The sequence below is a fragment of the Haliotis cracherodii genome, unplaced genomic scaffold (genome assembly GCF_022045235.1).
Source record: "Haliotis cracherodii isolate W230 unplaced genomic scaffold, xgHalCrac1.p SCAF_1, whole genome shotgun sequence".
Lineage (NCBI taxonomy): Eukaryota > Metazoa > Mollusca > Gastropoda > Lepetellida > Haliotidae > Haliotis > Haliotis cracherodii.
Window position 1 is genome coordinate 51137884 of NW_027266264.1, and position 72089 is coordinate 51209972.

Here is a 72089-nt window from a genome sequence, read left to right on the forward strand (position 1 = left end):
TAATCTCTATAAGCACCCCTGACCTGAAAGTCCATAGTTTAATGAGTATATTCCAGATATGTTTTACAGAAAACACCAGCGGAAAAGGAGGATATACTTGTCTTAAGTAACTATTACAGAAACGTTTTTGTTTCATAGACATTTAAAAAAGTTTGCTTACTACTGTTCAATCAATGAAAATAAATTCTTGTTTTTGGTTTTAATAAGCAGCTCCCCTTTGTCAATGTTTTGAAAGAATGATGGTGTTTATTATGGCAAGTACGGTACAGTCTGTTTTATTACGCAAGAGTCAAGAGTTACGATGACAATCCGGTGACCTTGCAGGAACAAAATTTGAAACATGCAATCATATTTTAAAATAGCTGTGACACTCCATATCTCATCTGAATGTGTGTGAGTGGGTTTGTTTCATGTCTCTCCAGTTATTCTCCAGTAGCCTGTTAGTTATGGAGTCTGATCAAGGTCAACCAGTGGTTGACAGCATGAGCAACACTCCTCAGCATCGTGATATCACACAATCAGTCAGGTCACACACTGAAACCCTGTGATCTTCATTAGCTGGCGTGTACGTGTCTTACAACCTACTGGGGACATATTGTATTCCGGAGTCCCTTGAGTGTGGATATTAGGGTACAACCTGTCTGAAATACTCCATTTCACACAGAGTTGGATCAGTTTACTATAAAGACACCTGTAACACACATGAAAACCCCGCACGTGTACATCCTTGACATGGTTCATACAGATATGGAACACTAAAATTCAAGGTCTTTTCAAGGCTTTCAACTCTTATTTTCAGGACTTTTTCATTTGGTTATTAGCCCTAAACGCTCATTGTTTTTAAAATCAGTATACTATATATTAGTCATAAGATCACAAATTATCCAGGATTTTCCGCTACCAACACATAAAACAAATTAACTCTGTAATGAATTTTGATACTTTTACAAACAGGTTTATTTCATTTTGTACAAATTCAAGGCTTTTCAAGCTATTTTCATGATTTTTAAGGCTAACACTAAAAATCAAGGCTTTACAAGGGGGACCTTAAACTTTAGACCTTTTGAAGCCTGTATGAGCCTTGCTAGACTTGTTCCAACCTGAGCCCATTGCAGTGACCAGGGGAGACAGTGATGGTCATGACTACTATATGGTTAAGCATGTGTATCATGGTAGTGGTATTTCTATGATATGGGATGACTAAAGTGCTCAAAAAATCACTAGAGTTGATTATTCTTCCTATAAGGCCTCGGTTACTGTCTCTGTTTGAATACAGGTTGTATACAGTAAACATATTCAATGTACGGTAAGTACCGTATTTGACGTAATAAGCGCCCAGGGCGCTCTCAAAATTAGAAGTAGAGGGCTCTTATTAGAATATAATTTTGGTGAAAGAGTTGAAAGATCGTAAATTTTGTGGTTGATGCTTAAAGTCTGAAATGATACAAAACAAAAGTCTGTGCGTATTATACACGACAGATGTATTTTTTCAGAATTCAATTGCCCATAATAAAGGGTGCATATAACACATGAGTGTGTATTATACACAAATAAATAAGTCTTGTGTACATTGATCAATTGAAAGGGTGCTAATTGGGATTGTTCACTAGCCAATATATTAGCAAACATCGCCGTGGGCGCTTATTAGAGCAGGGTGCTTATTATGTCAAATATGGTATTACATAAATACACATTAGCATTTGAATCCCATGTTAATTTGGTCGCAATAATTGTGAATTAGCAAAAGATGTAACTGACATAATTTGTTTTTGTTCCCAATTTCTCGACATTCGCTAATGTTCACTCCTTCACAGTATTCAAATTTGAAACATGATGATCTTGTGATTTCCCAAACCAAGAAAAATAATTTTCTAAAAAACAGTGAAAAACATTCAAGTTTATGAACGTCAGAGTGATATCAGACAATGAGAAAGTGGCTCCCTGGTATAAAAACCTAGGCCGAGCGAGCTGTGAATAAAGGCAGTTAATACGCACAGATTATTGTTGAGATAATCAGATCAGCTATAGTAGTCCTGCTGATCGGTTTGTAAAGAGACCATTTCAGTGACAACACCAGAAGTCATAACTGATTTGTAAATCAGATAAGTCCAACAACTTTCCATTAAAACTTATTTAACTTACGTAATCCGATACTTTCAAGAACAGGCTGAATGTGCACTGACTGCATAATGAATCAAACATGTGAACCAGGTTAAGTAGGATGATTAGGTTTATGAGCTAACCAAAATAGATGGGTGGATGTAGCTCACCTGATAGAAGAATACAAGTAGTGAGTTGGGTTTAACGCTGCTTTGAACAGTATTCCATTTATATCCCTATGGGTAGCTTATTGTGAGAGAATTTTACATTTACCACTTTAGTGAAACCCATGGAGAAGGTATGGTGCTGACAAACCTAGAAACATAATCAGGGCAAATGAGGATTTGAGCCCAAAATCAAAGGCATCAATTGTAGTAAAGCTTATGAAAAGTTTATATTTATCAACCAATATGCCAATGTCAGCTCACATGGATCTTTGGACAAAGGGAGCAAAAACTTAATTCCTAATGTTGCCATGAATAAAACTGTAAACATTGAGTAACATTTAAACTTTCAGAGAGAAAAAAATAATACAAACATTTGTTGATCCGTCTTAAAGTTAAATAAACACATGCATGGCCAAGAATTATAATTGTAGCTGGAATGTACAGATGATTGGCAGTTTCCGCAATCAACATCAGTGTAATCTACAATTATGCCACAATTTCCCAACTCGGGTAAACTAATATCATTACGACTGCTGATATAACATTTCATGATGATATGTTATCTTAAATAGTGATAAGAAATCTGATAACATCTTGCAACTCCTTTCATTCTCCCACCTGTAACCATTTGAAATTCAATTAATTCAATGCTTGATATGCCATGAAACACATTTTTCTGAGAAAATCTGACATGCTGATTTATGACCTAGATTCATTTAATGCTATAATCCTGATATGCCACTGACCCTTACAGTGCTCGGGCGAGGTGGGAGTGGGGGTAGGGGAGGGATGGAAAGTGGTCAACATTTGTTGCTGATTTGATGCTACTTGCATAGATGTTACCGATCACAGAATTATAACATGATGTATAGTAACACATGAGGCCAGTAACCGTATCCAGGCTTCTCATTACGTCTTCTAAAGCAGACTGGGCTGGAATATTTTTATATTTCCTTAGTAGATTACAAATCTATAAAGTAAACTTTACTCTAAAGTATCACACGACCTTTTTTGACTAAGTACTTTAAGGCTCAAGCTGTAAAGAGTTTAGGGCTAAGGTGCATGGTAACCATGTCCCATTTACCTCGAGGTATGAAGAGTTTGGGGCCAAGGTGCATGGTGACCTCGTCCCCTATACCTCGAGGTATAAAGAGTTTGGGGCCAAGGTGCATGGTGACCTCGTCCCCTCCGCCTCGAGGTATGAAGAGTTTGGGGCCAAGGTGCATGTGGACCTCGTCCTCTATACCTCAAGGTATGAAGAGTTTTGGGCCAAGGTGCATGGTGACCTCGTCCCCTATACCTCGAGGTATGAAGAGTTTGGGGCCAAGGTGCATGGTGACCTCGTCCCCTATACCTCGAGGTATGAAGAGTTTTGGGCCAAGGTGCATGGTGACCTTGTCCCCTCCACCTCGAGGTATGAAGAGTTTGGGGCCAAGGTGCATGGTGACCTCGTCCCCTATACCTCCAGGTATGAAGAGTTTGGGGCCAAGGTGCATGGTGACCTCGTCCCCTATACCTCGAGGTATGAAGAGTTTGGGGCCAAGGTGCATGGTGACCTTGTCCCCTCAACCTCGAGGTATGAAGAGTTTGGGGCCAAGGTGCATGGTGACCTCGTCCCCTGTAACTCGAGGTATGAAGAGTTTGGGGCCAAGGTGCATGGTGACCTCGTCCCCTGTAACTCGAGGTATGAAGAGTTTGGGGCCAAGGTGCATGGTGACCTCGTCCCCTCCACCTCGAGGTATGAAGAGTTTGGGGCCAAAGTGCATGGTGACCTCGTCCCCTGTAACTCGAGGTATGAAGAGTTTGGGGCCAAGGTGCATGGTGACCTCGTCCCCTATACCTCGAGGTATGAAGAGTTTGGGGCCAAGGTGCATGGTGACCTCGTCCCCTATACCTCGAGGTATGAAGAGTTTGGGGCCAAGGTGCATGGTGACCTCGTCCCCTATACCTCGAGGTATGAAGAGTTTGGGGCCAAGGTGCATGGTGACCTCGTCCCCTATACCTCGAGGTATGAAGAGTTTGGGGCCAAGGTGCATGGTGACCTCATCCCCTCCAACTCGAGGTATGAAGAGTTTGGGGCCAAGGTGCATGGTGACCTCGTCCCCTGTAACTCGAGGTATGAAGAGTTTGGGGCCAAGGTGCATGGTGACCTCGTCCCCTGTAACTCGAGGTATGAAGAGTTTGGGGCCAAGGTGCATGGTGACCACGTCCCCTCCACCTCGAGGTATGAAGAGTTTGGGGCCAAGGTGCATGGTGACCTCGTCCCCTGTAACTCGAGGTATGAAGAGTTTGGGGCCAAGGTGCATGGTGACCTCGTCCCCTATACCTCGAGGTATGAAGAGTTTGGGGCCAAGGTGCATGGTGACCTCGTCCCCTGTAACTCGAGGTATGAAGAGTTTGGGGTCAAGGTGCATGGCGACCTCGTCCCCTATACCTCGAGGTATGAAGAGTTTGGGGCCAAGGTGCATGGTGACCACGTCCCCTATACCTCGAGGTATGAAGAGTTTGGGGCCAAAGTTCATTGTAACCATGGCGAGGTTCTCTTTCAAATCTTACATGCTGTGAAAAGTATGTGCAAAAAAATGTAAACTGGTTCATAAACAAAATGGAAGATTAATAAATTGTTAAAAAAACAGAAAGAAGGAATCCATTAAAATTATCACACGTCACACATGGTTGAAAAATGCATTTACTTAACACTTGTGGCTTATCAGCGATATCCCGTACACCTCACATTTACTCAACACTTGTGGTGCATCAGCCCTATTCCATGAACCTTATATTAACTATTCACTTATGGCTTATCAGCCATATCCAATGCGCCTGACATTTACTCAACACTTGTGGTGCATCAGCCATATCCCATACAAATCATAATTTACTCTACACTTGTGGTGCATCAGCCATATCCCATACACATCATAATTTACTCTACACTTGTGGTGCATCAGCCATATCCCATACAACTCACATTTACTCAATAGTTGTGGTGCATCAGCCATATCCCATACACCTTATGTTTACTCAACACTTGTGGTGCATCAGCCATATCCCATACACCTCACATTTACTCAACACTTGTGGTGCATCAGCCATATCCCATACAAATCATAATTTACTCTACACTTGTGGTGCATCAGCCATATCCCATACACATCATAATTTACTCTACACTTGTGGTGCATCAGCCATATCCCATACACATCATAATTTACTCTACACTTGTGTTGCATCAGCCATATCCCATACACATCATAATTTACTCTACACTTGTGGTGCATCAGCCATATCCCATACACCTCATAATTTACTCTACACTTGTGGTGCATCAGCCATATCCCATACACATCATAATTTACTCTACACTTGTGGTGCATCAGCCATATCCCATACACCTCACATTTACTTATTCTATTGTGCTTTGAAGTCATAGTTAAGTATCCAGTGGTGTCTTGCCATCTTAAAATCTCAATGAGCAGATCAACATTATCACAGTTAAGTTGAGTTGGAAGTCTCCAAACCTAATCAACATCAAACTTTTGAACTGCTCACTTTCAAATCAACAAATCTCAAGTTGTGTCAATTACAATCAGTGGTGAATGGCATTGTAATAAGTATGTACATAAATAATGAATAAATTCATTCAATTTAGGTATTTTAGTCCTATGATACAAACAGTTTAATCATATAACCATCACTTGTTTCTTCCTTGTTAAAAACATGAGCTAAAACTCTCCGGCAACGCCTTTAACAACATGTCTGGAGAATACAAAGGAACACATTTCTACCAGAATGTTTCAGCTCGGAAGTATTCACATAAATAATTTGTCATAATGGAAGATTAGTGATTCAATTCCCAGACACATCATACCTAAAGACCTAAAAAGATTGCCCAAGGCAAGTAAACTTCTAAATTCTACTTATCCTGCCTGATTTTAAAAAATTCCCTGCTAAATCAGAAAAGAAGAAAACTATAATTCTAAAACAAAACTTGAAGATTAAGAGTGAGTGAGTGAGTGAGTGAGTGAGAGTGATTTGTTTTTAACAGTATTCCAGTTATATCATGGTGTGTCAGCCCGAAGTGATGCAGGTCTTAGACATTTACCACTTTGGTGAAACCCGTGAGCACGGGTATGGTGCTGACAAACCTAGAAACATAATCGGGGTGAACCGGGATTTGAACCCACAATCATAGGTTTCTGGAATGCCCAAGGGACGCAACTCTGCACAGCGAAATGCAGTGTCTTAGACGACTGGGCCACCCGTTCCCTCTGAAGATTATGAAGACAGCAAATGAAAGATGGGTAGATTTGAAAAATGAATAGTCAGGTACTTCATCAGCAGTTGACATACAATGCATCTTCAAAGTTTCAAAGTTAAAACCGACGATTTTCATACTTGTCCAAGGGCAAGTAAAGTATATGTTCCCCTTGCCCCACACTTTATTTTCACAGGTCGGGCAAGTAGGGCAAACAAATTGAACACCCCTACAAAACCTATCATGATTACTCTATATTACAGACTTTTCATAAGTTAATCAGTTCTTTATGACATAATTTTCTAGGTTGTTTCCAGTGAACACTCACTGTTGATATGCTGTACCAAACATAAACTCAGCGGTAGAAATGGCGAACTTTATTTTAAACTTTTCATCACACAGCACATCAATATTACCACAAGGGACAGATGTTCAGTAATACAACAAGTGGTTGAAACATTCTGGAAAACAATTTCTTACAAACAGTTCTAATACGTAACCAAATGCATATGTATCCTACCTGTCATCAGAAGATTACTTAATTATAGTTAAGGTAACAGAAGGGATTAGTGCATCATCATCGCCGTGTTCTTATCAAACATAATTACTAAATGGGTGTATCTGGTAAACATAATCTATTTATGAAATCAGAAATATTTGTGAAGGAAGACATTCTTTAGAACACAACTGAGTTTTACCACATGCGAAACCAGCTGCACATACAGAATACCTTGAACATCCGACATGTGTTCTCATGCCTGCCCAGACTGCTTATCTCCAAACCATTTTTTCCCCCGCAATCCTCAATGGGTGAAGTCAGAAATAAAAGTGAGATGAATATATTCTGTCCTCTGAAATATAAACCAATGATGCAGTGAATTCCTTTATCCGCAGCACCACCTTCATTCCTATAATTGCTAAGATTCTTAAGAGAATGATGCTATTTTTTGCAATTTTATTAGAAAAACTGCATATACAGTAAGCACTCTGCTAACAACTCCCCTCCTTCAGATAAGCATTTAATTGGGCCATGATTTTGATTAAGAATAGCTTGTTGAAGCAGATGATTATTGTAGATTTTGCTAATAATAGACAGCCTTGTTTAACTTGCAGCTGAAATAGTCCTTCTGTGGTAATTGTGCATTCAACAGAGCATCTAGCTTCAGCTTCCTTTCCCGCAGATAAAGATGCAGAGGCAAACTGTTCAGGAATTAAGGGAGAGATGTTTATTATCCTAAAGACTTTTTATGTCCAACCTATTTTAGATGAGATCATTTTGACCTAAAGTTCAGGTCACACTGAATCAGTCACATGTTCTTCATCTCCTCAACACGGAACTATTCTTCTACAGTTGATTTATTGACTCTTCAATCAAGTTTTATCAAACTGAGTGAATGTTATTTAATGCCACATCTGGCCATATCCCAGCTTTTTTCACATCTGCTTGAAAATTATCCAATCCAGATATTGTAAACCAGTGACTGAAAGCATGAGCATCAATCAACATCATCAGGTCTCATTACACAAATAATTGCTCTTGATGTGGCCAGTGTGTGAAAACAAGGACCCAAGGACCCGACCCCTGAGGGTGTCTAACCAGAAAAACCACATTTCTACAACGTTAAGAGTAATCATTTGTTTCGTTATACCGAACAATGGGGTCTATACTGAAATATGAAACAATAATTATCATTGTAAATAATTCTAAGAATACTACCTCTATTACATCAGAAGGTCTCCCTCCCACTTCCCCAATCCTCTGTCTCTAGCTGACTAATGTTTGGAAAGAAGTGAGGTTCTTCCCGCCTTTATACATGAGAGCACCTTGGGCTAACTGAGTGCTATTGCGGGACAACTAATTGTTGTATAGTTACTACAGGAATTTGACAACGATGTAATAGAGGTAGAGGATTCGTAAGAATTGTATTGTTTTGTCACATTGTCCGCATTAACCAATGAAATTGCAAGATTCTTAATAGAGGTATAACATTAACATCTAGTCAGCCAGGTCACAGGTGCTGACCACTCTCCCTAAGAACCTTCTCTAACTCAGGTCCTACAGGGTATTATTTGGATGGATGCTTCAAACACACAATGTCTTCGCTCAGGAAAGATGCCTCCTACTTCATCATAGCTTGCTGGTTATGTTCTAAAGGACAAGGTATGAGAAAGCAGTTTTTGGTGCACAGGGTCTGCATTGTGAATACATGGTGAAATAAACAAAACTTTTAGAAATTGATACACATGTTATCAGATGTGTTCATAAGGATAAGAATTACTTTGTTCATAACAACATTCGTACATTTAACTTTTAACAACACTGATAGGTATATGTACATTTCTCAAATGCTCATTTGAGAGGTTTTCAGGAATCATTTTTTAAATATTTGAACAAAAAGTAGCCTTTGACCATAGCACATTTTCTCATATGTTCATAAAGACAGTTGAAACATAAGGTAAACAAGGGCAAAAGTGAGCTTGGCTCACTAATACCCCCACCCCCCCTAGTGTGTCAGTAGTTTCAAATTAAATAATGGATAGGGTTAGGGCTTGAAAAATTCATAAAAAAATGGAAAATAAATAAAAACATTTTTTTTCTTTTGACTGCACCCCTCCATGTGACACAGATTATATGTACTAAGTTTGAGATGAATCCACTGAATAGTTTAAGAGAAATCGTGCGGACAAAGTTTTCGGACTGACGGAACCTTGGTATAGCTATATACCCCCGACCTAAAAGGTCAGGGTTATGAAAATATATATATAGGGTTGCAGACTTGCTCTTAGAATAGTTTTGACAAATATCAGCCTTTTTCACTTTTTAAAACTTGAATGTGTACGAAAACAATGTAAGTTTTCAGTCATTTGAACACGTCTGGTATTTTACATTACTTCTAAATTTGACATTTCCAGTGGAGCAAAAAAAGGGCCCTTATCCTGCATCATCCTTTGGCTAGTGCGTGGGTAATTATAACAAACTGAGTACAAGAGTGTGTGGCCAATACAAAAGTCAAAGTGTGAGAAACGACATTAAACTGCTGTATCACTTGATTGAAATAACCATCAAAATTAAAATGGTCCTTTTGAAATTCAGCTTTGTTAATGTCACTTAACAGAATCCTGGAAAGAAACGGACTGGCAATATCAAAGAAATACCATTCAACACCAGTCCAACCTGGGCATGAAAAACTAAGGGAACAGAAAGGGTGGGTTACACAGAGACAGATTCCAGTCAGTTTGGCTGTACGGAAATAGATATAATCATGTATTTAGTACACATGTAATATGAATCATTTCAACATTTTATTTTGCTTAAATATCTGTAATACACAGTCAAGATTCTATCAACAAAGTTGTTCTAAATAGAACACAATTTTCACAGTTTGAAAGGGGTATGTACTTTATCACATTTTCCTCCCTCACAAGACTACCCATTTGCATTATACCAGGGTGTTGCCAAGTTACAAGAACGGTTTCACTTTTTCTCCAGCTCCTAATTATGTGTCCGAACATTGCATCGTTATTTCCAAGTTCTTACAAGACACCAACAAGCTTGTGTGCATTCACCAACACCTCGTCCCCTAAAATAGATGGTGCTTACAGATTCTGAGGACTGATAATCACACACCTATTTGCACAAAATCAAATTGAATTTGCTTTATCAATTCCTGTTCATTTTAACACTTGAGTAATTGTATGGGTGGATTGCGAATAGTTTTTGCTGACACAATGAAGAATTCTCGGCATTCAAGTCTCTGCCATACATGTGGAACCTCAGTGATCATATGTTTATTGATTGGCGGTCGAGTTGAAGAGCAACAAGTGGAAGGAAAACAGTACCAAGTATGGAAACAACACAGTTCAGAACGTTGTGAGGTAGATGAGGAGCTATCCCCAATAGTCCAGGGTATATATTTCCATTCTATTATGATTAAAACCCTGGGCCCTTTTGGCACTATAGTTTCGTTTCAAGCTCAACTTGAAATATGTGATGATTAAATTAGCCGCCAAATCAAGCTACACTCATGAGCTGGAGAATATATGAACGAGAGAAAATCTAAAGGAGTTGATGGACCAGTATTCCACTGACTGAATGTACTGGTATATGCAGTTTATTCATGCCGTTCATGTACACCTATGAATACATACATACAGTTTTAGAATGTGTTCACTTTTCAAAACAGAGAAAAATATCTTTTCAACATCCTTGTTATGAAATGCCAAAAGTTGTTAAATCTTGGCAAATATGAAAATGTCTGCCTTGTGTAATGAGAAAATTGTATTATTTGATGTGTAATAAATCAAATGTGTAAATTATTAGTTTCTATAATGAATAATCATATTTTAGCTTGTACACTATAACATGGCCATAACAAACACAGATATAAGGTAAACAGTACGAACAATTAATGAATTCATGAGGGTAACAAATTCTTTCTAATGATTTAACAGCTATAGCAAAATTATTTGCATTATTTAAAGTCTTTATTTCTAAAATGAAAGAGAAAAGTGCCCAAGTCTTTGAAATGTTTGTTTAATTATGTGCTGATATAATAAATGGTAGGTTTAGCATGTACAATAAATACTTAATTTAATCCATATATCACTTCATGTGATCACTAAGCCCTACGGGTAATATTTTTAGCTCACCTGACTGAATCACTTCAGAATGTTTTGTACCTATTTTTCTTTATCTCATCATAGCTATTTGTACCAAAATAAGACTGAAATTATTATTACTTCAGGTGAGCTACAGAGTGTTGTGGAGTTATTTTCTTATGATGAATTACTTTAGATATTCAAACTGCTCATGGAAATCAACCTGCCCCAAGTGAAGGTCCCACCTTCTCCAGCAGGTGTGCTTCCTGTTGTTCTACACGTGTCCCCTAATCCCCCTTCACTCCGACACCCCCTTCTTCTCCATCTCAGTCTCGCCGACAATCAAAGGTTTCTTTGTAGACAATTCACTTTTTGGATGGACAAAGACTGTGTGAGTGATTATGTAGAGTTTTACATAAACTGCAGTAACACTGACGTTGTATATTGCAGGTAACACCTGTATGTCTTTACACTTGGTACCCATATGGCGGTTCATATGCCACAGGTAAAACCCATATGTCATCACACTGGGTACCCATATGGGGGCACATGTACCACAGGAAACACCCATATGAGGATACATGTACCTCTGGTAACACCTGTATGTTTCAAATAGGGTATCCATATGGGGATCCATATGCCACAGGTATCACCCGTATGTCATCACACTTGGTACCCATATGGTGATACATGTACCACAGGAAACACTAGTACCGAAAAATTTCTTAAACCCAACTTGTCCTGCAGGGCAAGAATATAATATTTTCTACTCATCCTGCAATATTTTCCCTCGCCCTGTTAGTTTTTATGTAGATATTATTTCTGGCAGACAGTATGAAATAATTCAGAGTCCTTGATATCTACGTTCATTTCCGCCCATTCAAACTCCCTCAACCATGCGTCTTGCACAGTTTGTTTTCTTTTTTTACAGTAATACTGTTTTTGCGAAATTTTCTTTTTTTCAGGCTGTTTGCTAATTAAATCATGTTTTTGTCATCAACCCCACTATCACGGATCCAAAACTTCTGTATGTCAGTCATTTCCCTCTTAAAATCAATCATGAGCTGTTCACTATCGCTTTGACATTTGAGGGTCAGTAACAAGACTCTTGTTTCGATACCTGCTGTGCAAACAGATTTCTGTTAATTTCTGTAACAGACAGTTGCCAAGTATGTCAACTATTTATGATATGACCGACATATATTGTGTTATTACTTAGCATGAGAGATGAAAACATCTTTTAGGTTCAAAATTAGCTTGCACATTTTATTAAAAACGATAAGGGGTGAATTGATACGGTTGAATATATGTACTCGCCCAGTTTCTTCAATTCTTTCTCGCCTGGCACATACTACCAATCATCGATACGAGCGGATGAGTAGATTTTTCCAGTCCCAAATACCAATATGATTTGTTTGTTTGTTTGTAGACTAACTCCTCACTCAGCATTATTCCAGCTATATGACGCTTCTTTTACGGCAAGCATGGGTTGCTCAAGACCTATTCTACCCCAGATCTTCACGGGTCACACCAATATGTCATCACACTTACACAGGTAACACCAATATGTCATCACACTAACACAGGTCACACCAATATGTCATCACACTTACACAGATAACACCAATATGTCATCACACTTACACAGGTAACACCAATATGTCATCACACTTACACAGGTCACATCAATATGTCATCACACTTACACAGGTAACACCAATATGTCATCACACTTACACAGGTCACACCAATATGTCATCACACTTACACAGGTCACACCAATATGTCATCACACTTACACAGGTCACACCAATATGTCATCACACTTCCACAGGTCACACCAATATGTCATTGTTTAACGCTGTACTCTGTAATATTCCAGCTGATGGTGGTCTGTAAATATGACACAGGTATGACAGATAAGTCGTCACATGTACCCATGTGGGGATTCATATGACACAGGTATGACTGATAAGTCGTCACATGTACCCATGTGGGGATTCATATGACACAGGTATGACAGATATGTTGTCACATGTACCCATAAGGTTATTCATAATATCAAGATTATTTCACTCATTTAACCAGCAGAGGTGTGCGTGCGTGCGTGTGTGCATGAGTGCGTGCATGCATGCATGCATGCGTGCGTGCGTGCGTGCGTGCGCGCTTGTACTAATCCGGGATAACCTTGTTTGATATTAGGAAAGTTCATCTGGCTTTCCAAGTGCCCATGGGATCCATACCAAGATAATTGGTTCCATGGAACACAACACCATATGGACTGTTCCTCTCAACGGAATGTATCTTTCCATGGCCTATATCAACAACCAGATACACAGAATACCTATCTATCTCTAGTCTTACACACTTGTCATGGTAACATTTTGCAGAATGATTGAATAACAAACATTAAACATAGAAAGATGTTTCTTGGCTTGCTGTCATTGTACCGCTACTGTGTACCTGAAGCACAGCAGACACAAGCAAGTAGTTATTACGCTGCTATGAAAGAATCACCGGCCAATTTGCCAGATTTTGTATATTATGAATATCAACAGAGAGGATAAGATAAGGACAGGGTCTATATTATGATGTAAGCAATGAACATCTGGGCCTGTATGAACATCTGATTGTTGGCATTCCTACTGACGTTCAATCCCTCTTCCTCTGTATACACATTCTCACATGTACATCAACTATTGTCTGTTGACGTTTTCTTCATAACCAACTCGAATGCCACAATAACATTGTTCACACAGACTCGTGCAATGCACATGCACACCTCCATGGTATGACAGCTGGCAAACACACAACGATGAACCAACAACTGAATATAGGCAAACATGTTGGGGCATTGGGTTATCTGAAAGAGGGCCAATCACAATCTCAATCCCATAAGATCAATACATCACTGTCTACTGGAGGATTTAACCATAATGTCAACTGTGACAAACATCAGACATCCAGGTGATTGAAGATACAGCACAGTTGACACTGATTCAACAATCCAAGGGCTTTGCCTACCATGTGTATATTGTCATAGATAGATGTATACTGTTTGTACGTGTGGTTTTAAGTTGGGATAAAAGGCCTGGCTTCTTCTAGACTGCAATACCAAGTGACACACTGATCTGCATACAAGGAACATAGCACTTGCTGTTTCTCAAAGCTGCATATTACTTAAAGGGGGACCATACTGCACGATCAAGTGTTCAGTTTCAACTAGGTTCCAGACAATGTAATTATTGACTGTTGATCTCATACATTGTCTGTATGTTTGTTTGTTTGTTTAACGCCACACTAAGCAATGTTCCAGCTATATGACAGCAGTCTGAATAATCGAGTCTGAACCAGACTATCCAGTGATTGACATCATGTGCACTGATCCACGCAAGTGGGATACTCTGACATGCATCAACCAAGTCAGCGAGTCTGACCACCTGATCCCATTAGTCGCCTCTTACAAGCAAAGTCGCCTTTTAGGCAAGCATTGGTTGCTGAAGACCTATTCTAATCCAGATCTTTACGGGTGTGTCTGTGTGTAATTAGGTGTTCACTGACTACTGGACTGATATACACCATACATTATGAGTTACAGACAAACACGATGCATCTTGAATGATTTCAATCAAATTTGGTAGACACTCTCTAATATCGAAGTATATTGGAGGTTGCATCATGCTTTGGACTTGAATTTGGTGTTGCAACTGACAGCAGGCCTCCTTTGAACAAGTTGACAACAGTGTTGCAAAATTCATCCTCATCAATGAAACTCCACCAAGGCATGTGTCTTGAATCTTGGGAGCTTCAATGTCAAGTTGTTTAACGGTATTTGCAACAATGTGTCAAAATTACCAAACCATCTGCTGGCAAGTGTTAACTGAAAAAGATCAGACATGTTACATTACTTCTCTTTCTCTGTCTTCCTACACTGACTGAGTTTTTGAATGCAGTGTTTATGATTTTATATTCTTCCGTCATCGATCTCGGAGATTCTCATTGAGAACCAGCAATCAGATTACAAGCAGCAACATGAATTTTCATACACAATCTTTATCACAGTGACATGGGTGGATCATTTAATTTATAAATTAAACAAATAACTATACTTGTTAATCTTATATAGAAATAAACCCCAAACATTCGACTTTTATGTAGTAGATTCATTTGAAATATTGGTAATAACAGCAGTATCTTAATTATGAGGACTTGTTATTCTACCTATCAGTTTACATTGTTGCACCTGCAGCATTCTATCTGAACACAAAACACAGAATGGATAGCCTGCATGCAATATATATAGAATACGAAACTCGCTCTCGTGTCATACCAATTTTATAAAACAAGTGATTAGTTCTGGTATCTGACACGGAAAGCAAGTCAGATACCAGAACTATTCTCTCGTTTCATAAAATTGGTATTACACGAGAGTGAGATTAGTATTTTTTTTCATTACTTGCCATTTATAACCTTCTTTTTTTAATAATTCACTGTCGTTTGTGAATTGGCAGGCATGTACCCTATCCACAGCATAATCCGGTGGAGATTTTAAAAGATTAATACTAGGAAGTTGACACATATTATTTAATTCCATACAACGGCCTACCTTCAGAAGACGAAATTTGTGGAATCCTGTTGCAAGATCCACCGGCAAAGCAATGCCATGTGACGTAACAATGCCATGTGACGTCAGCCTAGCGACAGAGCAGTGCCATTGGGGTTGTTGGGTCATCGAGCATAAGCATAAGGTCCTTTCAGTGTTTCTATCATCTCTACACGCAATGCCACCATAAAAGCCCTGGGATTTGGGAAGTTTTCAATATTTGTTTGTGAAACTTGTTCCTTCAGTAGATAAGCACACGCTTTGGTATTACACAATGTGTAATACAGCTGTATGGTTATTAAAGGGACGATCTCTTCACGGGCGAGCATGTGTATAGCATGGATTAGTGGAGTGGGACTGCTAATAAAAAGGTATGGATAAGCAGGATGCATGTGTGTGTGTGTGTGTGTGTGTGTGTGTGTGTGTGTGTGTGTGTGTGTGAGTGAGTGGGGGGGGGGATTCTGGATGAAGAGGAATAGATTAGTGGGTTGGATTGGTATAAAGAAGAATGGATTAGTGGGTTGGAAGGATAAAGACGAATGGATTCATGGGTTGGAAGGATAAAGAGGAATAGATTAGTGGGTTGGAGGGATAAAGAGGAATGGATTAGTGGGTTTGAAGGATAAAGAGGAATGGATTAGTGGGTTGGAAGGATAAAGAGAAATGGATTAGTGGGTTGGAAGGATAAAGAGGAATGGATTAGTGGGTTGGAGGGATAAAGAGAAATGGATTAGTGGGTTGGAAGAATAAAGAGGAATGGATTAGTGGGTTGGAAGGATAAAGAGGAATGGATTAGTGGGTTGGAAGGATAAAGAGAAATGGATTAGTGGGTTGGAAGGATAAAGAGGAATGGATTCGTGGGTTGGAAGGATAAAGAGGAATGGATTAGTGGGTTGGAAGGATAAAGAGGAATGGATTAGTGGGTTGGAAGGATAAAGAGAAATGGATTAGTGGGTTGGAAGGATAAAGAGGAATGGACTAGTGGGTTGGAAGGAAAAAGAGGAATGGATTAGTGGTTTGGATTGGTATAAAGAGGAATGGATTAGTGGATTGGAAGGATAAAGGAATTGCTTAGTGGCTGGATGGAAGGATGTTGAAGAACAGGGCTTTATCTGCCCATATAGTGGGTAAGAACTTATGTTTCATACCTTACACTGGCATAAGTTTATAAGTATGGTATGTGGGGCTGTTTAATTGCATGCTCCAAGTGTCAGTGCATGAGATAGGAAATGTGGAAGTGATAATTAATATAATGAAGTTGCATATATCCCTAGTGTAGTGTTGACTCCTTGAACTGTGCTCGTGATTCTTAAAAATATATGTAGTGAATTAAGACGACTTCCAGTTTTCATACCCTTCGATCAGTGGGGATTCCGTGAAAGAATATAGGTCCCAAGCACCCTATGCTTGTCATAAGAGACAACAAACAGGATTGGGTGGTCAGGATCACTGACTTAGGTTGATTCATGTCGTTGTATCCAAAGTGTGTGGATCAATGCTCTTAATGTCAATCAATGGATTTTCCGGCTCAGACTTGATTATGTACAGATCACTATCATGTAGCTGGAATATTGCTGAGTGCAGCTTTAAACAACAAACAGACAAATCATAGCCTTGGTGAAACCTGCACAACTGATACCAAACTAGCAACACTTTCCACTGAACAGCAAGGTTCAACAATTGGGCATTGTAAATCTGCATTGCTGTCAATCTCATTAAAATCAGACCTTAGTTCTCGCTACCGCTAAACAAAGATCTGAAGACATCCCATTAGGGGTCACGTCAGAACGACCTTTCATCCGACCAATCAGAGCATCGCTTACCAGATTATGAAAGTGACAGTACAAATGTGATTTCTAATCATGCAACCTCAAAAACTTTATTCCCAACGATAGTTATGGGTTTAATGACTGAATCCATACAATCTAGCCCATCTATTAGGCATTCCAGAATGTTCTTTTGTTCAGGTTTCAAATTTGTAATTGAGAATTTGTCAAAATATGTTTCGAAGCGTAGTCGCCATTTGAAATTAGTGCCGTAAAGCACGAGAAAGCTGCCTTCTGAATGGTCATTCCATTGGTTGGTCAAAGTTCGTGCAAGGTCGGTCTGACATGACCGGTAATGGGATGTCTTCAGATCTTTTGTTGAGCAGTAGCGAGAACTAAGATCTGATTTTAATGAGATTGCATTGCTGTCAACTTTTAAACTATAGACTATAGACTTTTCGTTATTTCACCTGTTCACTTCTAAACAGACTTATACATCACCAGTATATGTATGCTTGTGAAGTAGCGGACAAGGCTCCAGTTACGACAGCAAAACACTGCTTCTGGGGTGTGCGTTGACTGTTGCAATTACACGAAGAGACATAAAATATTCGACGTTTGCACTGTGCGTACATACATACTTACCCCTTCCTGAACAGAAGACCTTCTGTTTAGTCTATATCAACAGGACCTGTCTTCGGCTGCACGTCACACACCGTCACTAAACTTAGTGAGAATACTCCTTTCCCTCAAGTGTACTATGAAATATTCAACGTCAGTACATTAACAACTGGATCTATCAGTATTATACGTCCGCTTTATCTAGTAAACAAGTGTTTCACCTGTGCGGTTACTTCAGTTGGAACACTGTAGAATCTAACAACTGCCTTGCAAATTAAGGATGACTTATTAATATGGCGGTAATCAACAGCAACAATCTTCGAAAACTGAAGCATTACACAAAAGTTGAATGTGAGTTGATTGCGAAACGAAACAGCTGGTACCTCCTCGGACCTCTAAAGGCCTGCAGGAAGGGGTGTTTTGTTTGCTTGTTTATTTAACGCTGCAGTTACGCAATACTCCATCAGTAAATAATCGAGTATGGACCAGAAACATCTGATAATTGATATCATGAGCAACGACCCACGTTGTCGGGTACGACGACATCAACCTAGTCATCAAGCCGGAGCACCTTTAGAATACAGTACCACAAACCATCCGGTGCATTAAGTTTCTTCATTCGCCTTTCTGAGCGCTTTGGCATCCTCTCAGTTTGTTTGTTTGTTTAACGCCTCACTCAGCAATATTCCAGATATATGACGGCAGTCTGTTCATAATCGAGTCTGGACCAGACAATCCAGTGACTGACATCATAATATGATGCATCAACCAAGTCAACGATCCTGACCATCCGATCCCGTTAGTCGCCCCTTACATGCATGTCCTGTGGCAAGTCCTGTGACCAACTGGAGCGACAAAATCACATTCGTACGTTAAATAAGGAGAATAATACACTTTAACAACTATTTTCAAATAGGATGATTGATTATGATTTTCAGACCATATTATTAATAATAAACAATAAAACTTTTGATACGATTCATCAAAACGGAAGCAAATTCTTTGCTCGTCAAATTATATTTACAAGAAAATAATATCCCCAAAATATTTCATGAACACAGGCATATATAAAACACTATGAACTGTATTGGGTTTAGTTGTAAGGGAGATCAGTGGATCAATGACGAATGCGTTCAGTCACGTGGAGAAACTCATGTTTCTCATGTTTTTCATGGGACCAACAGTGAAATTGACAAGCAGCGATGCATTTCATCTTAGAAAAACAAGAAACATTTATCCTAGACATCAGAACCCTACAGTTGGTTGGTTGATTTGTTGTTTAACGCCGCACTCAGCAATATTCCAGCTATTTGACGGTTGTCTGTCAATAATCGAGTCTGGACCAGGCAATCCTGTGATTAATATCGTGAGCATCGATCTACGCAATTGGGATCGATGACATGCATGAGGGTCCTGATGGGTTTTAATGCTTAACGTAAAACACCCTTCAAACACTATCGTAAACGTAAAATTCATCTCTTTTTTTATCGTAAATGCTTAACGGAAAATACCAAAAAATAACTGCTTAACGTAAATAAATAATTTACTGCTTATCGTAAAATGATTAAAATGGTCAAAAACAGTCTGGCTTCAAGACCCAAATGCTTCGCCAGGCTGCGCAACTGACGCATTGATGAATTTTGTAGAAAAATGTAGGTAAAATAACCTGGTGATAATATTATAATATTTGTTGAAAAATTCATTTGGCATTTTTGTGAAACAAATATGCGACCCCTAAAAATTTTCGCGACGATTTTATTGAAAAAGAAGTAACAATATTGCTTAATGAAAAAATACCCTAAATTTTACTGCTTACTGCTTATAGGACCCCCCCCCCCCCCCCCCCCCCCCCCCCCCCCCACACACACACACACACAAGTTCGATAAGTTCTTCTTCATGTCGTGTAACCTCGGTTACCAGCAAGATAAATCACGCCATAAAAACAACGGGAGTGGTCTCCCCTTGTAGTACAACATCGGACATTAGCCAGGGACCAACGTCAGGTTTATCGTCCCTTTTCCTGTCCGAATCGATATAATTTTACATTTTGGCCGCTTGTTGAGCTTGTTACAAAAAGACGGTCACGCTGTTATCTAAGAGATACATGTTATTGCATTTTATCAATGGTTATAAGATGAAATATTCTGTATAAGTCAATTACTACGTCCGACCTTATAAAGGCTGTCTTTTTGTTTGTTAGTTCATCTTAAACTTAGATTATTTCCGATGATAATAATCGGCGATTTAAAGAAGGTTCCGTGCTGGTTTGTTTTTGCTGTAAAAAAAACTGAAAACTTTTTAAAGGCTAGTCTAGAGGTCTAGAATAATACTTTTTATACAATGATACTATGTTGCAAACTCTAGCCATATTAGATTCTACTATACATAGAAGAAGCTCTTTCGAGACCAACGCTCATTCCGGGACAAGCAGTTCACGGAAAGGAACGAGTGGCGACGATCGCTGATGGATCTCCATGGAGACCGTTGCTACTTCCGTTTTCCACTTACGACGCCATTTTGGTTGTTACTGCTGCACTTTGTTTCCACGTCTGTGTTGGCATTTTGCTCCTTATCCCGCACGTACCGCACGTTCTGCACGATGTATGCCACTGTTGCTTTGGTTTATCATCAAGGTATCTATCTATCAGTGGTCTCCGTGTTTAATTATCATTGCGTCTTGATTTCAAAGGTCTCAGATTAGGCTAATACATTTTGACGGATTGTATTCAAAACCTGTCCTTTACATTTGCCGATGATTTGGAAAACAATGAAATTAAAAGAGAATGACTGACCGGCTCATTAGCAGATGGGAGTTGTCATGTTCTTTGCCGGTCCCTTGTATATTTATGTACTTTTGGGATTTCTAGATCTATATTGTGTGGATGGGAAATGTAGATCGAGGCCTCGTTTGTTTTTGTAAAAGGCTTGGAAACTTAATTATCTCAGCGATGTGATTTCCGTTATTAATGTCAATTGTACAAGTTTAATTCCCATAGTAAAATATTTATCACTGTAAAAGAATCATGTTAAATTATAAAAGTAACAATAAATGAAGATTTATGTTCTAGCTCTTACTTACCCAGGCTATGGGATCTACTCAGTGTAAAATGATTTTCTGAGAATAAAAACTGTCAATTATAAAATAAAGTATTGATAGTGTAGTTTTTCAGATGTCAATTACTAACTAAGTGTTGTGTCACTGTCAAGGGTGAGGGACTGTTAAATGGGTATAAAGAATATATGTCCTTCATGTCCCAAAATGTCCAAAGACCATTTTATCTCAACTGAAGTTAATGGCTTTGACTCCTTAAAACCCCACGCATTTTTCTTTCAATAAACTCAGTCTCTTTTTGGTCTCTACAATGAGGAGCGAGGTGATTTTGTATCATATTTCATTTATTCTGTTATAGCTCACGATGATCTCCACAGGTTTAGGACTTCCCAGGCCCCTGTCTCCAAAAAGTCTCTTCCTGTCCCTGATCCTGTAGGTCATTACTAAAAGAAAAAGAAATCCGAGAACCATTGCAACTAACAATAGTTTGATACAAGTCATCTTTGTTTAGACATTATTCAGACAAATAGTACATATACTAAATAGTCAGTAGCCTCTAATAATCAGTACTCACCAAACAACACAAGAAAGGTGACTTTCATTATTCTACCCCTCCCTAACATAACCATAGATTTTATTCTGAAATGTATGATACAATTACTTCCGACCGGAATACATGACCTTTTCTTCAACACTTGGTATCACCACACTTAGATAGTGATTCAGAAACATGCTCATGATTAGTCGGAATCTTACAAGTAGAGATATCCTACGGTCATGGACATGTTTTTGTCGCTTTTCTTCTAGTCGTTAGTCTTGCTAAAATATGTTTAAATATCCAGAATACGAATGACGAAAATGGTCGACTTTCTGGTGTTTTTTAACATACAGGCTATTTCATTAAACTATCGACTGGCAATGATTTCAATGATTTAAGGACATCTATTTCCTCTTTTATAAGCGCCCCAGTGTCTTCACGATCCCCGTCAACCCCCGCTTATCCCAGCCCGACCCCCAGACCTCCCTCCTCGTCCCTGCCTCTAGAGCCAGTCAACAAGTTGTGGTGAAAGATCTTGATGAAGAATCCAAGCAGCCCCAGTCGTGCTCGGCCGTCCTTGTTTCCTGTTTGAAATACATTTTCCCGAGTTCCTTCATGGAGAGATAGATTTTGGATTTGTTTGCTCTGCCAGTGAAGTTTGAACTACTAGTTTTAGGACCTTTCGGACGAACCATTTGGACTATTTTGGCTTAACTCCCTTAACCTATTGTATGATAAATGTGCCTGAAGACTGCGTCTTGTATATTTGTTTTTAATTATTATTCACTGCGACTTCTGCATTCATCATTGTGAAAACAGATGGCTTCGCAGGTAGTCCATGTCAGACGGTCTCTTCAACAAACCTATCGTTATTTTAGGAGTCTATCAAAATGGTGATAGGGTGGATGCAATGCTCAGTTGCTAAGTATTCATTTTGTAAGAAACGTTAAGATCCTGGGTAGAAAAGGTCTTCAGCAACCCGTGAAAGGCGACTATGCTTGTCGTAAGAGGCGACTAACGGGATCGGGAGGTCAGGCTCGCTGACTTGGTTAATGCATGTCATCGTATTCCAATTGCGTGGATCGGTGCTCATGGCCTTAATCACTGGAGTGTCTGGTCCAGACTCGATTATTTACAGACCGCCGTCATATAGCTGGGATATTACTGAGTGCGGCGTTAAACAACAAACACACATTTTATAACAAGAACGTGTACGTGTGTGCTGTGTCAGTGTAGTTTTGGAACATTTTCGAGGAACCATTTGGACTATTTTCTCATACATACATTTAGTTTTCATAAATTAGAATTTAAATCCAAATAATACTTCCCCGTAAACTTACTTGAAAACCATGTGTTTAATTTCCTTATTTCCATATTGCCTCCTTATGAAACTGATGGATGACATGTTAAATCAAGAGCAAACCGCGGAGCCCATTCTTAATGGCTCGGATGGTCTGTTAGGTGACTTGGTTGATTGCATGTCATCGTACCCTGACAGCGTGGATCTTTGCTCACAATATCAATCACGAGATTGTTTGGTCCAGACTCGATTATTTAGGGACACCGCCATAGTTTTTAAACATATTTTATTCTCATGAAAAGGATTGGGCACAAGTTATCGCAACTTGAAACGCCCTCTCCCGTAGCTTTACATGTATGCTTATTTACAGTTAATCAATTAAATGACAGAAAGGAAAGGAAAGAAAAGAAATAGAGAAACGTATGTACATTCACATTGCTCACTCAAACCTTTTTCTTTTCTTAATATATGTATGGACATTCCTAAAAATGCTTTCGTTCACATGATTAGGTAAAACTGCATTTCCAACTAGCATCAGGTCAATATTTACATCACAAGAATCTTTCACGATTAACAATATTGAGTGCATCAATTCGTTTCTAGCTGATTTAAATAAAGGACATTCAATGAAAAAATGATATGAATTTGTACATGGGCTGCCACATTTTGGATCCTCGTTTAAACCTGTTCTATAAAATACGTCACTTTTTAATTCACTGTCATCATATCTTAATTTTGTATTATGTTAATTTTCCTTAGACCATATAAAAAATATGATGGAACTGTAGATCTATTTGTTCTTAAACTGGATTTAAATCGAGGGAATGTTTCAATATTCCTTTGCTGAATAGATAATGTATTCCACAATTTGATAGTGGATGGTATAAACGAGGATTCCGATAACTTAGTACGTATAGTAATAGAGGCATAGTTATATTGTGAGCAGTTCTAAGGTATGTTACGTTTGTCCCGACAGAGTGAGGTACAAGATTTTAAGGTATGAAGGTGTCATATTGTTATATATTTTATCAAATAAACAAAATTTACGTTTTCTCCTGCGCTCTGATAAGGGCTCCAGTAAGTTTCGAAATATACATTTTTGACGGAAGTATAGGTTGGTAAACCAGTTACAATTCTGGCTGCTTCAAGTTGGAGTTTTTCTAATCTGTCACTCTGCTCTCTGGTTCAACCGTCCCAAACTTCAAAAATGTGATCTAATAAACATTACATAATCTGATTCAACACACTATGACAGAGCATATACTTAACTTTCACATTGAATTAATCATCTATGATGTTTTAATAATTAAATCAATGTGCCATGAATACTTCCCGATGACGACAATATAACTAACACCCAGGTGTTTGTGTGTTTTAACATTTACAATGTTTTCATTATCCAAAAATAATTTCAAAGTTCTCTGAGGCTCTTTTGTGGAAACAAGAATTGATTTTGTTGTGCTCGGACCATATAGAATTAACCAGCCTTGAGCCCATTAATCAACTTTGTTTAAATTGCTATTCATAGAAGTTTCTATATATTCAATGTTATTAGCCCAGGGATGTGTCATCGGCAAATAATCTTGTTGCACAGTTCAATTTATCAGTTATATCATTGATGTACACAAGGAAAAACAAAGAGCCAAGTACTGATCTCTGTGGCACACCAGCTTTTAACTCTTCAGTGTCAGACAATGTTCCATTTAAAAAAAAAAGATTGAAGGGCGAGCTGTTACGTAATCAGCCAGCCACTCTAATAATTCATTGTTTATACCATAACATGACAATTTATACATAAGCCAACTGTACCATACTCTATCAAACGCTTTTGAAATATCGCAGAATACCACGCAGTAGAACTATTTGTTATCGACTGTTTGGATATGTACGGATATGTAGACATAAGACTTCACTGAAAATACCCCAAAGGCGTTGGACATCTCACATAATATCAATCACTGGGTTGTCTAGTCCAGACTCGATTATTTAGAGACGACCGCCGTCAAATTGCGGAGTTATTAAACAACAAAGACAAAACTGTTAATTTCACAAGAACTTTCACATTCAAAAAAGAAGAAGATGCGGACATAAAATATTTAAATCATCATGAAATTATCAGTGTTGTGATGGACATTGATCGTTATCGGTTTAAACGGAAAAATGTACTGTGCTTTATAAATATAAAGTTCAATACAAATATATTTATTCTGAAATTAAACAATGCATCTTTCAATACCTGATGTCACTATATGCTAGTGATTCATTAACACATGGTCATCATGCAGTCTAATCGTACGATCAACTCTGCTTTAAGCGGAGATTTCTTATAACCATGGAAATGGTTTTGTCGCTTTTATTATCACTCGGCCGCAAAAAATGATATATGTATTCGGTATGTTTCTTAAGAAGTGATTAATAAAAAAAAGAGTAACCTTGCTTAATTGCTTACTAATTCTATGCTTAGTTGAATAAAAATAAATTAATTCAGAAATAAAATAATGCGTCTTTCATTACATCTTCACAAAGATATCTCCTCGACTTTAAGGTCGTGATTCACAAATTGCAAGTGCATGTTCATCCATGGCGCACAATTTGCATGTTTGCGTGCATGTTGGGAGCATCATGCTTACACACGTTTAATGTGAACAGCACACAATGACTGTGTTCATGTGGTCATTAAAACACCGTGTTTTAACCGCAAATAACGCTTTCGCAATGCCACGGCTTGCTGAAAATATAACTTCTACGCGCCGTAGATATGCTGCAAACAGGAATGGCGCCAAACGAAATTGCCAAACATTTTTATGTTCAACCATATTCGGTTAGTGCATCTACGCAATCGATACCAAACTGCCCCGGCAGTTCCTGGGTTGAGACCAATTAGTGGCACAACGATACACAACATCAAGCGATTCGCCCAATTTTGCTTTCACGTCAAGCACGCCTAGCTTGGTGCATCTTCCAGAGACAAGACAGTTAACCGACTATAAAAGTCCAGTTTCCACCCATGCCGAACTAGGCTGGTATTATGGAGTTACATTTAGGCTGGACTCACGAGTTTATGCAAAGTCCAATCAAAATCGCACAACGAAATCGAAATCCGGTTCGTAAACTGTCGTACAGATTTCGGTCGATTGCAGGATTTGCCAAACGTGCACCGCCAACTCCTTGTGAACAGATATTTTCCAAATCTTTTCATGTTTTTAATCAAGCTGGTCACGTGGTTTAATGCACTTCCCGATGTAAGACCCGTTTTATCACAATGTAGACCTTGATTATCTATCATCGTCTTGACTGGGCGCCGCTGTTTTGAGGCAAATGCAAGTGATACTAGAGGTGGAATCTGATTGGTCCATAGGAAAGGCTTAGAAGGGACAAAACTCGCAATAGCCACTGGTGGCGCTACGATCGAGCCCAGGAATTCCAGCCTAGTTCGGCGAGGGTGGAAACTGAACTTTTAAAGTCAGTTTACTCTCTTGCCTCGGAAAGATTAGCTTGGTGTAGACGGCATCTGAAGTTCAGAAGACCCGGACAGTATACTGCTCATACGTGAGTCCATGTTTCACCTTGGCAGCCGTGATGGTTGTGCAAGGGCCTACATGCGTACAGGAGGACGTTTTAGCGATGTTTGCGTTACTCAACGTCGTCAGTTAGGGGGTGGAAGTTTAATGGTATGGGGTCGGATCACAACTCGCATCTTCCCGGATCAGGACGTTAACTGACCAGTTTTCACCCTTGCCAAACTACGCTGGCATGTCAGTGGTTATTACGAGTTTTGTCCCTTCTATGACCCTCCTTTTGACCAATCAGATTCCATCTCTCATATTACGAGTCTTGCATTTGCTTCAAACAAAATGGCAGCGCCCAGTGAAGTCGATCTGATCGTTAATCAAGATCCATATTTTAATAAAACGGGTCTTACTCCGCGACGTGCATCAAATCACTTGAGCATCTTGATTAAAAACATGACAGTATTTGCAAAATATCTGTCGACGACCAGTTGGCTGTACATATGCTTTGCAAATCCTGCAGTTGATCGAAATCTGCACGTTGAAATCCATGTTGTTTACAAAGCAGATGTCATGTTCGTTACGCGATTTCACTGGACATTGTATACACTCGTTATTCCAGCCAAAATGTAACTCCGGAATTCCAGACTAGTTCGACAAGTGTGGAAACTGGACTTTTACTGTCAGTTAACTTCCTTGCCTCGGGTAGATACCCAATTCATGGGGGGAACACAACTTATCATTGTTTAATGGCAGTGTGAATGGCGCACGCTACCGTGATAACATTGTTCGAGATCATGTTCTTCATGTTGCACGTACTGTGACAGACTTTTTGAGGAAGCATAACATTGCCCTACTACCATGGTCTGCTGTTTCTTTAGACCTTTCCCTCATAGAACATGTATGTGATGAGATGCAACAACGCATACGACAGGAGAGGTATCTCAATTCGAAGCCTTCAAATCAGCATGACTACTGCACCACGACAACGAACTCAAACGACAAAAAGATTCGGGTACATATCATCATAGAATGGAGATAAGATACACTGGATAATTGAGGATGATCGTAACATGGCAACACCAGAAGTGCAGGCATGTCAACATGAAACCTTCACCAATATAAGGCTATCTGCCAATAGAGCTAAACCAAAAGAAACCATGACAACGAGACTAGATTTATAGGATATACAATCATGCACAGACACTAGCAATCCCGGGTACTTTATTTTTGTTGTTGTTTTTGTTGTGTTTTGGTTTGGTTTGGTTTGTTTTTGTTGATTTAGTTTGTTTTTTCTTAGGGGGATACGAAACCATGGCAACGAGACCAGAATCGGGCCATATAATACTGCTTAGACACAAATGGTAACACGGTTCTTGTTCTTTTGTTCTTGTCCTTGCAAAGTACCAACACCTGTTTCCTTGATGGCCATTAACAGCAGCAAGGCAGTGTTAATGCCACGTTTATCGTTTTCCGCACCAATGATGACTCATATGTATGCCCCATTTGTGCACAATTCTTTGAATCGGATACGATCCCATATCAAGTAGAATACACTCGTAGTTATTTGTTGTGAAATCATTTTCTTTTTAGATGCAATATCACAAGCTTTAGCTGGTTTCCGTAAATGGTACACCAATTTATCAATACCCACATGTCTGGCATCAAATATTTTGGCTAAGACGCCGGTAATGTATGCATCTTCAATGTTCACATACGGCATGTATTCCGCCACTTTGGCAATCTTAAAGGCAAGTTCCGAAGGCATAAAATAAAGGTTGCCCTTTACGTGGGGCGGATACAGAGGGGGAGCGTAGGCGGCTGGTTCCACCCGGAACTTTTTAGCCCGAGATACATTCTCTACTTTGAAAAATGGTCCATATATTGTATTATTCCAGCTCTGTTTCTCAAAAAGACTGAATACAAAAGGAACGTTGAAAAACGTATCCTCATCTACCTTCATGATGAACTTGGTGCCAGGGCAGTATTGCTGAACCCATTTGTAACCCATCAACACTTTATAAGTCAAATGAACGTAGGATTCTTTAAAATCACTTTGTACTATGTCGCCCTTTATTATTGATTCTGACCGTAACAGTTTGTTGTGGTTTTGGTTCCCTGTGTTTCCAAATACGAAGATGACCTTCATCGTCCCATTAATGGTTTCGCCGCCCGGCCACGGGTGTCCGGATGCAAGACAACCCCACGTGTCACGGATAGCTTGACGCTCTGCGGAGTTGTCCGGAAGTGTCATCACCATCACCAGCAATGTCGGTCCTTCTTTGCCGGCACAGACTCTTTCACCTGGAATCAGGAATTTAAAGTCTAGTGGAGTTACTCTCTTTTCTTTTGGCACAAAATGACTCTTATATTGAAGTAGGCGCCTATCTCCATAGAAATTGTTCGGGTCAAAGTACAACGGTGGCCATTTTATTGCAGCAATGACTGGTTGTTGAATCGAAGTTGATATTTCGAGTTTGTGTTGTCTGTGCGGGTTTGTTCCGAATGTCGACAGCCGAGTGACCATGATGACCAGTAGTACCAGCGAAAGGATGCCGATGATGATGAAGCGTTTAAAGTTCATTCCGATGGAACGTTGTCCGTGACACCTTGACATCTGCGAAAAGACAAATGAAGACTATGAGTGACTGTAGTCAGACTAAACCGATCTTTCCCGGTAAAAGACAAAGAAGACCTTCATTGTTCCCTAAGTCAGATTGGATACAACGAATGGCGAATACCTGGGACGTTTTAACTATATGTTTTGTTGTTGATGTTGATTGTTGTTCAATGCTGCACTCAGAAATATTCCAGCTATATGACGGAGGTCTGTAAATAATCGAGTCTGGACCAAACAATCCAGTGATTGACACCATGAGCACCGGTCTACGCGATATATACTGACATGCATCAACCAAGTCAGCGAGCCTGACCACTCGATTCCGTTAGTCACCTCTTACGACAAGCATAGCCGCCTTTAACGGCAAGCATGGTTTGCTGAAGACGTATTCTACCCCGGATCTTTATGCGCACGCATAGCCACACCCACCCACGCACGCACATGTATATAAGTGCAATAATCTTGGGAATACCAACATCAGATATACACAAATGCAAAAGAAACTAAACATCGTGACAAATATTTTAATAACCGAAAACAAATCATAGTTTTTTGTTTATCACTGCACTCCAGCTATATGACGGTGGCCTGTAAATAATCGAGTCTGGACCATACTACCCAGTGATTGATATCATGAGCATTGATCCAAGCAATGGGGATGGGACGACATGCATTTACCAAGTCAGCGAGCCCGACCACCCGACCCCGCTAGTGACCTCCTACGAAAAGTACTGGTAGGTCCATGCACGTCGCTATATACGTGCAGTAATCTTGGGAGCAACGTTAAACCCCGTTTCACCTCTTCTCACCTCCATGGTGTTGAAGTACCAACATCAGATATACTCAAATGCAACAGAAACTAAACATCGTGATAAATCTTTAAATAACCGAAAACAAATAGTTTTTTGTTTAACACTGCACTCAGCATATGATTATAACAGGGGGCACGGGTGGCCCAGTCGTCTAAGGCGCCGCGATTCGCTGTGCAGAGTTGCGTCCCTTGGGCACGCCACAAACCTATGATTGTGGGTTCGAATCCCGGCTCGCCCCGATTATGTTTCTAGGTTTGTCAGCACCATACCCGTGCTGGTGGATGTCACCGAAGTGGTAAACGTCATAGGCCTGCATCACTTCGGGCTTTCCTCCCACATTAAGCTGACACGCCGCGATATAACTGGAATAGTGTTAAAAGCGTCGTTAAACCCAACTCAACTCAACTGTTTATAACCAATTACGGTTATTACGAAGTTAAATTAGTGGTCTCTTTGAGTTCGTTATAACCGTAGTTTACTGTAATCATGATTATGGTAACGAGGCAGACATGTCAGAGAGCCAACCTGCCTAGCCGCTGACCGAGGGACAATACTTGACTTAGAGTTGTTGTTTCCAAAGCTACAATGGATCTGTAGGCCTACATAGTCCCTATCATCATAATTATTACTGTTTTTCCTTGACAAGACATACATATAATCACAGTAAGTTTGCCTTTGCGGATATACATAAAGGTAAAAGTGTTGATACAGCGCGTTGTTTAACGCCGCACTCACGAAATATTCCAGCAATATGACGGCTACCGGTACATTATAAATAATCGACACTGTTGTGAGACGCGCAATCACTCAAGCCAGACGCCAGATCGATTTACTCGCTTCTTACGACAAACAGATGTTAATGTAAGGTATTCTAACCCGCTATTCGCACTTATACAAAACTGGTTGTATTACTCTGTACGTTTCCACCTCAGAGGTCAGTTTGTAGAAGCACCAACAATGTTAACTTCTCAGTGCTGTGCATGCCTCCAATATTGGATAGCCAAAGCTCTTTTATCAAATACATAGTACAATCATAGTAATTAGTTATATGTAATTAACAGACAATATTTATTGCCAAAGCATTAAATATAAGAGCTTTGGCTATCCAATATTGTCAGTTAATAGAATATAACTAATCAATACAATTGTACTATGTATTAAATAAAAGAGCTTTGGCTATCCAATATTGTCAGTTAACAACATATAACTAATTACTATAATTGTACTTGTATTTAATAAAAGAGCTTTGTCTATCCACTATTTCGAGTTAATAACATATAACTAATTACTATAATTGTACTATATATTTAATAAAAGAGCTTTGGCTATCCAATATTGTCAGTTAATTACATTTAACTATTTACTATAATTGTACTATGTGTTTAATAAAAGAACTTTGGCTATCTATATTAAATAAAAGTGCTTTGTCTATCCAATATTGTCATTTTATAATATAACTAATCACTATAATTGTTCTATTTATTAAATAAAAGAGCTTTGGCTATCCAATATTGTGAGTTAATAACATATAACTTATTACTATAATTGTAATATGTATATGATAAAAGAGCTTTGGCAATAAATATTGTCAGTTAATAACATATAACTAATTACTTTAATTGTACTATGTATTTAATAAAAGAGCTTTGGCTATCCAATATTGTCAGTTAATAACATATAACTAATTAATACAATTGTACTATGTATTAAATAAAAGAGCTTTGGCTATCCAATATTGTCAGTTAACAACATATAACTCATTATTATAATTGTACTATGTGTTTAATAAAGAGCTTTGGCTATCCAATATTGTCAGTTAATAACATATAACTATTTACTATAATTGTACTTGTATTTAATAAAAGAGCTTTGTCTATCCACTATTTCGAGTTAATAACATATAACTAATTACTATAATTGTACTATGTATTTAATAAAAGAGCTTTGGCAATAAACATTGTCAGTTAATAACATATAACTAATAACTAAAGTTAACAAAGCGATATTACTAATTACTATAAGTTTTAATATGCATTTACTAGGAATATATATATATTGTAAGAAATTGTGATACAGTATTGAAATGTGGATCAAATGGGGGAAAAGAAGATATTTGGTGTACTTCGTAAATATGTTTACAGAATATTGTAGAGAAAGAGAATTTTGAAATCGTAGGGAGAGGACAAGCCAAGTTGGAAGAACTTGTCCCTGAATCTTGTTCATAACTTGTTAATAAACATGGTTGAATAAAAAAATTCAATTGATTTGATCAGACTCTTTTTGATGCAACATGATCTTTAAGAGATGACATACCACGGCGCTATGCAAGCTGCAAAAACACCACAGTTAACCGGTTAACTGACGCGGAATACGCAATGCATGAGGAAGAAAACCGACAGTGCATTTATACAATATGACGGTAAATATATAACTCACAACTATTTCGTCAGCTGTGTCGTGTTGAGGCCAGAGCATGTGTATGGAGAGATTAGCCAGTGATGCGCTGCACCAAACACCGTGCGGGAGACTAATGTGTATGGAGATATAAGCCAGTGACGCGCTGCACCAAACACCGTGCGGGAGACTACTGTGTATGGAGAGATAAGCCAGTGACGCGCTGCGCCAAACACCGTGCGGGAGACTACTGTGTATGGAGAGATAAGCCAGTGACGCGCTGCGCCAAACACCGTGCGGGAGACTACTGTGTATGGAGAGATAAGCCAGTGACGCGCTGCGCCAAACACCGTGCGGGAGACTACTGTGTATGGAGAGATAAGCCAGTGACGCGCTGCGCCAAACACCGTGCGGGAGACTACTGTGTATGGAGAGATAAGCCAGTGACGCGCTGCACCAAACACCGTGCGGGAGACTACTGTGTATGGAGAGATAAGCCAGTGACGCGCTGCACCAAACACCGTGCGGGAGACTACTGTGTATGGAGAGATAAGCCAGTGACGCGCTGCACCAAACACCGTGCGGGAGACTACTGTGTATGGAGAGATAAGCCAGTGACGCGCTGCGCCAAACACCGTGCGGGAGACTACTGTGTATGGAGAGATAAGCCAGTGACGCGCTGCGCCAAACACCGTGCGGGACACTACTGTGTATGGAGAGATAAGCCAGTGACGCGCTGCGCCAAACACCGTGCGGGAGACTACTGTGTATGGAGAGATAAGCCAGTGACGCGCTGCACCAAACACCGTGCGGGAGACTACTGTGTATGGAGAGATAAGCCAGTGACGCGCTGCGCCAAACACCGTGCGGGAGACTACTGTGTATGGAGAGATAAGCCAGTGACGCGCTGCACCAAACACCGTGCGGGACACTACTGTGTATGGAGAGATAAGCCAGTGACGCGCTGCACCAAACACCGTGCGGGAGACTACTGTGTATGGAGAGATAAGCCAGTGACGCGCTGCACCAAACACCGTGCGGGAGACTACTGTGTATGGAGAGATAAGCCAGTGACGCGCTGCACCAAACACCGTGCGGGAGACTACTGTGTATGGAGAGATAAGCCAGTGACGCGCTGCACCAAACACCGTGCGGGAGACTACTGTGTATGGAGAGATAAGCCAGTGACGCGCTGCACCAAACACCGTGCGGGAGACTACTGTGTATGGAGAGATAAGCCAGTGACGCGCTGCACCAAACACCGTGCGGGAGACTACTGTGTATGGAGAGATAAGCCAGTGACGCGCTGCACCAAACACCGTGCGGGAGACTACTGTGTATGGAGAGATAAGCCAGTGACGCGCTGCGCCAAACACCGTGCGGGAGACTACTGTGTATGGAGAGATAAGCCAGTGACGCGCTGCGCCAAACACCGTGCGGGACACTACTGTGTATGGAGAGATAAGCCAGTGACGCGCTGCGCCAAACACCGTGCGGGAGACTACTGTGTATGGAGAGATAAGCCAGTGACGCGCTGCACCAAACACCGTGCGGGAGACTACTGTGTATGGAGAGATAAGCCAGTGACGCGCTGCGCCAAACACCGTGCGGGAGACTACTGTGTATGGAGAGATAAGCCAGTGACGCGCTGCACCAAACACCGTGCGGGAGACTACTGTGTATGGAGAGATAAGCCAGTGACGCGCTGCACCAAACACCGTGCGGGAGACTACTGTGTATGGAGAGATAAGCCAGTGACGCGCTGCACCAAACACCGTGCGGGAGACTACTGTGTATGGAGAGATAAGCCAGTGACGCGCTGCACCAAACACCGTGCGGGAGACTACTGTGTATGGAGAGATAAGCCAGTGACGCGCTGCACCAAACACCGTGCGGGAGACTACTGTGTATGGAGAGATAAGCCAGTGACGCGCTGCACCAAACACCGTGCGGGAGACTACTGTGTATGGAGAGATAAGCCAGTGACGCGCTGCACCAAACACCGTGCGGGAGACTACTGTGTATGGAGAGATAAGCCAGTGACGCGCTGCGCCAAACACCGTGCGGGACACTACTGTGTATGGAGAGATAAGCCAGTGACGCGCTGCGCCAAACACCGTGCGGGAGACTACTGTGTATGGAGAGATAAGCCAGTGACGCGCTGCGCCAAACACCGTGCGGGAGACTACTGTGTATGGAGAGATAAGCCAGTGACGCGCTGCGCCAAACACCGTGCGGGAGACTACTGTGTATGGAGAGATAAGCCAGTGACGCGCTGCGCCAAACACCGTGCGGGAGACTACTGTGTATGGAGAGATAAGCCAGTGACGCGCTGCACCAAACACCGTGCGGGAGACTACTGTGTATGGAGAGATAAGCCAGTGACGCGCTGCACCAAACACCGTGCGGGAGACTACTGTGTATGGAGAGATAAGCCAGTGACGCGCTGCACCAAACACCGTGCGGGAGACTACTGTGTATGGAGAGATAAGCCAGTGACGCGCTGCACCAAACACCGTGCGGGAGACTACTGTGTATGGAGAGATAAGCCAGTGACGCGCTGCACCAAACACCGTGCGGGAGACTACTGTGTATGGAGAGATAAGCCAGTGACGCGCTGCACCAAACACCGTGCGGGAGACTACTGTGTATGGAGAGATAAGCCAGTGACGCGCTGCACCAAACACCGTGCGGGAGACTACTGTGTATGGAGAGATAAGCCAGTGACGCGCTGCACCAAACACCGTGCGGGAGACTACTGTGTATGGAGAGATAAGCCAGTGACGCGCTGCGCCAAACACCGTGCGGGAGACTACTGTGTATGGAGAGATAAGCCAGTGACGCGCTGCGCCAAACACCGTGCGGGAGACTACTGTGTATGGAGAGATAAGCCAGTGACGCGCTGCGCCAAACACCGTGCGGGAGACTACTGTGTATGGAGAGATAAGCCAGTGACGCGCTGCACCAAACACTGTGCGGGAGACTACTGTGTATGGAGAGATAAGCCAGTGACGCGCTGCGCCAAACACCGTGCGGGAGACTACTGTGTATGGAGAGATAAGCCAGTGACGCGCTGCGCCAAACACCGTGCGGGAGACTACTGTGTATGGAGAGATAAGCCAGTGACGCGCTGCGCCAAACACCGTGCGGGAGACTACTGTGTATGGAGAGATAAGCCAGTGACGCGCTGCGCCAAACACCGTGCGGGAGACTACTGTGTATGGAGAGATAAGCCAGTGACGCGCTGCGCCAAACACCGTGCGGGAGACTACTGTGTATGGAGAGATAAGCCAGTGACGCGCTGCACCAAACACCGTGCGGGAGACTACTGTGTATGGAGAGATAAGCCAGTGACGCGCTGCACCAAACACCGTGCGGGAGACTACTGTGTATGGAGAGATAAGCCAGTGACGCGCTGCACCAAACACCGTGCGGGAGACTACTGTGTATGGAGAGATAAGCCAGTGACGCGCTGCACCAAACACCGTGCGGGAGACTACTGTGTATGGAGAGATAAGCCAGTGACGCGCTGCACCAAACACCGTGCGGGAGACTACTGTGTATGGAGAGATAAGCCAGTGACGCGCTGCACCAAACACCGTGCGGGAGACTACTGTGTATGGAGAGATAAGCCAGTGACGCGCTGCACCAAACACCGTGCGGGAGACTACTGTGTATGGAGAGATAAGCCAGTGACGCGCTGCACCAAACACCGTGCGGGAGACTACTGTGTATGGAGAGATAAGCCAGTGACGCGCTGCGCCAAACACCGTGCGGGAGACTACTGTGTATGGAGAGATAAGCCAGTGACGCGCTGCGCCAAACACCGTGCGGGAGACTACTGTGTATGGAGAGATAAGCCAGTGACGCGCTGCACCAAACACCGTGCGGGAGACTACTGTGTATGGAGAGATAAGCCAGTGACGCGCTGCACCAAACACCGTGCGGGAGACTACTGTGTATGGAGAGATAAGCCAGTGACGCGCTGCACCAAACACCGTGCGGGAGACTACTGTGTATGGAGAGATAAGCCAGTGACGCGCTGCACCAAACACCGTGCGGGAGACTACTGTGTATGGAGAGATAAGCCAGTGACGCGCTGCACCAAACACCGTGCGGGAGACTACTGTGTATGGAGAGATAAGCCAGTGACGCGCTGCGCCAAACACCGTGCGGGAGACTACTGTGTATGGAGAGATAAGCCAGTGACGCGCTGCGCCAAACACCGTGCGGGAGACTACTGTGTATGGAGAGATAAGCCAGTGACGCGCTGCGCCAAACACCGTGCGGGAGACTACTGTGTATGGAGAGATAAGCCAGTGACGCGCTGCACCAAACACCGTGCGGGAGACTACTGTGTATGGAGAGATAAGCCAGTGACGCGCTGCACCAAACACCGTGCGGGAGACTACTGTGTATGGAGAGATAAGCCAGTGACGCGCTGCGCCAAACACCGTGCGGGAGACTACTGTGTATGGAGAGATAAGCCAGTGACGCGCTGCACCAAACACCGTGCGGGAGACTACTGTGTATGGAGAGATAAGCCAGTGACGCGCTGCACCAAACACCGTGCGGGAGACTACTGTGTATGGAGAGATAAGCCAGTGACGCGCTGCACCAAACACCGTGCGGGAGACTACTGTGTATGGAGAGATAAGCCAGTGACGCGCTGCGCCAAACACCGTGCGGGAGACTACTGTGTATGGAGAGATAAGCCAGTGACGCGCTGCACCAAACACCGTGCGGGAGACTACTGTGTATGGAGAGATAAGCCAGTGACGCGCTGCACCAAACACCGTGCGGGAGACTACTGTGTATGGAGAGATAAGCCAGTGACGCGCTGCACCAAACACCGTGCGGGAGACTACTGTGTATGGAGAGATAAGCCAGTGACGCGCTGCACCAAACACCGTGCGGGAGACTACTGTGTATGGAGAGATAAGCCAGTGACGCGCTGCGCCAAACACCGTGCGGGAGACTACTGTGTATGGAGAGATAAGCCAGTGACGCGCTGCACCAAACACCGTGCGGGAGACTACTGTGTATGGAGAGATAAGCCAGTGACGCGCTGCACCAAACACCGTGCGGGAGACTACTGTGTATGGAGAGATAAGCCAGTGACGCGCTGCGCCAAACACCGTGCGGGAGACTACTGTGTATGGAGAGATAAGCCAGTGACGCGCTGCGCCAAACACCGTGCGGGAGACTACTGTGTATGGAGAGATAAGCCAGTGACGCGCTGCACCAAACACCGTGCGGGAGACTACTGTGTATGGAGAGATAAGCCAGTGACGCGCTGCACCAAACACCGTGCGGGAGACTACTGTGTATGGAGAGATAAGCCAGTGACGCGCTGCACCAAACACCGTGCGGGAGACTACTGTGTATGGAGAGATAAGCCAGTGACGCGCTGCGCCAAACACCGTGCGGGAGACTACTGTGTATGGAGAGATAAGCCAGTGACGCGCTGCACCAAACACCGTGCGGGAGACTAATGTGTATGGAGAGATAAGCCAGTGACGCGCTGCACCAAACACCGTGCGGGAGACTACTGTGTATGGAGAGATAAGCCAGTGACGCGCTGCACCAAACACCGTGCGGGAGACTACTGTGTATGGAGAGATAAGCCAGTGACGCGCTGCACCAAACACCGTGCGGGAGACTACTGTGTATGGAGAGATAAGCCAGTGACGCGCTGCACCAAACACCGTGCGGGAGACTACTGTGTATGGAGAGATAAGCCAGTGATGCGCTGCACCAAACACCGTGCGGGAGACTACTGTGTATGGAGAGATAAGCCAGTGACGCGCTGCACCAAACACCGTGCGGGAGACAAATGTGTATGTCGTTCTGCAGCGCTACAACAGCTGAGGTAGTGGCGTTACTATTGAAAAATTAATGCGTTCACGCTTAAACAATGTGTACCAAATTATCACGCCATGCGATCAGGTAATGAACAAAGCTTATTTACGTGTCTCGGGTTGAAAGCAAATAATTGTTTTGTTTTAAATGCGTTGGCATGGACGCATGTAAATAGGCGAATCTGGACCAGAAAATCCAGTGAAGTACATCATAAGCATCGATCTACGAAATTGGGATAATATGACAATTGGGATCAACTCAAGACAACGAGCCTAGCCTCCCGATCCCGTTAGTCGCCTCTTACAACAAGCATGGTCGCCTTTTGCGACAAGTATGGATTGCTGAAGACCTAACACATATGAACTTTTGCCATACAACTACATCTTGATATTGGGGATTGCCTAAAAGTCGGGCCAAGAAAAGTCGGGCCGGGCCGGGCCAGCGGGTAATACTAAAAATGGATTGCAGAATAATAAAACGAAACGCGCACATCTAGGCAGATCTCAAATGTCCACAAACGTATAGTTTTGCTCATTTAATTGAGTTTGAATAAAAATGCACCTTCAACAATGTAATAAACTGATAATTATGACTACATACCGTGAGTCTCGTAGAAAAGTCAGTGTTTTGAGTGTGTGTATTCTTTGATTAGAATGCTTCTCACCGACCTTAGCGTGTAGGGGTATGATGTCCTGGGCAGGAAACGACAGTGTTTTGACTACTCTTCTTTCATTAATTAACGTGTTACGGTAATTAACCTTTACTAATTCGTGTAAAACCAAAACAGGATGTTTCCTGGAAGTGGATATTCGCGAATGTCAAAGGACTGACACGACACGTGTTAATAACTGTCCAAGCACTTCTAAAGTTCCTAACATTCTTTATATCTAAAGACTAGTATTACATTTAATTATATACCACTTTCTTGTTTCATATTTCAGTAGTTTAAGAAAACACAAAGTGAAGCCTTTTTCACTCCACATTCTCAACATAGTCTCTATCAGAAGTGTTTGACTTGTGTTGGGTCCGACTTGGCCCGGGCTGTCAAAATGCACTTTAAACACACACATGTATCATCAAATGTCTTTAAATCTATAGACTAGCATTATATCTACCTATATACCACCTTATAGTGTCTCAGTTCGCTGTATTTAAAGAAAACAAGGGGCTCAAAGTGAAGCCCTTTTCCCTCTACATTCTCAATAAGTCTCTAACAGAAGTGTTTTGCTTGTGTTGGGTCCGACTTGGCCCGGGCCGTCAAAATCAACTTTAAACACACCGATTTATCTTCAAATGTGTTTACATCTATAGATTAGTGTTATATCTACCTATATACCACTTTATAATGTCACGGTACATCGTATTTAAAGAAATCAAGGGGCTCAAAGTGAAGCATTTTTACTGTATTTTCTTAAGAAAATCCAAGTCAGAAGTGTTCGGTCCGACTTGGCCCGGGCTGTCAAAATCAACTTAAACCTCACAGATGTATCATCAAATGGATTCACATCTATAGATAAGTATTATATCTACCGAAATACCACTTTATAATGTCACAGTACATCGTATTTAAAGAAAACAAGGTGCTCAAAGTGAAGCCCCTTTCCCTCTACATTCTCAACATAGTCTCTATCAAAAGTGTTTGTCTTGTGTTGGGTCCGACATGGCCCGGGATGTCACAATCAACTTTAAACAGACAGATGCATCAGCAAATGTGTTAACATCTATAGATTAGTATTATATCTACCTATATACCACTTTATAATGTCACAGTACATCGTATTTAAAGAAAACTGGTCCGTTAAAATCAAACACTTTTACTTTATTTTCTTAAGAAAAAATCTGTCAGAAGTGTTGGGTCCGACTTGGCCCGGGCTGTCAAAATCAATTTTAAACACACAAATGTTTCATCAAATGTGTTTACATCTATAGACTAGCATTATACCTACCTATATACCACTTTATAGTGTCTCAAGTCGCTGTATTTAAAGAAAACATGGTTTTTAAAGTGAAGCCATTTTCCCTCTACATTCTCAACATAGTCTCTATCAAAAGTGTTTTGCTTGTGTTGGGTCCGACTTGGCCCGGGCTGTCAAAATCAACTTTAAACTCACGGATGTATCATCAAATGTGTTTATATCCATACCTTGTTTTCTTTAAAAACGATGTACTGTGACGGGAACATAAACATTATAATGATAATGATGATGACAGTTGTTTATGATGAGGATCATCACCATATTTTAACGTCTATGGTGTGATTAAAAGGAGGCCTTTCATGATTGAATTTAATCGTGCACTATTGCACATATTTATTTATCTGAAAATCCTCTTGTGAAGAATGTCAAGACTGAAAACAAGTCATTCAATGGATTTTCCTAAACGACCCATTGATGCAGTACTGAATATCAATGTTAATGTTTATTTTGTTGATGGTGCTGGACGGTACAGAAATGAGTGTCAATCAAGCGAAGTGCCATATCAAATCGACCCAGAACCAGTCACTTGCCACTCGAAAACGTCAATGTGTGGTTTTGTGTCAATGTTGATGTCCAGCTTGACACAAACACAGTATCTTTGGCATGGTTCGATCCTCTTGTTACCGTAATGTGTGGTTTTGACTCCGAGACCATCAATGGTACGACCCAGAATATGCAGAGGGCGTCGTGGGAAAGGATAATTACATATAAAATTCTTTGGAATACGCCCACATACAGAGTCAGACGTATCCAAGCGAACAAACCTGATATGGTCCTTTTTGATAAATCCAATGAAAGCATTGTATGACCGATTTATCTGTTTCTTTTGAAACTAATGAGATTCAGGAGAAACAAGGCAAAGACAGTATGAGGACCGTACTAACGAAATGTCAAGCTAGCTTCCCAAGTTGTTATACTCGCCATTCATGACAAAAATGAAAAATCCCGTTTCCTGACGCTTAAAATAGTGTTTATATTAATTAAATTGCACACATTTCCAAATATTCGAAATATTCCAGTGTCCATACCGTCCACTGTCCTTGAAGGATAATGATGACGTAGACGACAAAAACGACAACGACAACAACGATGTGCTGGATTGACTTTCAGAAAGCATATGATTCTGTCTGTTTGGGAATGTTTGGACATGTTGTAGAAATTTTCGTCAGTGTCCACATTGTCCACTATCCTGGAAGGTGTATCTTGCCACATATGTTTGCGGGTAGAGACACAAAACCAAATAAAGACATGACACATGTGTATGCATACAATTTGGAATAATATGGACAGTTTACAATCCTAGACACATTCCACATTAAGCCATGTTAGATCATGTTTACACTGCTGTTTTATGTATGAGAACACAAGAAAGTACGGATTTGTCAGTCATTCAAATCTCGGGTTCAGCAAAAGTTTTCGTATCTATTTTTAGTAAAAATCGTTAGGAGTTTTGCGATCAGGGTGTTAGTTGTCAATTTTAGGTGCTTAAAATGCACTTTAATGAATCCTTGGAGTCTGTAACCTTGAGAAACGTTGTAATGTTATAAATACAAAAATCAGTAAAAGATAAAGCATATATTTTGTGACCGGAACTAGCATGTTCGAGGTAAAGCTTACGTTTTGTGTACCATCAAAGGCATGCCAGTGATGACATTTCTTCAAAACATGACAAAATCCCTATCATCCACAACATGAGAGATATTGACCACGAATGTGTGTACCGAACTCTCGAACCTATTCTCCGATCACGACCGCCTCACCATAAAAATACATATAGATTTGGACCTGTGAAGATCAGGGTCAGAACAGATCGTCAGCAACCAATGCTTGTATTAAAAGGTGACTATGGTTGTCGTTAGAGGCGACTAACGGGATCGAGTTGGTTGTCAGGCTCGCTGACTTGGTTGATTGGATGCATGTCATCTTATCCCAGTTGTGTGGATTGATGCTCGTGATGTCAATCACTGGATTGTCAGGTCCAGACTTGATTATTTGCATGACCTTCCTCATATAGCTGGCATATTGCTGAGTGTGGCGTTAAACAAAAAAAAAAAAAAAAAAACATATAAATTTAACAGCTTATTTCAAATTCGAGATAAAAATACATAGCGCCATCTCGAACTCCCAATCTGACTTTACAATAGAACTGTGTACCATGATATCGAAGTTTGAATTTGCCACCGTGACAGCTTTAAGAAATCTTAATTAGAACTTTACTTAACTGTAAACAATTCTCCTCGATACAGGTTGAGGAATCCGTAATGAAGTCCAAGAAAGTGATCATTTGCAACATTGTCAAACATAGTTTCATCCACAGAAACCACGGACCTTTTTCGGGAAACTAAAATTCAACTCAATCCTTCACTTGTTTTTCTGTCACAATGTTTATTGATTATTACCTGCGAGATACATTTCAATTAGTCATCGAGATACATTTCAATTAGCAACACCTTACACCTGTTGTATTCTGAATTGATCGTCTATGCAATCATATTTCTATGGATCTATAATACACAGTCTGTTACTCAGTTTTATTTCGCTTATTGACTTTCTACATAGGTGAGCAGGGACATGTATTTTACATGCAAACAACATGTTATTCAGGAAAATATAATTACATGATAGGGGTTTGTGAACACACAAATAATTATTTATTCAAACACCTCTTCCTTTAAAAAACATATATATTAACACACACAAATGGTTTTTACAAACAATAGTTGATTTTATGCTTCCAAACAGACCACACGCAAGCTATTGTTGAATTTTAAAATATAGCCAAGGTAAATGTATCCACAATCATATTTAATCACAAATATCGTTCTGTTCTATATAAATGTAACAAGTGAACTAACCATTTCAGTGGATCTCAACATGGACAAAACTGTTGGATATGTTCAATGAGTGAATGTTTATTTAATGAAGTAAAAACGTAGATTCTTTCTTTTGGTAAATACATGTAGCTGTACATCTTATAGATGTTCCAAGAGAAAATGATATTATATCTGCTTATATACCACTTTATAGTGTCTCAGATCGCGGTATGTAAAGAAAACTTGGTGCTCAAAGTGAAGCCCTTTTCCCCCTACATTGATGATACATCTGTGTGTTTAAAGTTGATTTTGACGGCCCGGGCCAAGTCGGACCCACCACAAGCAAAACACTTTGGTAGAGACTATGTTGAGAATGCAGAGGGAAAAGGGCTTCACTTTGAGCCCCTTGTTTTCTTTAAGTACAGCGATCTGAGACACTTTAAAGTGGTATTTAGGTAGATATAATACTAATCGAAAGATGTGGATCCATTTGATGATACATCTGTGAGGTTTAAGTTGATTTTGACAGCCCGGGCCAAGTCGGACCGAACACTTCTGACTTGGATTTTCTTAAGAAAATACAGTAAAAATGCTTCACTTTGAGCCCCTTGATTTCTTTAAATACGATGTACCGTGACATTATCAAGTGGTATATAGGTAGATATAACACTAATCTATAGATGTAAACACATTTGAAGATAAATCGGTGTGTTTAAAGATGATTTTGACGGCCCGGGCCAAGTCGGACCCAACACAAGCAAAACACTTCTGATAGAGACTATGTTGAGAACGTAGAGGGAAAAGGGCTTCACTTTGAGCCCCTTGTTTTCTTTAAATACGATGTACCGTGACATTATCAAGTGGTATATAGGTAGATATAACACTAATCTATAGATGTAAACACATTTGAAGAAACATGTGTATGTTTAAAATTGATTTTGACGGCCCGGACCAAGTTGGACCCACCACAAGCAAAACACTTCTGACACTTCTGAGCCCCTTGTTTTCTTTAAGTACAGCGATCTGAGACACTATAAAGTGGTATTTAGGTAGATATAATACTAATCGAAAGATGTGGATCCATTTGATGATATATCTGTGAGGTTTAAGTTGATTTTGACAGCCCGGGCCAAGTCGGACCGAACATTTGTGTGACTGTTGAGATTATAGGGAGAAGATGTCTACTTTAACCAACTTGTCTGCTTTAAATACGACGATCAGTGACATTATAAAGTAGTATTTACTTATATATAGTACGTTCCTATAAATATAAACGCTATGCCGACAGATGGAAATTTGTATCACGATAGCTAGAAGTATTTGATACGTTTCAAATCTTATTTCGTTTAACGATTGCTCTTTTACATGTTACCAAGATAAGCGACGCTTACACACAGCTCCACTTTCTGTTTTTCAAGCGATTTACTCCGAATTACTTATTTATGGTGCACTTTTTTGTTTGGTGATTGTTCATTAATGTCATGTGTGTATGTTTCATCAATTATATGTAGGTATGATCGCCGATAATGAAGTAATTAGCCAGTAACACTTTGGCCCGTCTTGGCCCGGCCCGGCCCGACTTTTAGGCTGTCATGTCTTCATCGTTATCATATGAGATACAATAACAGTTGTGTATACCTTAATCTTGTATACCATAATAAGGTACCTAATTTTTTATAGGACGTTCACCTGTATTATTACCTTATTTTTAAAAAATGAGAGGAAATTTGGATGACAATCAGTCAATGATCTAGAAAATGAACCGACCTGAAACCTGGGTAGTCGTTATTCTCTTGTCAACGTATAAAAAAATATGATGCCATTCAAATGTAAGGCATCACCAAAAAATGATTAGAATATTTATCCAAAAAGCACTGTGTCCAATTATTTGGTATAATGTCTTTTATACAAAATAACATTTCTTTGGCAAATCATCAAGTGATATTTTACCAAGTGGTGGTGAGCTCTTGTAGCTGTGGCACTGGGGTTTATGGCACAATATATTAAATCGTTATACCACTAGGGTGAAGTAACATCTACTCCCATGGATAATAACGCTTTTTGTTTGAGCTACTTTCAGTCTGCCCAAATGTCATGCATGAAAATATGAACTTTGGAAGGTCATTTGATGAATTAAACATGCAATTTGTCAAGTCTAGCCTAATATCCTCTTTATTTTACCTACAGGCGCATATAAACCGATGGAATTATTTTCTGTTTTTGTTGGGGAAGTAGGACATAGCAACGTGGCTAATATCAATGCATTGCCATCCATTATTAATGACATCATCTGTTATTAATGACGTTAAAGACGGTTCATTCGACGGGGTTCCATCAATAGATTGACTGAGCTTAAGTCTCCACTTTTGATCTGGAAACGTACATTTCCAGAAAAGGTCTACAAACATAATTCAAAAATTAAATCCTTAATTCCTCTTAGTTTGTAGGTTATTCTCTAACTATATATGTTCCGATATGAGGATACTGTGTGTCAGTGTGTGGTATTTGCAAAACACGAATTGCATTGATGAAACGAAAGCGGAACCAATTGTCCCCCATGTTCCAACAAAGAAACCCTAACGATCTCATTTGCATAGACATGATTTTGCATTTTAGTTTCAACGTTACAGCTCCCACTCCCACTTTTTTAACTGTCTAATCCGAGTAAATACTGACTGCTCAATAAAGGCCCCAAATTTTACAGAATGGTACCACATCCCTTGAAGACCCTCCGACATGCAAATGCTTTCGAGACACTCAAGTTTTGGTTAGACTCAAGTCAGATGATGGAATACGACTTCTGTTCACCTTGACAAGATTTCCATGTATCAATTGCAAGTTGCATTGCATTCCAGTACCTTGTGCCGCCACTGCTTGCTCATTTAAAGCTCGCATTATCGTGGACTAGAGGTTTCGCTCACCTTGTATACAGTGAAGGAACCGTTTTTACTTGTCACCTTCTGACTGGCAGGAAACCCCTGTCCAAATCAGTAGGTGGTCCAGTATGAAGCTTGAGACGGTGAGACAAGTTTTAGTTATCTCTTCAGGACAAATATCAGGTTATCTAGGCAGCACGATAACCGCACACAGTATATGACAGTCCTTTACAACCACACACATGACCTGAATAAGCATAGGTCGTAGGGTATAAACTTTGGGCGAGAAAATACATCCACACATGATACTGTAAATCAGACTGTACTACATGCTGGTGTCTACACTACATACATTTACTGGTGTAGACAACAGACGCTACACAATATATATTTACTGGTGTAGACAACATACAACACTACATATATTTACTGGTGTAGACAACATACAACACTACATATATTTACTGGTGTAGATAACATACAACACTACATATATTTACTGGTGTAGACAACATACAACACTACATATATTTACTGGTGTAGACAACATACAACACTACATATATTTACTGGTGTAGACATCATACAACACTACATATATTTACTGGTGTAGACAACATACAACACTACATATATTTACTGGTGTAGACAACATACAACACTACATATATTTACTGGTGTAGACAACATACAACACTACATATATTTACTGGTGTAGACAACATACAACACTACATATATTTACTGGTGTAGACAACATACAACACTACATATATTTACTGGTGTAGACATCATACAACACTACATATATTTACTGGTGTAGACAACATACAACACTACATATATTTACTGGTGTAGACAACATACAACACTACATATATTTACTGGTGTAGACATCATACAACACTACATATATTTACTGGTGTAGACAACAGATTACACTACATATATTTACTGGTGTAGACAACATACAACACTACATATATTTACTGGTGTAGACAACAGATTACACTACATATATTTACTGGTGTAGACAACAGATTACACTACATATATTTACTGGTGTAGACAACAGATTACACTACATATATTTACTGGTGTAGACAACATACAACACTACATATATTTACTGGTGTAGACAACAGATTACACTACATATATTTACTGGTGTAGACAACATACAATACTACATATATTTGCTGATGTAGGCAACAGACCCTACACTACATATATTTACATGTTAGGACAACAGACCCCACACTACATATATTTACTGGTGTGGACAACAGACCCTACACTACATATATTTACATGTTAGGACAACAGACCCTACACTACATATATTTACTGGTGTGGACAGCAGACCCTACACTACATATATTTACATGTTAGGACAACAGACCCGACACTACATATATTTACATGTTAGGACAACAGACCCGACACTACATATATTTACATGTTAGGACAACAGACCATACACTTTTTGTACTTATTGGGTGCCGTTGTACAAAACAGTCTTAGTGCCATGACTGTCGTAAGTCTATGTTAAGGTATGGGAGTTACGATCTACATACATTCACTGGTATAGACAACAGAACTCATGCTACATATATTTACTAATGTGCATTTACAGCATATTCGTTGTCTGAAGGGTTAACCTATATATGTATGTACTTCTCATTTTAATGTACCTTAAATATATAACTCTGTTTTCAACAGAAAGACAGAAACGAACATCAGCTCCAAAGTCTACCGGCCTGTTGCATGTTCATCCTAGTGTTTCTGCTAGCATAGCGTCACCATTTGTTTAATCAACAATTGGACGATAGGCATGCTACAATGACATGCTGCAATGACACTGCAATGACATATATCAGTGTTTATACATTCAACATCGAGCTATGTCCGAGCTATGTCCTGGATCAGATGTTAATGAACAAACAATTTCAAACAATAGTTCATCTACAGTCCATGAGTCCAAGAATCGCTCAGTTTGCTTACCTGGTGGGTAAGGCGACTGGCCAAGTCAAACCCCGTCATATCCTGGATGTTAAGGTAAACTATTGGGTGACCATACCTACTTTACCATACGTCTCTTCAACATCCCTATCTCAAAGGCACAGATAGTTTGAGATACTGCATGCGTTATCCTGTCAAAGTCCACCACAGAGGCGGATGTAATCACCATTCACCAACTACAGGGAGTGTTTAAGAGATTTGTCTGAACACATACTATATAGGCCAGGGTTTAAGCATGTCAAATATCAGAACAGACTATATATGCACACTTGAAAGCGTTAATGTATGGACAGTGAGACATGTATAGAGTTTGTTTGGTTTTTTTATCTTTTTTTTAATTATTCCATTTCATGTATATTGTTACAAGTGTAGGTATTAACATGTTTATATATGACAGTATTAACACAAGTTATGTATAGAGTTAGTTACAATCTTTTATCTATGTGTGTTATTGTCGCTCTGAGTGTGCCATTGGGCAAACGGTTTTGAAATTTATTTTATTTATTTCGATAAATGATATGCAATCGAGGAAGAGAATATATGGATGTCAACTTCTTTATTATGAGGAACACGACGCATATACTCCGAAACTTTGTATTCCTCATAATAAAGAAGCTGACATCCATATATTCTCTTGCTTATGTGTATCATTTCTAAAACCTTTCTAAGGCCCATATGCAAACGTATTCTAAAGGATTTTTTAAACTGGTTTTAACTATTAACTGTAATCTATTCTCTCTTCCCGACACCCAACCTTTTAATTTTTTACTGCAAGAATATAGTTAGTGGTAACACTCCCCTGAGTTTCATGATAACAAATGCATTGATAATCTTTAGCGACCCCTGACATTCAATATAACTCCAGGGTTCCCATTTCGCTAAACCTACTCTAACATCAGTGAAGGTGAGCCTAGGTTTACCGAAATGCGAGCCATGGAGATATAGAGGATGGACCCGTGAAGAATAGGTCTTCAGCAACCCATGCTTGCCGTAAGAGGCGACTATGTTTGTCGTAAGACGCGGCTAACGGGATCGCATGATCAGGCTCGCTGATTTGGTTGATGCTTGTCATCGTGTCCCAATTGTGTAGATCGATGCTCATGATATCATTCACTGGAGTGTCTGGTCCAGTCTCGATTATTTACAGACCGACACCATATAGCTGGAATATTGCTGAGTGCGGCGTTAAACAACAAACAACTCTAAACGCCACTTAATCCTAACCCATCTAACCCTATCCCCAACTATCCCTAACTCTTGCTAACCAAGCCCTCAGCTAGCCCTAGCCCCATCTAACTAACGCAAACCCTATACCCAGGTATCCCTAACTCCAGCTCGCCCAAATCCCATATGAACCAATCGCCGGCTAACGTTCTTCCCAGCTATCCCTAACTCAAACTAACCAACACCCAGTTAGCCTATAAACCAACGAATCCTATACCTAGCTAACTCAAACCCCAGCTAACCTATACCTAGCTAACCCAAAACCAAGCTAACCTATACCTAGCTAACCCAAATCCCGGCTAACCTATACCTAGCTAACCCAAACCCCGCCTAACCTATACCTAGCTAACCCAAATCCCGGCTAACCTATACCTAGCTAACCCAAACCCCAGCTAACCTATACCTAGCTAACCCAAACCCCAGCTAACCTATACCTAGCTAACCCAAACCCAAGCTAACCCATACCTAGCTAAACAAAATCCCGCCTAACCTATACCTAGCTAACCCAAACCCCAGCTAACCCATACCTAGCTCACCCAAACCCCAGCTAACCTATACCTAGCTAACCCAAATCCCAGCTAACCTATACCTAGCTAACCCAAACCCAAGCTAACCCATACCTAGCTAAACAAAACCCCGCCTAACCTATACCTAGCTAACCCAAACCCCAGCTAACCTATACCTAGCTCACCCAAACCCCAGCTAACCTATACCTAGCTAACCCAAATCCCAGCTAACCTATACCTAGCTAACCCAAACCCCAGCTAACCTATACCTAGCTAACCCAAATCCCAGCTAACCTATACCTAGCTAACCCAAATCCAAGCTAACCCATACCTAGCTCACCCAAACCCCGCCTAACCTATACCTAGCTAACCCCAACTCCTATGTTTACCTATACCTAGCTAACCCAAATCCCGGCTAACCTATACCTAGCTAACCCAAATCCCGGCTAACCTATACCTAGCTAACCCAAACCCAAGCTAACCCATACCTAGCTAAACAAAACCCCGCCTAACCTATACCTAGCTAACCCAAACCCCAGCTAACCTATACCTAGCTAACCTAAACCCCAGCTAACCTATACCTAGCTAACCCAAACCCCAGCTAACCTATACCTAGCTAACCCAAATCCCAGCTAACCTATACCTAGCTAACCCAAACCCCAGCTAACCTATACCTAGCTAACCCAAATCCCAGCTAACCTATACCTAGCTAACCCAAACCCCGGCTAACCTATACCTAGCTAACCCAAACCCCGGCTAACCTATATCTAGCTAACCCAAACCCCAGCTAACCTATACCTAGCTAACCCAAACCCCAGCTAACCTATACCTAGCTAACTCAAACCCAAGCTAACCTATACCTAGCTAACCCAAACCCCAACTAACCTATACCTAGCTCATCCAAACCCTGGCTAAACTATACACTGACACTAATGTGATTGACAATATTCAGGGGAAAACATGGTAAATATGCAGACCTCGCTTTCGAAATGTCACGCTTGCATCCCAAGTATCAAGTTGTCCGACTCCCCATCCTCGGTGCCTTAGGTTTGGTACCTCCCAATCTGTTGACCGACATCGGGGGAGTACCCCAGGAATACAGCCCTTCTGACAATCTGGGTAATGCAGAAGGCTGCAGTGTTGGGGAGTCTTCACGTTCTCCGAAAAGTTCTGGGTGGGTTTGACTATGCAGCGCTTCTTGGGAGTCCCATTCGCTGCCAGGGCTGCGTGCAGATGGGGCAAGGGCCCTGGGCTGATGATGAGCCTACCCAGCCTGACTGTGTCGGTATCACACAAACCCTCTTTGCTGCAGAGTAGCAACAACATCCACACAAAAATAAGTCAATAGCCATTGTATACGACATGACGTTCTTTACACTTGAGAGAAATAGAGGGAAAACATTTATTAGTTTAGATAGAGGGCATTACCGAACTGCCAAAGCTCTGGGGTTTTAATACCAACAAGTCTACGGTATGATAAATAAAACCAAAAAAGTAGGGGTCATCTCAAAAACAAAACCGTCACGCAAAAGGATATGAGACAGCATTGATACAGGGGTGATTAGGCGTATACACAATAATGAATGTTTCCCGGACTACCTTAATTATTGCTCTCGACGTGATGGGCTTACGATACACTGCGCGTGGTCATAACCGAGCAGTTTTGAGGGGAAAATATTCTATCCTGTCCATGACGTCACATTATCTCCTCACCATTCATGGCTATCGCAGTCAGTGGTTCCAGGTCATTTACCTTGATGAAACCTGGGAGAATAAGCAGGATTCCACTGACTACATATCGCTACCCTCAGGTGGACGAAAAGCGCCATCAGGTGAAGGTATAGTGTCACTGTTTTGCAGGCCGGAACCCGTGATCTGGGGTTTACAACGTCAGTACCGCCAACGTTACGGCGTAGATATCAGCACCTTGGGGAGATAGTACAAATTCATATACACTACTGCCTAGAAGTTCATTCCCCTTACACGCATGGGCAACGCGTTACGCAACCAGTGTGCATCGGGTTGGTCACGCGTGTGATACCCGTGTGCAACGCGTTGCACACGGGTGTGCACCCCGTCCGCCACTCGTGTGCAACGCGTGACACACTCATTAGAGGGGGAACAAACTTTTGATCAAAGGAGGACCCGTCTTAAAGGGGCACTGATCTAACGCAATTCCCCGGGACTGGTTGTTGCCTTTGTTATTGTTTTTTCCCAGTGAGTACCCGGATGTAGAGCAGAAATCTAGACTAGCTCGCGACCTCTGTTGCGCAATTCGTAAGCGCATTAGTCACTTTTATGGATACCGGTAGTAATAAGAGCGTATGGTCACATTGATCAACAAAATGAAATACAGTTTTCGAGATAATAAGGAAATGTAGGTATTTTTGTGGGTAGCATCGGTATTGGTGACGAAGTTTTGATAAGTCACTTGCTTGGTAATTTTGCGATTTTCGTTTACACTATTTTGACTTGCAACACAAAGTAAATATTTCATCTGAGCATTGCTTTTTTTATAGTGTGTATATTTTTTTACTGTCAAAATGTGTAACATATTTATCAAACGTATAAATATTCAGTTATTTTACAAAGTGACTGAAAAACATTTCCATCTGTATTATTATGATAACGAATTCCAAACATTTTGATGTTTAATGTCATCACCAAGAGACTGAAAATGTTACGTTGAAAAGTACATTTCTATGTTGTTAGGCTTCTAATCCTACATAATAATCTGTTGTGATGTTTGTAGGCCCTTTTGATCGTCTTAATCAATCTGGACAGATCTTTTAGTCAAAATGACTGAAATATTTACACATTTTATAAATTGCCTGAGAGAATCACATTTTACAAATTGACGGTAATCTATACACGCTTACAAAGGAAATGACCTGTGAAAACAATGTCTATCGCGCATTGAAGAATTTCCCAACCAAGACGTAGAGAAACAAGAACGAATCGGTTCAAATGAAGGAAAACAAAATGCAAATACCATAATTACAACTTACCAAATTTATGTGTATAAATAGGCAGCTTCCTTGTTCGAGGAATGTATCCGTGAATATCCACACAAAGGAATAATGTCCCACTCATCTGCAGCTATACAAAATAACTTATTCGATGTCGCGTGTCTCTGTAACTATCAAATATTCTAAAAGATATATATCGTTTCGGGATATTATAACCAGTGTTCGTTTCTCAACTGATCACTTGGATTGTTTCCAAGGGTTGGCTGAGAAAGGCCACGTGACAACTATTTTCATAACGTCCACGGTTCCTAAAACATCCACTGAGTTTGATAACAATGAGCAACCAATCAACGTATTATCAGTTAACCCTTTGAACAAAGTATGTTGTTTTTACATCGGCACTTCACGCCATGATATGAGTGTATTCCCTTTGTTTTAGTAAACCTAGACATGTAAACACTCACTTTTGACATATCCACTGTGCAAGATAACAGTGATTAATCAATCAACGTATTTTCTGTTAATCCTTTGATGACTAGGAACGATCCGTTGATTTACATAAAAAAGTAAATCAACTGATCATTCATCTCTTGCTGGGCTGCCACGTGCATATTACATAACGCACATTTCACCTCACTTCAAACCTGGATATAGATTGAATAATTACCCCAGACACAATAAATGCCAAATGAGAACCTTTGTCAGGTAATCTAAGTGGTGCTACCACTAATTGTACCTGTAATAAATTCATTAACTGAGCATCAAGTGAATGACGACAAATACACAAGTGTAGGGTTATACGAGAAAACGTTGATGACAACAAGGGAGTAGTAATCGTATTATCGACGCAATCCGAAATCCGAAAATGCTTTCACTGCATGGATACCTTTTTTTTAGTATTAAACTATAACCATCTGGGGTATTTCCAAATGACGACTTCCGATGAGCTCCGCCCTTCTTTTTGTCTGTTTGTTTAGGCTGAAGAAATTAATTAACATGCGCCCTTTGTCGAATCTTTATAGATCACATTTAACTAATCAGTGTTTATTCAAAAATGCGTAAAACAAATATTGCCTCCAGCCTCCAAGTTTATTTAGCTGTCCTTGCAGACGGTAGCCCAGTCTCTGGTCACGCTCAGTTCCGTTGCGTATCATCCGGGTACTCACAGGGGAAAAAACAATAACAAAGGCAACAACCAATCCGGGAAATGACGTTAGATCAGTGCCCCTTTAATGCGAATTCTGATTGGCAAGCGGTGGATGTTTCGACTCAAACCGTAATAAACGCGAGAATGCGAGATCGCGACACCTGACCAATGTTGGTATCTCGCGATCTCGCGTTCTTGTGCTTTTGTGTCAATTGCCTTTTCAGTCATATGCAACTATTTTCAAAAACGCGAGAACGTGAGATTGCGACCCTTGACCAATGTCGCGATATCGCGTTCTCGTGCTTTTTCTGCCAATTACCTTGACAGTGACCTAGTGGCTCAGTCCTCTGAGGCGTCGCAATTCGCTGTGTACGTAAAGTTGCGTCCCTTGGGCGTGCCAGAAACCTATGATGGTGTGTTTCGTCCCATTTAAAGCTGACAAGCCAGGGAATAACTAAAATATAAATACTGTTCAAAGCGGTGTTGAGCCAAACTCACTCACTTATTCAGAGCCATGCCGGTCCCTCAGGCTGGATATTGGGGGTACTTACTCAGTATAAAGATGTTATTGTTTTCTTGTCGAACTATTTAAAGGGGCACTGATCTAACGCAATTCCCCGGGACTGGTTGTTGCCTTTGTTATTGTTTTATCCCAGTGAGTACCCGGATGTATAGCAGAAATCTAAACTAGTTCGCGACCTCTGCTGCGCAATTCGTAAGCGCATCAGTCACTTTTATTGGTAGTAATAAGGGCGTATGGTCACATTGATCAACAAAATGAAATACAGTTTTCGAGATAATAAGGAAATGTAGGTATCTTTGTGGGTAGCACCGGTACTGGTGACGAAGTTTTGATATGTCACTTGCTTGGTAATTTTGCGATTTTCGTTTACACTATTTTGACTTGAAACACAAAGTAAATATTTCACCTGAGCACTGCTTTTTTTTAAAGTGTGTATATTTGTTTACTGTCAAAATGTGTAACGTTTTCAAATTTATTAAAAGTCTAAATATTCAGTTATTTTACAAAGTGACTGAAAAAAACATTTCCATCTGTATTATTATGATAACGAATTCCAAACATTTTGATGTTTAATGTCATCACCAAGAGACTGAAAATGTTACGTTGAAAAGTACATGTCTATGTTGTTAGGCTTCTAATCCTACATAATAATCTGTTGTGATGTTTGTAGGCCCTTTTGATCACCTTAATCAATCTGGACAGATTTTTTAGTCAATATGACTGAAATATTTACACATTTTATAAATTGCCTGAGAGAATCACATTTTACAAATTGACGGTAATATATACATGCTTACAAAGGAAAAGACCTGTGAAAACAACGTCTATCGCGCATTGAAGAATTTCTCAACCAAGACGTAGAGAAACAAGAACGAATCGGTTAAAATGAAGGAAATCAAAATGCAAATACCATAATTGCAACCTACCAAATTTCTGTGTATAAATTTTAGGAGCTTCCTTGTTCGAAGAATATATCCGTGAATATCCACACAAAGGAACAATATCCCACTCGTCTGCAGCTGTACAAAAAAACTTATTCGATGTCGCGTGTCTCTGTAACAATCAAATATTTTAAAAGATCTATATCGTTTCGGGATATTATAACCCGTGTTCGTTTCTCAACTGATCACTTGGATTGTTTCAGGTGTTTCACATAGGTGTCAAGTCTCAAGGGTCGGCTGAGAAAGCCCACGTGACAACTATTTTCATAACGTCCACGGTTCCTAAAAAATCCATTGAGTGATAGATAACAATGATCAATCAATCAACGTATTATCAGTTAACCCTTTGAACAAAGTATGTTGTTTTTACATCGGCACTTCACGCCATGACATGAGTGTATTCCCTTTGTTTTAGTAAACCTAGACATGTAAACACTCACTTTTGACATATCCACTGTGCAAGATAACAGTGATTAATCAATCAACATATTTTCTGTTAATCCTTTGATGACTAGGAACGATCCGTTTATTTACAAAAAAAGTAAATCAAGTGATCATTCACCTCTTGCTGGTCTGCCACGTGCATATTACATAAGACACATTTCACCTCACTTCAAACCTGGATTTAGATTGAATAATTACCCCAGACACAATAAATGCAAAATGGGAACCTTTGTCAGGTAATCTAAGTGGTACTACCACTAATTGTACCTGTAATAAATTCATTAACTGAGCATCAAGTGAATGACGACAAATACACAAGTATAGGGTTATACGAGAAAACGTGGATGACAACAAGGGAGTAGTAATCGTATTATCGACGCAATCCGAAATTGCTTTCACTGCATAGATACTTTTTTTAGTATTAAACTATGACCATCTGGGGTATTTCCAAATGACGACATCCGATGAGCTCCGCCCTTCTTTTTGTCTGTTTGTTTAGGCTGAAGAAATTAATCAACATGCACCCTTTGTCGAAATCTTTATAGATCACAGTTAACCAATCAGTGTTTATGCAAAAATTCGTAAAGCAAATATTGCCTCCAGCCTCCAAGTTTATTTAGCTGTCTTTGCAGACGGTAGCCCAGTCTCTGGTCACGCTCAATTGCGTTGCGTATCATCCGGGTACTCAAGGGGGAAAAAACAATAACAAAGGCAACAACCAGTCCGGGGAATTGCGTTAGATCAGTGCCCCTTTAAGGCATCTGTGTACAATTGCTGTCGAAGGATGCGATTCACATGCAACATGCGTGTTCAGTGGGGCTACGTGCACGGAGTAGGAACACACATATTAGTGATATTTCTATTTCTAGGAAGTTTGAGGCAATAGAATAATGTAAGGCGGGATGTTTTGTAGTCAGGTGGGAAAGGATGATAATCTATTAATTAATTTTGAATGGCCTAAAGTAGCGACTATGGTGTCGTGTAAAAACATCGGACAATCTCATTTTAGCCGAATGCTACAAATTGGTCTTGGAGAATTTTGTTTAGATGAATAATAATGTGATTATTTCTGTAACTGTTACAGCAATACTGCTGATGTGGCTTTAAGCAATATTTACTCTATCACTGACAGTGATATATATTGTTTCCAGGTTCCTCACACTTTAATGTTTTCACTATCCATGAACATTCATGTACACAATTTCTTTTGTTAAATTATGTTTAGCATGTTGAGGGTTTTAATTTAAAGTACATAGAAAACAGCACCAAAGGGAGAGGAGTCTACTCTTCTCTACATGGGTCTTTGTGTATGTAAATTACATGATAGCATTTTCAAGCTCAAGTCATACATTTTCTAAATGCTACTTGGAGAAAGAAGAGAATGATAGAAGCATGACCACTGTGCAGGACTACTAATGTGCGCATGCGCCTTGACCTTCTGATATCACGCATGCGCACGGACAGCGTCTAAAACACTAGAACACGAGAATGCGACATTTGGACATGATACAAAATCTGGTGGGGTTACTAACTCTGACTATTGTTTCCTGAATAAAATATTATTGACTTCAGATATACCTCTTATCTTTTGGTGTCATGTGACACCAGATGTTGTTATCAACCAATACTCCTGTAAAGAAATATGAAACATCAATGCTTGAGAATGCTAGTGAATAACCAATTTGGATTTGCCAACAAATCAAATTCCTGACAACGTTGACAATAGCGGTAAGAATATATTCATGGATCAGTGATGACCCAGTTGTTTCCAAAAAGAAGCTGTTGCCTCAGATGAATAGATGAAGTTATGCCAGCTGGGACCACGTCAATACATCATGTATGACTTTGCTGCAGGCTTCAATGCAGGGTTGGAGTACACAAAAACTATTCAGAGACAATCAGTTCAATTCATTAATCAGTGTAACTACCAGTGCAAATGAAGAATGTTTATTATAATATGTCATTATCATTTTCCCAAAGATCAAAGATTAAAGCAGTTATCAAGATTTATTTTCCATATCTTTAGAAATACTTAATCGTTACATTGAAACTGCCATCATGATGTATTATGATTATGATTATGATTATGATTATGATTATGATTATTATTATTATTGATGTACATATGGTTCGCACCATATGAATATATATCAAGTTTCCTTTTGCAAGAACATATGCATGCTGTTGTGTTTTTTCAAGGTAATCTTCGTTCTCTCATTGATAACAATATTAAAAGAAAAAGTATTATAAAATATGATACGGGAATATATTACACACGTTATTTACGCATCCGGTTGCTCATAATACAATGCTAGTAAACAATATTTTTGTTCCAGGGAGTGAATACCAATTAGACCAAGCCAGCTCAACATCTCATTCACTTATAAAAGACAACTTCATCATAAACATAGTCATCATCGGAGTATTAACAGTTTTTATGTGTGACGCCACATTCCCCGCTATAGTGCAAGTATCCATGATAGAAAACGTATGATGTCTGGAAACGTAAGATCCGACGATTGTGTTATGAATAATAATAAAGGCATGTTTGATGCTGAACGCTCTGAACGAAAACAGGACAATCCGCCATTGTAGTCCGGCAACACAATGTTTTCGTAGTATTTTAAAAAAATAATCTTTGATAATATTTTGTAGATGATTTTTGCAAGGACTACCGTTTTACGAAACGCGATTTTCCGCGTTTCCGCCGATATTTCACATTATAACAATGTATATCTACAATGAAACCGACAGCTCAGAACAAACCAAATTCAACATTTTTAAGTAGTGATATCATAACTTGTTTGATAGGCATTACTTAGAAGTTGACGGATGACAAGATAGACACAATTTTTATGGATAACAACTTCTTTAATACTGTAAAAAGGCGACGTTTCGGTTTGGATCCTTATACCGTTGTCAAGCAAGACTGAATGAGGGACATAGTGCAGAATATATATAGCAAGTGGATGATTAACAATAGAGGATTAACAGCAACAACAAGGGCATACTTACTTACTTACTTACTTACTTTGGAGATTTAACATGCGCTTTCCGACTGATGCGTATTTCGCACACGGGCCCGGCCAGGCCATTTAATGTGTTTCCGAAAGGGGCGAGGGTGGTCTGTGCAACCCAAGAGGGGGCTTTAGGGGTTGCTTATAAAGAATTTGGGAATTTTGAGATTTGGAATAGATGCCGATGGGGTTGGGGAGGAGAACTAAGGGAGCTGGGTATGGTGGATGATTGTTTGTTTATGTGATTTTGATTTGGTAGGTTATTATGGTTTTAGATGCGTTTTATTAGTTCCGTTTTGATTAAGATTAAGGCCTTGAAGTTTTCTAGTTTATTTTGTGGGTTTAGTATTGCTTCTAGAGTGAGAGCCTTGTTTAGATTGAGGGTGGTTTGTAATGCGGTTCGATGTGTTAGGTAGTGTGTGCAGTGGATGAGTGCGTGTTCTGGGGTTTCTGGTTGTTTGCAGTGTGGGCAGTTACCTGGAGTGTGTTTTTTAAATTTTTTTAGGTGGTTATTTAGGTTGGTGTGTCCTGTTTGGAGTTTAGTGATTACTCTGTCGATTTTTTTTGATAGATGGAGAATTTTTGGTTTGGTTAGTGGTTTGCTGAGCACTCTTTTGATTTGGCTATTTGAGTTTAGATATAGGTTATGCCATTTTTTGTGATTTTTTGTTTGTTTACACTTTTAATTTCTGATTTTGAGATGGGTAAGTTTAAGCTTATTTCTGGGATTTTGAGGGATAGTTTAGCTGCTTTATCGGCGTTTTCATTACCGTATATTCCTACGTGGGCGGGTATCCACAAGAAGGTTATTTGTTTGCCTGCCTTAGTTAGGTCGTTGGAGCTTTTAAGTATTTGATTTATTAATTTAGGTCGGTTTTTGGTATTTTTGTTTTGTAGGGCTTGTAGTCCACTTAGGGAGTCAGTAAGTATTAGGATTTTTTGGTGGTTTTTGGATTCTTGATTGTGGAGGGCTGAGGCCATGCCCATTAGTTCTGCCGTGAATATTGATTGGTTATTTGGGAGTCGGAAGGATTGTGTGGTTTTAGTTGGTTGTGGTATGGACTCCGAAACCCGTGTGTTTGGAGGTCGGATCTGAGGATCCGTCCGTGTAAATGTGACACCAATTTGGCCAATTTTTGTGTATGTATGCTAGTGTGGTAGTTTTAGCTATGTTTGGGTCGGTTTGTTTATTTATTTGGCTAGCTAGTGTTGTGTCTATTTTGGGTATTTTAAGTTTAGGGGTGAAGATATTTGATTGTTTGCAGTTTTGTTTAAGATTTTTAATTTGGTGTTCATTTAGGTAGTTTGTTATTCTTTGGGATATTGGGGTAAGTAAGGGGTGTTTACGAGCTAGAGCTTGGTTTTTAGGGCTGATGTTTTGGTTTATTAAGTTTTGGATGAGAGGGTTTGATTGGGACGCGGCCCAGAAATTTAAGCTTAGCTGTTCCCTGCGTAGACTTAGTGGCATTTCTCCTGTTAAGGCCTGAAGTGAGGTGTAGGAGGTGCCATGTTGGGTGCGTGTAATGAGTTTGAGAGCCTGATATTGTATTGAGTCAAGTTTTTTAGATAGAGAGTTGTTTAGGGTGTTGTATATGGCGCAGCCGTAGTCTAGTTTTGATCTAATTAGGGATATGTAGAGAGAGAGGAGAGTATCTTTGGAGGCTCCCCAGTTAGAGCCAGTTAGGCATCTTAGGGTGTTTAGGTCTTTACTGCATTTAGTTGTTAGGTTTTGGATGTGAGCATCCCAGGTGAGATGTTCATCGAAAATAAGTCCTAAGAATTTGGTTTGTTTTTGAAATTTGATTGTTTGATTGTTTAGCTGGAGGATTGGGGAGGCGGGTTTCATGTTTTTATATTTGAATACTATTCCTGTTGTTTTTTCTGAGTTAAGGGAGAAGCCCCATTTGTCAGCCCATTGTTGTATTTTATTAAGAGATTTTTGGAGTAGATTTTTGGCCATTTTCATGCTTTTAGTGCGGATCCAGATGGCTCCATCATCCGCGAATTTTGATGTGTTTACTTTAGGGGATAGACCCTCGAATAGATCGTTTATCATTATATTGAAGAGGGTGGGGCTGAGGATACTGCCCTGTGGAGTGCCATTTTCTAGGGGACATTGGTCCGATAGAGTTTGGTCTATACCCACGGTTATTTTACGATTGTTTAGGAAGTCCTGGATGTAGTTTATTATCTGACCTTTGAGTCCTATTTTTTTAAGTTTTTGTATTAGACCATCGTGCCATACCATGTCGAAAGCTTTAGAGAAGTCTAAGAAGATGCCTGTGGTATATTGTTTATTTAGTTGTCCTGTCTTAATATCTTGTTCTAGTCGGGCGAGGTTATCTAGGGTTGAGCGGCCAGGAGTGAAACCGCTTAGGGCATACAAGAGTGGGATAACATAGGTAGGTGTGACAACAAAGGGATTATGCTGTCACAACACGATGGACAGAAAACACATAGCTAGAAGCCAATGGGGGCATGAAGCCAATAAACAGGTGATTATTGGTTGATGAGTTCATGGTAGGCGGATGGGATGAAATAGCCTTGATCTCTGTTGATTGATGGCTTGTGGCGGCGAATATGGACTGCTTCTGTTAGTTTTCTTTTGGTGAAGTCATGGAGGTTGTTGGCGAGGATTTGGACGTTGTCCCAGTTGATGATGTGATTGGGACAGTTGATGATATGGTCCGAGATGGCTGATTTGCTGTCGGATTTGATGGTGGAGGTTTTATGCTCTTTGATTCTGGTGTTGATTGGGCGGGATGTTTCACCTACGTAAGATTGCCCACAGTTGCAGTCAATTTTGTAGACTACACATCTAAGCCCCAATTCCAAACATTTTGATGTTTAATGTCATCACCAAGAGACTGAAAATGTTACGTTGAAAAGTACATTTCTATGTTGTTAGGCTTCTAATCCTACATAATAATCTGTTGTGATGTTTGTAGGCCCTTTTGATCGTCTTAATCAATCTGGACAGATCTTTTAGTCAAAATGTCTGAAATATTTACACATTTTATAAATTGCCTGAGAGAATCACATTTTACAAATTGACGGTAATCTATACACGCTTACAAAGGAAATGACCTGTGAAAACAATGTCTATCGCGCATTGAAGAATTTCCCAACCAAGACGTAGAGAAACAAGAACGAATCGGTTCAAATGAAGGAAAACAAAATGCAAATACCATAATTACAACTTACCAAATTTATGTGTATAAATAGGCAGCTTCCTTGTTCGAGGAATGTATCCGTGAATATCCACACAAAGGAATAATGTCCCACTCATCTGCAGCTATACAAAATAACTTATTCGATGTCGCGTGTCTCTGTAACTATCAAATATTCTAAAAGATATATATCGTTTCGGGATATTATAACCAGTGTTCGTTTCTCAACTGATCACTTGGATTGTTTCCAAGGGTTGGCTGAGAAAGGCCACGTGACAACTATTTTCATAACGTCCACGGTTCCTAAAACATCCACTGAGTTTGATAACAATGAGCAACCAATCAACGTATTATCAGTTAACCCTTTGAACAAAGTATGTTGTTTTTACATCGGCACTTCACGCCATGATATGAGTGTATTCCCTTTGTTTTAGTAAACCTAGACATGTAAACACTCACTTTTGACATATCCACTGTGCAAGATAACAGTGATTAATCAATCAACGTATTTTCTGTTAATCCTTTGATGACTAGGAACGATCCGTTGATTTACATAAAAAAGTAAATCAACTGATCATTCATCTCTTGCTGGGCTGCCACGTGCATATTACATAACGCACATTTCACCTCACTTCAAACCTGGATATAGATTGAATAATTACCCCAGACACAATAAATGCCAAATGAGAACCTTTGTCAGGTAATCTAAGTGGTGCTACCACTAATTGTACCTGTAATAAATTCATTAACTGAGCATCAAGTGAATGACGACAAATACACAAGTGTAGGGTTATACGAGAAAACGTTGATGACAACAAGGGAGTAGTAATCGTATTATCGACGCAATCCGAAATCCGAAAATGCTTTCACTGCATGGATACCTTTTTTTTAGTATTAAACTATAACCATCTGGGGTATTTCCAAATGACGACTTCCGATGAGCTCCGCCCTTCTTTTTGTCTGTTTGTTTAGGCTGAAGAAATTAATTAACATGCGCCCTTTGTCGAATCTTTATAGATCACATTTAACTAATCAGTGTTTATTCAAAAATGCGTAAAACAAATATTGCCTCCAGCCTCCAAGTTTATTTAGCTGTCCTTGCAGACGGTAGCCCAGTCTCTGGTCACGCTCAGTTCCGTTGCGTATCATCCGGGTACTCACAGGGGAAAAAACAATAACAAAGGCAACAACCAATCCGGGAAATGACGTTAGATCAGTGCCCCTTTAATGCGAATTCTGATTGGCAAGCGGTGGATGTTTCTACTCAAACCGTAATAAACGCGAGAATGCGAGATCGCGACACCTGACCAATGTTGGTATCTCGCGATCTCGCGTTCTTGTGCTTTTGTGTCAATTGCCTTTTCAGTCATATGCAACTATTTTCAAAAACGCGAGAACGTGAGATTGCGACCCTTGACCAATGTCGCGATATCGCGTTCTCGTGCTTTTTCTGCCAATTACCTTGACAGTGACCTAGTGGCTCAGTCCTCTGAGGCGTCGCAATTCGCTGTGTACGTAAAGTTGCGTCCCTTGGGCGTGCCAGAAACCTATGATGGTGTGTTTCGTCCCATTTAAAGCTGACAAGCCAGGGAATAACTAAAATATAAATACTGTTCAAAGCGGTGTTGAGCCAAACTCACTCACTTATTCAGAGCCATGCCGGTCCCTCAGGCTGGATATTGGGGGTACTTACTCAGTATAAAGATGTTATTGTTTTCTTGTCGAACTATTTAAAGGGGCACTGATCTAACGCAATTCCCCGGGACTGGTTGTTGCCTTTGTTATTGTTTTATCCCAGTGAGTACCCGGATGTATAGCAGAAATCTAAACTAGTTCGCGACCTCTGCTGCGCAATTCGTAAGCGCATCAGTCACTTTTATTGGTAGTAATAAGGGCGTATGGTCACATTGATCAACAAAATGAAATACAGTTTTCGAGATAATAAGGAAATGTAGGTATCTTTGTGGGTAGCACCGGTACTGGTGACGAAGTTTTGATATGTCACTTGCTTGGTAATTTTGCGATTTTCGTTTACACTATTTTGACTTGAAACACAAAGTAAATATTTCACCTGAGCACTGCTTTTTTTTAAAGTGTGTATATTTGTTTACTGTCAAAATGTGTAACGTTTTCAAATTTATTAAAAGTCTAAATATTCAGTTATTTTACAAAGTGACTGAAAAAAACATTTCCATCTGTATTATTATGATAACGAATTCCAAACATTTTGATGTTTAATGTCATCACCAAGAGACTGAAAATGTTACGTTGAAAAGTACATGTCTATGTTGTTAGGCTTCTAATCCTACATAATAATCTGTTGTGATGTTTGTAGGCCCTTTTGATCACCTTAATCAATCTGGACAGATTTTTTAGTCAATATGACTGAAATATTTACACATTTTATAAATTGCCTGAGAGAATCACATTTTACAAATTGACGGTAATATATACATGCTTACAAAGGAAAAGACCTGTGAAAACAACGTCTATCGCGCATTGAAGAATTTCTCAACCAAGACGTAGAGAAACAAGAACGAATCGGTTAAAATGAAGGAAATCAAAATGCAAATACCATAATTGCAACCTACCAAATTTCTGTGTATAAATTTTAGGAGCTTCCTTGTTCGAAGAATATATCCGTGAATATCCACACAAAGGAACAATATCCCACTCGTCTGCAGCTGTACAAAAAAACTTATTCGATGTCGCGTGTCTCTGTAACAATCAAATATTTTAAAAGATCTATATCGTTTCGGGATATTATAACCCGTGTTCGTTTCTCAACTGATCACTTGGATTGTTTCAGGTGTTTCACATAGGTGTCAAGTCTCAAGGGTCGGCTGAGAAAGCCCACGTGACAACTATTTTCATAACGTCCACGGTTCCTAAAAAATCCATTGAGTGATAGATAACAATGATCAATCAATCAACGTATTATCAGTTAACCCTTTGAACAAAGTATGTTGTTTTTACATCGGCACTTCACGCCATGACATGAGTGTATTCCCTTTGTTTTAGTAAACCTAGACATGTAAACACTCACTTTTGACATATCCACTGTGCAAGATAACAGTGATTAATCAATCAACATATTTTCTGTTAATCCTTTGATGACTAGGAACGATCCGTTTATTTACAAAAAAAGTAAATCAAGTGATCATTCACCTCTTGCTGGTCTGCCACGTGCATATTACATAAGACACATTTCACCTCACTTCAAACCTGGATTTAGATTGAATAATTACCCCAGACACAATAAATGCAAAATGGGAACCTTTGTCAGGTAATCTAAGTGGTACTACCACTAATTGTACCTGTAATAAATTCATTAACTGAGCATCAAGTGAATGACGACAAATACACAAGTATAGGGTTATACGAGAAAACGTGGATGACAACAAGGGAGTAGTAATCGTATTATCGACGCAATCCGAAATTGCTTTCACTGCATAGATACTTTTTTTAGTATTAAACTATGACCATCTGGGGTATTTCCAAATGACGACATCCGATGAGCTCCGCCCTTCTTTTTGTCTGTTTGTTTAGGCTGAAGAAATTAATCAACATGCACCCTTTGTCGAAATCTTTATAGATCACAGTTAACCAATCAGTGTTTATGCAAAAATTCGTAAAGCAAATATTGCCTCCAGCCTCCAAGTTTATTTAGCTGTCTTTGCAGACGGTAGCCCAGTCTCTGGTCACGCTCAATTGCGTTGCGTATCATCCGGGTACTCAAGGGGGAAAAAACAATAACAAAGGCAACAACCAGTCCGGGGAATTGCGTTAGATCAGTGCCCCTTTAAGGCATCTGTGTACAATTGCTGTCGAAGGATGCGATTCACATGCAACATGCGTGTTCAGTGGGGCTACGTGCACGGAGTAGGAACACACATATTAGTGATATTTCTATTTCTAGGAAGTTTGAGGCAATAGAATAATGTAAGGCGGGATGTTTTGTAGTCAGGTGGGAAAGGATGATAATCTATTAATTAATTTTGAATGGCCTAAAGTAGCGACTATGGTGTCGTGTAAAAACATCGGACAATCTCATTTTAGCCGAATGCTACAAATTGGTCTTGGAGAATTTTGTTTAGATGAATAATAATGTGATTATTTCTGTAACTGTTACAGCAATACTGCTGATGTGGCTTTAAGCAATATTTACTCTATCACTGACAGTGATATATATTGTTTCCAGGTTCCTCACACTTTAATGTTTTCACTATCCATGAACATTCATGTACACAATTTCTTTTGTTAAATTATGTTTAGCATGTTGAGGGTTTTAATTTAAAGTACATAGAAAACAGCACCAAAGGGAGAGGAGTCTACTCTTCTCTACATGGGTCTTTGTGTATGTAAATTACATGATAGCATTTTCAAGCTCAAGTCATACATTTTCTAAATGCTACTTGGAGAAAGAAGAGAATGATAGAAGCATGACCACTGTGCAGGACTACTAATGTGCGCATGCGCCTTGACCTTCTGATATCACGCATGCGCACGGACAGCGTCTAAAACACTAGAACACGAGAATGCGACATTTGGACATGATACAAAATCTGGTGGGGTTACTAACTCTGACTATTGTTTCCTGAATAAAATATTATTGACTTCAGATATACCTCTTATCTTTTGGTGTCATGTGACACCAGATGTTGTTATCAACCAATACTCCTGTAAAGAAATATGAAACATCAATGCTTGAGAATGCTAGTGAATAACCAATTTGGATTTGCCAACAAATCAAATTCCTGACAACGTTGACAATAGCGGTAAGAATATATTCATGGATCAGTGATGACCCAGTTGTTTCCAAAAAGAAGCTGTTGCCTCAGATGAATAGATGAAGTTATGCCAGCTGGGACCACGTCAATACATCATGTATGACTTTGCTGCAGGCTTCAATGCAGGGTTGGAGTACACAAAAACTATTCAGAGACAATCAATTCAATTCATTAATCAGTGTAACTACCAGTGCAAATGAAGAATGTTTATTATAATATGTCATTATCATTTTCCCAAAGATCAAAGATTAAAGCAGTTATCAAGATTTATTTTCCATATCTTTAGAAATACTTAATCGTTACATTGAAACTGCCATCATGATGTATTATGATTATGATTATGATTATGATTATGATTATTATTATTATTGATGTACATATGGTTCGCACCATATGAATATATATCAAGTTTCCTTTTGCAAGAACATATGCATGCTGTTGTGTTTTTTCAAGGTAATCTTCGTTCTCTCATTGATAACAATATTAAAAGAAAAAGTATTATAAAATATGATACGGGAATATATTACACACGTTATTTACGCATCCGGTTGCTCATAATACAATGCTAGTAAACAATATTTTTGTTCCAGGGAGTGAATACCAATTAGACCAAGCCAGCTCAACATCTCATTCGCTTATAAAAGACAACTTCATCATAAACATAGTCATCATCGGAGTATTAACAGTTTTTATGTGTGACGCCACATTCCCCGCTATAGTGCAAGTATCCATGATAGAAAACGTATGATGTCTGGAAACGTAAGATCCGACGATTGTGTTATGAATAATAATAAAGGCATGTTTGATGCTGAACGCTCTGAACGAAAACAGGACAATCCGCCATTGTAGTCCGGCAACACAATGTTTTCGTAGTATTTTAAAAAAATAATCTTTGATAATATTTTGTAGATGATTTTTGCAAGGACTACCGTTTTACGAAACGCGATTTTCCGCGTTTCCGCCGATATTTCACATTATAACAATGTATATCTACAATGAAACCGACAGCTCAGAACAAACCAAATTCAACATTTTTAAGTAGTGATATCATAACTTGTTTGATAGGCATTACTTAGAAGTTGACGGATGACAAGATAGACACAATTTTTATGGATAACAACTTCTTTAATACTGTAAAAAGGCGACGTTTCGGTTTGGATCCTTATACCGTTGTCAAGCAAGACTGAATGAGGGACATAGTGCAGAATATATATAGCAAGTGGATGATTAACAATAGAGGATTAACAGCAACAACAAGGGCATACTTACTTACTTACTTACTTACTTTGGAGATTTAACATGCGCTTTCCGACTGATGCGTATTTCGCACACGGGCCCGGCCAGGCCATTTAATGTGTTTCCGAAAGGGGCGAGGGTGGTCTGTGCAACCCAAGAGGGGGCTTTAGGGGTTGCTTATAAAGAATTTGGGAATTTTGAGATTTGGAATAGATGCCGATGGGGTTGGGGAGGAGAACTAAGGGAGCTGGGTATGGTGGATGATTGTTTGTTTATGTGATTTTGATTTGGTAGGTTATTATGGTTTTAGATGCGTTTTATTAGTTCCGTTTTGATTAAGAATACGCCTAAGGCCTTGAAGTTTTCTAGTTTATTTTGTGGGTTTAGTATTGCTTCTAGAGTGAGAGCCTTGTTTAGATTGAGGGTGGTTTGTAATGCGGTTCGATGTGTTAGGTAGTGTGTGCAGTGGATGAGTGCGTGTTCTGGGGTTTCTGGTTGTTTGCAGTGTGGGCAGTTACCTGGAGTGTGTTTTTTAAATTTTTTTAGGTGGTTATTTAGGTTGGTGTGTCCTGTTTGGAGTTTAGTGATTACTCTGTCGATTTTTTTTGATGGATGGAGAATTTTTGGTTTGGTTAGTGGTTTGCTGAGCACTCTTTTGATTTGGCTATTTGAGTTTAGATATAGGTTATGCCATTTTTTGTGATTTTTTGTTTGTTTACACTTTTAATTTCTGATTTTGAGATGGGTAAGTTTAAGCTTATTTCTGGGATTTTGAGGGATAGTTTAGCTGCTTTATCGGCGTTTTCATTACCGTATATTCCTACGTGGGCGGGTATCCACAAGAAGGTTATTTGTTTGCCTGCCTTAGTTAGGTCGTTGGAGCTTTTAAGTATTTGATTTATTAATTTAGGTCGGTTTTTGGTATTTTTGTTTTGTAGGGCTTGTAGTCCACTTAGGGAGTCAGTAAGTATTAGGATTTTTTGGTGGTTTTTGGATTCTTGATTGTGGAGGGCTGAGGCCATGCCCATTAGTTCTGCCGTGAATATTGATTGGTTATTTGGGAGTCGGAAGGATTGTGTGGTTTTAGTTGGTTGTGGTATGGACTCCGAAACCCGTGTGTTTGGAGGTCGGATCTGAGGATCCGTCCGTGTAAATGTGACACCAATTTGGCCAATTTTTGTGTATGTATGCTAGTGTGGTAGTTTTAGCTATGTTTGGGTCGGTTTGTTTATTTATTTGGCTAGCTAGTGTTGTGTCTATTTTGGGTATTTTAAGTTTAGGGGTGAAGATATTTGATTGTTTGCAGTTTTGTTTAAGATTTTTAATTTGGTGTTCATTTAGGTAGTTTGTTATTCTTTGGGATATTGGGGTAAGTAAGGGGTGTTTACGAGCTAGAGCTTGGTTTTTAGGGCTGATGTTTTGGTTTATTAAGTTTTGGATGAGAGGGTTTGATTGGGACGCGGCCCAGAAATTTAAGCTTAGCTGTTCCCTGCGTAGACTTAGTGGCATTTCTCCTGTTAAGGCCTGAAGTGAGGTGTAGGAGGTGCCATGTTGGGTGCGTGTAATGAGTTTGAGAGCCTGATATTGTATTGAGTCAAGTTTTTTAGATAGAGAGTTGTTTAGGGTGTTGTATATGGCGCAGCCGTAGTCTAGTTTTGATCTAATTAGGGATATGTAGAGAGAGAGGAGAGTATCTTTGGAGGCTCCCCAGTTAGAGCCAGTTAGGCATCTTAGGGTGTTTAGGTCTTTACTGCATTTAGTTGTTAGGTTTTGGATGTGAGCATCCCAGGTGAGATGTTCATCGAAAATAAGTCCTAAGAATTTGGTTTGTTTTTGAAATTTGATTGTTTGATTGTTTAGCTGGAGGATTGGGGAGGCGGGTTTCATGTTTTTATATTTGAATACTATTCCTGTTGTTTTTTCTGAGTTAAGGGAGAAGCCCCATTTGTCAGCCCATTGTTGTATTTTATTAAGAGATTTTTGGAGTAGATTTTTGGCCATTTTCATGCTTTTAGTGCGGATCCAGATGGCTCCATCATCCGCGAATTTTGATGTGTTTACTTTAGGGGATAGACCCTCGAATAGATCGTTTATCATTATATTGAAGAGGGTGGGGCTGAGGATACTGCCCTGTGGAGTGCCATTTTCTAGGGGACATTGGTCCGATAGAGTTTGGTCTATACCCACGGTTATTTTACGATTGTTTAGGAAGTCCTGGATGTAGTTTATTATCTGACCTTTGAGTCCTATTTTTTTAAGTTTTTGTATTAGACCATCGTGCCATACCATGTCGAAAGCTTTAGAGAAGTCTAAGAAGATGCCTGTGGTATATTGTTTATTTAGTTGTCCTGTCTTAATATCTTGTTCTAGTCGGGCGAGGTTATCTAGGGTTGAGCGGCCAGGAGTGAAACCACTTAGGGCATACAAGAGTGGGATAACATAGGTAGGTGTGACAACAAAGGGATTATGCTGTCACAACACGATGGACAGAAAACACATAGCTAGAAGCCAATGGGGGCATGAAGCCAATAAACAGGTGATTATTGGTTGATGAGTTCATGGTAGGCGGATGGGATGAAATAGCCTTGATCTCTGTTGATTGATGGCTTGTGGCGGCGAATATGGACTGCTTCTGTTAGTTTTCTTTTGGTGAAGTCATGGAGGTTGTTGGCGAGGATTTGGACGTTGTCCCAGTTGATGATGTGATTGGGACAGTTGATGATATGGTCCGAGATGGCTGATTTGCTGTCGGATTTGATGGTGGAGGTTTTATGCTCTTTGATTCTGGTGTTGATTGGGCGGGATGTTTCACCTACGTAAGATTGCCCACAGTTGCAGTCAATTTTGTAGACTACACATCTAAGCCCCAAGAGGCTAAAGGTGTAGTCTACAAAATTGACTGCAACTGTGGGCAATCTTACGTAGGTGAAACATCCCGCCCAATCAACACCAGAATCAAAGAGCATAAAACCTCCACCATCAAATCCGACAGCAAATCAGCCATCTCGGACCATATCATCAACTGTCCCAATCACATCATCAACTGGGACAACGTCCAAATCCTCGCCAACAACCTCCATGACTTCACCAAAAGAAAACTTAACAGGAGAAATGCCACTAAGTCTACGCAGGGAACAGCTAAGCTTAAATTTCTGGGCCGCGTCCCAATCAAACCCTCTCATCCAAAACTTAATAAACCAAAACATCAGCCCTAAAAACCAAGCTCTAGCTCGTAAACACCCCTTACTTACCCCAATATCCCAAAGAATAACAAACTACCTAAATGAACACCAAATTAAAAATCTTAAACAAAACTGCAAACAATCAAATATCTTCACCCCTAAACTTAAAATACCCAAAATAGACACCTTTAGCCTCTTGGGGTTTAGATGTGTAGTCTACAAAATTGACTGCAACTGTGGGCAATCTTACGTAGGTGAAACATCCCGCCCAATCAACACCAGAATCAAAGAGCATAAAACCTCCACCATCAAATCCGACAGCAAATCAGCCATCTCGGACCATATCATCAACTGTCCCAATCACATCATCAACTGGGACAACGTCCAAATCCTCGCCAACAACCTCCATGACTTCACCAAAAGAAAACTAACAGAAGCAGTCCATATTCGCCGCCACAAGCCATCAATCAACAGAGATCAAGGCTATTTCATCCCATCCGCCTACCATGAACTCATCAACCAATAATCACCTGTTTATTGGCTTCATGCCCCCATTGGCTTCTAGCTATGTGTTTTCTGTCCATCGTGTTGTGACAGCATAATCCCTTTGTTGTCACACCTACCTATGTTATCCCACTCTTGTATGCCCTTGTTGTTACTGTTAATCCTCTATTGTTAATCATCCATTTGCTATATATATTCTTCACTATGTCCCTCATTCAGGCCCTAAAACTAATCACACGAACTCAACATGGCACCTCTTCCACCTCACTCCAGGCCTTAACAGGAGAAATGCCACTTAAACTACGTAGGGAACAACTTACCCTAAACTTCTGGACCACGTCCCAATCAAACCCACTAATCGAAAACTTAATAAAACAAAATATTAGCCCTAGAAACCAAGCCCTAGCCCGGAAACATCCACTACTTACTCCAATTTCCCAAAGAATAACCAATTACCTAAACGAACACAAAATAAATAATCTTAAACAAAACAATAAATCATCCAATATCTTCACTCCAAAACTTAAAATACCAAAAATAGACACAA

The 72089-nt window shown here is 40.2% G+C and overlaps 2 protein-coding genes across 2 annotated transcripts; one reads left to right on the plus strand and one right to left on the minus strand.

Annotated features, from left to right (window-relative positions):
• The first annotated feature begins 20714 nt into the window (after positions 1-20714).
• Positions 20715-22332, plus strand: LOC139465231 (uncharacterized). Its single transcript, XM_071246907.1, has 3 exons — positions 20715-20748; positions 21526-21599; positions 22129-22332. The coding sequence occupies exons 1-3, from the start codon at positions 20715-20717 to the stop codon at positions 22330-22332; spliced, it is 312 nt and encodes a 103-aa protein (XP_071103008.1).
• A 5400-nt stretch (positions 22333-27732) lies between these two features.
• On the minus strand, positions 27733-47956 carry LOC139465241 (beta-1,3-galactosyltransferase 5-like). The gene is made up of 2 exons (XM_071246919.1): positions 47872-47956; positions 27733-29131 (listed from the first exon to the last, which is right to left on the minus strand). The coding sequence occupies exons 1-2, from the start codon at positions 47908-47910 to the stop codon at positions 28004-28006; spliced, it is 1167 nt and encodes a 388-aa protein (XP_071103020.1). The 5' UTR covers positions 47911-47956; the 3' UTR covers positions 27733-28003.
• Between the last annotated feature and the right edge of the window lie 24133 nt (positions 47957-72089).

Bases quoted from the DNA above. Each gene is read 5' to 3' on its own strand.
- LOC139465241 (XM_071246919.1), bottom strand. From the start codon at position 47,910: ATGACGGGGTTTGACTTGGCCAGTCGCCTTACCCACCAG. The intron at 29,132-47,871 runs GTAAGCAAACTG...GTCTTTTCGCAG, and splicing joins CCAGTCGCCTTACCCACCAG to ATGTCAAGGTGTCACGGACA.
- LOC139465231 (XM_071246907.1), top strand. From the start codon at position 20,715: ATGTATGCCACTGTTGCTTTGGTTTATCATCAAG. The intron at 20,749-21,525 runs GTATCTATCTAT...ATTCTGTTATAG, and splicing joins TGCTTTGGTTTATCATCAAG to CTCACGATGATCTCCACAGG. The intron at 21,600-22,128 runs GTAGGTCATTAC...CTCTTTTATAAG, and splicing joins CTCTTCCTGTCCCTGATCCT to CGCCCCAGTGTCTTCACGAT.